The sequence below is a fragment of the Carcharodon carcharias genome, chromosome 25 (assembly GCF_017639515.1).
Source record: "Carcharodon carcharias isolate sCarCar2 chromosome 25, sCarCar2.pri, whole genome shotgun sequence".
NCBI classification, from domain to species: domain Eukaryota; kingdom Metazoa; phylum Chordata; class Chondrichthyes; order Lamniformes; family Lamnidae; genus Carcharodon; species Carcharodon carcharias.
In genome coordinates this window covers 4,603,973-4,676,061 of record NC_054491.1, presented here as the reverse complement: position 1 = coordinate 4,676,061, position 72,089 = coordinate 4,603,973, and positions in this window count along the sequence as shown.

Genomic DNA, 72,089 nt, shown 5'->3' with positions numbered 1-72,089 from the left:
AGGCTCTGAAAAGCCCTGCCACACACACACTTCTCCCTCCAGAATCACTGGTGGGTCGGCTGCTCCCTCTGTGGTGACAGAGGATGAGGTTGAGGGGCTCACAGGCAAAGAGGACTCGAAGGGACTGGACAGTCTCTAAGATTCCTGAGTAGGTAACCCAGAGGGGTCCAGCTGCTGCTCCTCCCCACTTTGGGTGCCCGAGGGCATCCGCCTGATTCGTTGAGGGGAAGAAGCACTTGGAGGGATGTCAAGGTGCCCCCTTTCCCTCTCGTGTTGCCACTGTAGAAACTTATCCATGGCTCCTGTTATGGAGTGCAGGTCTGCGTGCATCTCTGCGTTCTGCTGGACTTGGATCTCCATGGCGTCCACCATCTTCCCCATGAGACCTCCATATGCGCACGTGTGGGCACCACTTTATTAAGGAGCAGATGAACACACTCCTCCAGCTTGCAAGCCTCTCTGTTGAGGGCTTCCAACAGCTCTGTGTGATGTTTCCCCCACCTTCTGCTGACTCTCCAGGAAGAGTTGGAAGGCCTAAACCAGAGGTTCATCATCTGACTTGGATCTCACAGATGCCTCTTTCCCAGCAGTCCCCTGAGTGCCAGGGAGCTCAGCTAAACCTGCCCCCTCTTGTGGCAGGTTTGGGACGCTACAGCATGAAAAGCCACAATTGCAGCCAACAGGTAAACATCGTTTTACCCGTCCACTACCACATTTAGTACAAATCTGAGATGATTCTGCCCATTGACTTATACAATAAATTCTGAGCTTATATTTTAAAAATACGCTGTAAATGGAGTGAGATCTGTGCAGTTTATCTCAGCCCAATTTTAATTTCAAATGTAAATGTTTCTCTGAAAGATAAAGCATGACCTTTCTGTTTTATATAGCTATGGAAGTGTACTAGTTATGTCGCTGGGCTAGTAATCCAGGGAAAGTAAATTCATATCTCGCTGTGGCAGTTTTTGAATTTGAATTTTGTTTAAAAAAATTCTGGAAATAAAACCTGCTGTCACTGAAAGTTATCGTAAAGTTGTTGATCAATTGGTGTCCTTTAAGGAAGGAAACCTGGTGTGCAAGTTGCACACCAACATGCTTCACTTTTAATTATCTAAATTGGCCTAGCAAGCCACTCTGTTATATCAAACTGCTACAAAAATATAAGGTTCACCATCACTTTCTCAAGGCAACTAGGGAAGAGGGTTAAATGCAGTCCTTGCTACCAATGCCCACATAGAATTATAAAAACGTCAGCACAACAGGAAGCCAAACAACTGGAGTGTGAATAAAATAATTTACAGACATTGATATAGCTTTAAAAAGAAAATAAAAAACAGTGGACGGAATTTTTCTGATGGCGAGATTTCCTGCACTGCCATTGGAGAACTCGATGGGGACTGCACCCCGGCCTATCAGGGCTGTCCCACAGTTATGTCCAGGAATGTAAATTGGCTGGAAGTAGGGCTTCTTCCCCTTACTCGGCCGGAGGCCTGCCTCAGAAAGCTGCCTACCAATCCAGCTGCCAGGACCGTTGGCCACTGCGGGGACTACAAGTAGTCCCAGAGCCAAAGTGCCGGAGCATCAGGAAACATGGAAGTCCGGGGTCTCACAGAAAGGAAAGGAGGGGAGTCCCAGGCGGTGGGTGCAGGGGTTTGCGGGGCAGGGGGTGGGTGGAGGGGTGGTGGTGTGATTTGATGGGCAGGTAGGGTCAGAGAATCCAGGGGGACCAGACCATGGTGGGAAGAGGGGGGCACTTGATCTCGAAAGTGGATCAGTAATGGAGGCCCCACGCTCTTCTGCCCAAGGTCCAGGCAGGATAACCTGACAGGCTTCCTTCCCATCCTTGATCTTCTCCTATTAATTGGCCACTTAAGGGCATCAATTGGCAAAGATGGGTGGGCTCTCCCCATAAAATTGCAGACAGAACAGTGGGAGCAGATGGGAAGGTAGCAGGAAGTCCACACCAGGAATTTTTCAAGCCCCTTCTGCCTGAAAACCTGCTGATGGGTTCCTATAAAATTCTGCCCAATGTCTTAAAAGTTTGATCAAAACTGAATGGGGTGCGATCCTGGTGCAGTGCACAATGCATGTACCGAAGCAGGTATTAAGCCTCCTATTTGTATATACAGGGAGCCCTGTTCAAGAATCCACTCTGGGAGCATATAAAGGAGCCTTTACTGATATGGCAGGTGACATATTTCTGGTATGCACATCCCCATCCCTAATATTAGACTTTAGATACTAATTTTGTGATTTTTCAAGCAGGAACCGCATGATCCACATTTTTTACAATGCAATTTTCTTACATTACAATAAACTCATTTTGTGTAATAGTGAGAAGGCTGTACTAATTAGTGTAATCATATTTAAAACAGTGTTGAAGATTGGCATCTGTAATTTGCATAATAGCTTATCCACCTGAATTGAAATAAAGTACTAATTCTACCACATACACATGTAAGTGTTAACACAGAGTTCACTTGTGTCTGGTGCATGATAAGATTATGTAAATCAGGAAGCCTGCAAGATAGAGCAATGTCACTTTTAGCAGATGAGCAAACAATAACCATAGGCAATACAAAGGAAAATATGATGACAAGAGCATTGAGGTAAAGTAGGCGTTGTTTAAGTTGTTTTAATTTGCAGGTATAAATCAGATAAATTTGACTGATTACAATTGGTGGCGAAAGTGACACAGCCAGCCAAGCAAATCAGATAGGTAATGATCCCCAACATAAACAGGTAAAATTCTGAGCCTCAACATTAGCTTGAATGCAGTGAAAAAAAAACCCAAATGATTGACACATTTTACTGGTGTAATACCAACACTGATATCCTTGGCGGCTAGCAAGTGAATCTTTGGGTTAAGTAATACATTATTGGTGTCACTCTTTGGTTTCATTAGTGATTTAGCTCTCAGACTTCTTTCACAGATTAAACATCTGTGACTTGCAGCATACAATATCTGGCCAGGGTGATGAATGGTGATACCTTGAACAGCTGTTGAACCTTTGTGAAGTTGTCATTCTGGTGGTAACCTTGTCAGGTGTTTGACGTGCTCTTGGACACCTCACAGAAGTGAATGGCAGCAAATGTCAGGGGCACATGCATCTGTGGGATTGCCTTGGGCAGGGACAGTATGAGATAGGGAAAGCTCTGTGGTGGCAAAACATAATTTGTAAATGGCTAAGAGCAACAATAGACCTATGCAAATGAACTTTGTCAGATATTGTTGCTCTTTTTTGCCATTTTATATTATTTTAGAATTTACCTTTTAAACTGTGTCATTATATATAACCTACAGCACAAAAGCGGACTATTGGGCTGAACTGGTCCATGCTCCTCACTAGCTTCCCCCCAGTTCTTCACCTCACCCAGTCACATTCTTCTATTCCTTTCTTCATCATGCGTTTATATAGCTTTCCCTTAAATTGGTTCTGAATGTAACCTGCTTCATTGTATCATCTACAATTGAGTTGCACTGAATAAAAAGGTGGACATTGCCAGTTACTTTTTTCAAATTAATCAAAGTTTTTGACTTGATAGGTGTCTGAATCCCAACTTAAAAATGTGACAGACGGTGTTACAGAAAGTGTTACTCTCTCAATGGTATGCATGACATTTAATATTATATTGAATTTATTTGAAAATCTGCTGCCTGTATTCTAACTCACAGGAAGTCCCATCCCTATCAACCCCTGTGATCTGTCATGAAAGTATAATAATTCTCATAATATTATTGTGATTTATTGTAAAAGTAGGTTAATAGTGGGGTTTGGATATTTTCTGTGTGTGTGTGTGTGTGTGTGTGTGTATATGTTTGGGGGGTATTTAATTGAATTGGAGATAGCTGGCCTGGAGGCTATGACTCGTCAAAAGAAGCTAGGTTTGAAATGCTAAATACGTAAACATGGCTGAAGTTTTAGAATGTGAGGTGAGGAGAATTTGCATTTTTAGATAAATCAGGATATTTTGAATTTCAAAGAGATGTTAGGATGTTACACCTATCCAGAGAAGCCAGGCCAAGTAGTGTGTTTATTTTTCCCAAAGGTTATTGATAATGCGAGCACCATGAAAAAAATCTATATTATGAGAAAATTAAAAGCTCCAGAGACATATGGGAAAAATGGAATTTACATTAAAAGGGAGAAACGTGTATAAAGCATAATGAGGTTATGTGTTAGGGAAGGCATTGTAAGATGTACGAGAAGTGTGAAAAGCCTCCATTATTTGTGCATTAAGCTGCTGTCTACAGAAACCAAAGCTGGGAAAAGCTTTTTGAATTTTATTGTCCAGGGCATTGTGTTAACTGGGTGGAATCTATTTAAAATCTATTTTTTGTTTATTGTTGCCTTAACGGGAGTGTAACTGGAAGCCAGAATAATCAGGGATTTTTAGGAGTTATTATAATATCAATTTATAGACCTATGTATTTGTTTGAAATCCTTTCTTTTGTTAATGAATGTTTAATTTAGTTTTCTAAAAATCTCTGAAGTTGTGGTAAACTGATTTCAGGGCACAGATCTCGAAATAAATTACAAATTGCAAAACCATTGTGACCATGTGATCAAGTTTTCCTCGTGGGTTTGATCTGCCTGGCACACATCATCTGCCACATTGTAACCGATCGATGACCAACATTGGCTTCTGGCCCCAGTTGCTTCTCATCCTCATGTTTAAATCCTTCCATGGCCTCTTCCCTTCCCATCTCTCTCCAGCCCAGGAATGTGCTGGTACTTCCTGTCCCAGACCATACAGTGGGTTCTGATGTCTGCGGCTATGCTGCCAACCACCATCATTAGGGCCCTTAATTGTGAGACCGGCAATGCAAAGCCTGAAGACTATTTAATTGGTAAGAAATGTTAATTTTACTCTGCAGTTTCTCTCTGGGCACAGTCAGATCCTTGAACCTGACTGAGCTTCCTGGCAGGAACCCCCAACAACATTTTGGGATGCCAGGATATGTGGGTTCTTCACGGGTACAAATCTGATCTCTGAAATTTGCACGGCACTAACGTAGTAGGGGCAGACAGTGGTATGGTATTAATGTCACTGGACTAGTAATCCAGAGGCCCAGACCAATGTTCTGGGGACACGGGTTCAAATTCTACCACAGCAGCTGGTGGAATTTGAATTCCAGTAATAATCTGGAACTGAAAAGCTATTCTCGGTAATGGTGACCATGAAACCATTGTTGATTGTCATAAAAGCCCATCTGGTTCATTAATGTACTTTGGGGAAGGAAATCTGCCGTCCTTACCTGGTCTGGCCTACACGTGACTCCAGACACACAGCAATGCGGTTGACTCTTAACTGCCCCCTACAATGGTGTGGCAAGCCACTCAGTTCTAAGGCAATTAGGGATGGGCAACAAATGCTGGCCTTGCCAGCGATGCCCACATCCTATGAAAGAATAAAGAGGGGAAAAAAAACCCAGATCTGCGCCTATCCCTCTGCCCTCATCTTCTGACCTGTGTACCTGGAAATAGACATTGAGGCAAAGAAAAATTGACCTACCTCTTGCATGTCCATGTCCAGCACAGCACCATGAATCTGAATTTGTAGTCTGTTCCACCAAGTGTTACAGAATGGAAGAATGAGTTGACATGTGTTGTGTGAAACAGAAACAACCGTAAGGACCAAGACGTGCACTTTACCTGAACTTAGATAAAAGACTAACCTGGAACCCAAATGCAGAGGGAATTCATCCATGTATGTTCTATTTCAGCAGGACAACATGTTTAGTTCACATGACCCAAGGAAGGTGACAGAGTCACTGGTTTCAAAATAATACACAATAATAAGAAAATGGGTGCCTAACACAACGCTGCAGATATTCTGATGACAGTGCAAGTTTCCATACCAATTCATACCTTTAATATGAATGATTTATTACAGAGCATTACCTCAGGGAGGAGTACCTTCACAGGAAAGGGTATGACGAGAGGGGGGATTACCCGAGGCATGGCTTCAGTATTTATTTATTGCAGAAAACAAAGGAAACAGATGATTATCAGAGAAAGCACACAAAAAAAATCAATGTTTCAAAAATATTCAACGTTTGTTGGTTACATACTGTGCAAAATGAAAATATGTGAATGAGCAGAATTTATCTTTGGTGAGTAATTACAGCAGTCGGAGGTCCAAGTTGCTCTCGCTAGAATTATTGTGGCAGTGCATATTATTCAGCTCAGGCTCCTGATGTGTATCTATGGTAAATAGCATCAACGTTCCTTCTTCCCAACAGAATACAATTTATTTACCCTTTAGGCCAAGAAGGGTCCTCCATTCTGAATTGATCCTAGCAACTTTCTACAGGCAGTTCTATCCACTATGCAGTTAAATTTAAATATATGTACTTCCAATGTGAAGGTTATAATGACAGCATGTTCAGCAGTAGTAAAAATCTAAGTCAAATTAGGATATTTAATCCTATGCCTTTCATTCTGATTTACTCCTTTGCTCCTTTTTTCTCTGATTAACTGAACATTTATTGTCAATTTGACCGCTATTGAATTATTTACTGGTTCTTGGACAGCATGGGTTTAATTTTAGGGTCTGCTGAGGCTGGAAACAGAGTTGGAGGGGAGCTAAAAAGAGCCCCACTGGCCAGTGCGCCTGTTCCCTGACTCCATCCCTCAACCAGGCCATTTTTGCAGAGATAGGGTAAGGGTTGTGATGGGGGTGGTGGAGTTACCCACTTACAAGCAACGGGTGGCCAACACAGCTTACGTGCCGCTTAAGGCTAATCAAAGGTGGCCTGGTCATTGGGATTTCCCGATCAGTCAAGTTCTGCAGGAGGTGGGAGCCAGTTTAGCTGCCTGGAGGTGATCTCCCCACGGAAGACTGGGGGTTTAGGGCTCCAGGCAGGCCTAGTAGCCCTCCCTGCACGTTTGGGTATTAGATACTTAGGTATTTAGATAATATGAAGTAATAGTATTCAAATTAAAAATGGATGCTTCAAGCTCAGCACCCTATTGCTCTTCCAGTACAGCTACAACAGTGGCATCTGCAATGCTGAAAATTGCCCAGATATATCCTGTTCACAAAAAGCAGGACAAATCCAACCCGGCCGATTACCGTGCCATCAGTCTACTCTCAGTCAACAGCCAAGTGATGGAAGGAGTCATTGATGGTGCTATCAAGCAACACTTATTCAGGAATAAACTGCTTATTGATGCTAATTTGAGTTCTGCCAAGACCACTCAGCTCCTGATCTCATTACAGCCTTGGTCCAAACATGGACAAAAGAGCTGAACTCAAGAGGTGAGGTGGGAGTGATTACACTCAACATCAAGGCAGCATTTGACTGAGTGTGGCATCCAGGAGCCCTAGCAAAACTGAAGTCAGTGTGAATCAGGGAGAAATCTTCACTGGTTGGAGTTATACTTAGCACAAAGGAAGATGATCCTGGTTGTTGGAGGGCAATCATCTCTCCCCCAGGATATCGCTGCAGTAGTTCCTCAAGTTAGTGTCCTATGCCCAACCATCTTCAGCTGCTTCATAAATGACTTTCCCTCCATCTTAAGGTCGGAAGTGGGGATGTTCGCTGATGATTGCAGTGTTCAGCACCATTCACAACTCCTCAGATACTGAAGTAATCCAGGCTTGGGCTGATAAGTGGCAAGTTACATTCATGCCACACAAATGTCAGGCAATGATCATCTCCAACAAGAGAGAATCTTACCATCTCCCCTTGACATTCAATGGCATTACTATCACGGAATCCCCCATTATCAACATCCTGGGGGTTACCATTGACCAGAAACTGAACTGGACCAGCCATTTAAATACTGTGGTTATAAGAGCAGGTCAAAGGCTGGTAATTATGCGGGGAGTAACTCACCTCCTGACTCCCAAAGGCCTGTCCACCCTCTACAAGGCACGAGTAAGAAGTGTGATGGAGTATTCTCCACTTGTCTGGCTGAATGCAGCTCCAACAACACTCAAGAAGCTTGACACCATCCAGGACCGAGCAACCTGCTTGATTGGCATTCCATCCACAACTTAAACGTTCACTTCCTCCACCACCAATGCACAGTGGCAGCAATGTGTACCTTCTACAAAATGCACTGCAGCTACTCACCAAGGCTCCTTCGACAGCTCCTTCCAAACGCACAACCTCTACCAGCTAGAACGACAAGGGCAGCAGATGCATGGGAACACCACGAATGCAAGTTGCCCCCCCCCCCCCCCCCACCCACCAAGCCACACACTATCCTGACTTGGTTCTAAATCGCCATTCCTTCACTGCCAGTGTGTCAGGATCCTGGAACTCCCCCCCTAACAACACTGTGGGTGCACCTGCACCACACGGATGCAGTGGTTCAAGAAGGCGGCTCACCATCACCTTCTCAATGGCAATTCGGGATGGGCAATAAATGCTGGCCTAGCCAGTGACATCCGCATCCTGTGAAAGAATAAAACAGAGTTGGGCTACTCCACCCCCATACTGAGTGGTAACCTGGCTGAAAAATGCATTTCTCAGTTTATATTTTTAAAAAGCTGGACAGAAATCGGCCCCTTTTGAAACACCCTCTCTCCTACTCACCTGCCATTGATAGCTGCTGCTCCTTTCAAGCTGGAAGGCCTCTGAGTGGCCCTCCAGCTTCAAGAGCTCACCCACTGTCCTTAATTGGACAACGAGCCCTCTGGCAATCAATGGGCTGTCCTGAGGAAAACCCCATTGAATGACTGTTTGTCATAGAGTGCAGGCTTCTGACCCACATTTCAGCCTGAAGGTGGGGTTCAGAAGTCTGCAGGGATAATCCTGCCCCTAGCTTTTTCATGATCTGAATGGCCCGGTGACATGTGATGGGAGAATCCTTCAGTCATTACTTACGATGTTTAAAATTTCACTCAAAATACCAAACACAAACATTTATAATGTTGTGCCGTATAGTGAACGGAGGAATTTTAACCCCTTCATCCTTTGTGATGAAATTAACTGTTGAGGAATTGGCATAACGAGGGGGTAAAATTCAAGCAAATGGGGTAACAGCTGCTTTGACCTTCCTTTTGACTAAATTTCACTACTCTGTGTTGGGTCACTGTCAAATCTGAATTTTACCGCCAAAGTCTCAATGAACTCATTCTAGATGCTTTACTAAGAATTTTCTTTTTCTCTTCCAGTTTTCTAAGAGTGGGGTTTATCTAAATCAATACCTAGCCTGAAGTGTTTTTTTTAATCTTGGGCATTCTGAATGATCATTGAAAAAGAGCAACCAGTTCAAAACTATAATTTAGCAATGAAAAGCTACCCCTCATAATGAGATGGTCGTATTTATTGATCCATCAGATTTAATGAGCTTTAAGTGACTGTGGGGGATCAGTTAGCTCAGTTGGCTGGTAGGCTGGTTTGTGGTGCAGAGTGATAGTAACAGCACAGGTTCAGTTCTGTACAGCTGAGGTCATCCATGAAGGCTCCACTTTCTCAACCTCACCCCTTGCCTGAAGTGTGATGACCCTCAAGTTAAAGTCACTACCAGTCCCCTTTCTCTCTAATGAGAGAGCAGCCTATGGTCCTCTGGGACTACAGTAACTTTCACTTCCACACCAAAAAAAGTGCCTAAAAGCCACACATCACCTATATACTTCCAACTGTATAAAATATTGGCTGCCTAAAGGGTGAGAAGTAAGTTTTACCACTCACCGTTCTCTTTAGTTTTAGTTTCTGAAGAAATCTCTTAAAAGTGAGTCAGCACAAGTATGTGGGTAGACAGCAGGCACAATTACTCAATAAATAATTATCACCTGAAGTGAATGCTTTGGATGATTTGTTTTAGATGAGAAGAGTTTGAGTCATTGTGCAATATTTACAAGAACATTAACCAGTAAAAACCCCACTGGAACTGAAGTACACAACACCAGCCTTCCTAAATATCACATTAGCAACTTTACTATTCATGAATCGAGCTGCTGGTAAACTTAATTTATTTTTGCATTGTATCTCATTTCTGGTTAAAAGTACTTAGGCTCTTTTTAAGGGCGAAGATTACTGAAGCATTGCCACTTTAATTAAACATTCTTGATTATAATCACTCTTTCAGCAATCACAACATTGTCACGATGCCACCATTGGAACAGTGGCAGTGCAGCTCAGTGCCTACTTATTGTGATGAGTGTGTATTCAAATGAGAGACAAGGGGCAACCTCCACTGCTCTCTGACATGAGGCAATTACAATTCTCTGTGAACTGCTTGGGGGAGTTGAGGATTATAACAGTTTCATATCTTTTTCAGATTTGAAAACTTTGGACACTTTTTTTATGGTTTGTGACAAAGACCCAGGGCTGTGAGGAGGGGCCACTTTTTTTCTCCAGTCTGGCCTGTGTTTTCTGTGTGGCGCAATCAATATTGCAAATTGGTTGCATGTGTCAGCCTTTGCTCTTGGAGGAGCGTGCTCTTCAGGCCCCACTCCAGAGGCTTGAGCATGTAAAATCTAGGTGCAGTCCTTTGGATGAGATGTTAATCCAAAGCCCTCACAATAATCTGGCTAACCTCTGCTGCCACAGGCACTGCCACTTCCCAATCACCAACCCCCAGGATCTCAATTTCTTCCTCCTCTTGAGAAGGAGAAGAGCTTAAGGGCAGATTGAAAGCCAGATTCCTGCAGCCTTCCTTTCTCTTTCAGGACTATGACCCAGTGACAGTGAAGGAATGGCGACACACTTCCAAGTCAGGATGGGGTCTGTGGCTTGGAGTGAATCTTGCAGGTGGTGGTGCACCTTGTCCTTCTAAGAGTAGAGTTCAGGGGTTTGAAAGGTGCTGTCAAAGGACCTTTGGTTAGTTACTGCAGTGCATCTTGCAGATGGTACACATTGCTGCCACTGTGCATCAGTAATGAAGGGATTGAATGTTTAAAGTACTCCAGGTAGATTCACCTCTTCAACAGTTTGTCAGAAAACACAGACCCACATGTTTAGAATCTGTGTGAAGCCAACATTTGGGAGTATAAATCTGGTGTGAAGGCCCAAACTGACTCAGAATGAAGAGGAACAAGATTCTATCTTTCAAAGTCTCACTCCACTTCATTCTGGAGCAAGTTCGCTCTGATTCTGGTTTCAGGCTACATTTATACTATAATTGCACTACTATGTAAATCAAAACCATTAACTGACCCAACAGCTGTAGCGTTCCGAGGATTGTCAAAATTGGAAGCAGCTATTCCATAAAGTCCCGGCTGTTAAAATGTCACTAAGTGAATGTGATGATTGCCACCCTTAGTGTGCTTGAATTCCATTGATTGTACTGAGTTTGCCATTCTTCTTGTTAGAGTTTGCGATTAATGACACGTCAACTCTCTATATTCAAGAGGTGTCTTTTGTATATTTAGAATAGATCAATGCCAGGCATTGCAATATAAGAACGACAGAGATGTGATAATCTAATACAGCATGAAGCATTAGGGAGAACATTAGAGGTCTGGTTGAAGTCTGATAAGTGGCTTGGCAGAACATGTTACATTTCAGTAGAATAGTAGTTGCTATGAGAGTAAAAATTATAGACAGATAAACATTGTCAATGTTTAACCTTCTAAGAAAATATGTCCTTTGCAGCACTCAAAATATGCACAGAACTTCTATCAAAGAGCATCTGTGAAAAAAATCTGTAACTGAATCAAGTTTTTTGCACTGAATGTAGTATAAATGAACACCTTCTGATTCAACATAAAGGATTCAAATCTTAATTTTTAATGCATGACTACCACTGCAGTCCCAAAAGGTTAATAGGAAACTCAGGATTAGTCACTGCTCCCTGCTGAGCAAGTGGACAAATTCTATCTTTGGCTTACATTGGTTAGAATCTGAAGTTCAAATATACAGGCTAAAACAGCAAGTAGAGGAATAGTTTTCTCTCATTCATCAGGGATTTTTAAAAAATGCATTAGACTGCTAACACATAGCCTGGATACCGTTAATGTACAAAGCCCATTCAACAACCAGACCTACCTCTGTTGCTGTAGTTACTACCATGGATATTTGCCAGTTGATGCAAGATAGAAAAAGCTTTTAGGCAAAGCTTTTAGCCGGGCACTGACAATGGTACTGTCATTGTGAAGAGGGATGTTTTGTCTATCCTTGGGAGGAGAGTATATGTATTTTCCTAAGAGATCAGCATACATGATTCTAAAATTGTCCAAATTGGGTAAATTATTATATCCACAAATAAATCAGAACGTGCAATTTAGGCTCCTTTTTTTCTTTTCTTTAGAGTTTTTTGTCTTTTATCCCTAAAATAAATCCCTTTAATTGAAATATATGAAGACATTATTCAAATAATTTCGAACAAAATACACTTTAAAGCATTCAATTACTTTTTTTTTTATATTTAGCTTTCCTTATCTCAAATGCCACTCAGATGAAAAGTTGTCCCATGTCCAGCATGTCACTCCGCATCAGACACTAATACAAACCAGAAAAAGAGAACACAGGTTTAAGTTTTTGCGTAAGAGATGTTGGGAGAATGTGAGGAAGAATGTTTTTACGCAGCGAGTGGTAATGACCTGAAACTCATGCCCACGAGGGTAATGGAAATGGAGACGATCAGCAATTTCAAAAAGAAATTGAGTGGGCCCTTGAGGGAAATAAACTTGTGGGGCTATGGGCATAGAGCAGAGGAACAGGACTGACTGGATTGCTCTACAGAGAACCGACATGGTCTCAATGGGCTGAATGGCCTCCTTCTGTGCTGTTATTACTCCATTACTCAATAAAGTACATTTCAGAAAAACTGTAAAGTATAAAGAAGCACATTACATGAACATGCCTTCATTCAAAGTAAATAGCATAAATAATTATATCTCATTCCCATATTCCAGCAAGATACGCAAGCAACAGAAACAATTTTGTACAGGTTGGTCAGAAGAAGTATTGGAAATTCAAATGATTACAGCTTATTCACTCGAAAATTTCAATGACAGATGTAAATGAGGGGACTTGTTAACTCAAGGACAAATTGGAGGCTAACAATTCTACAGAGCAACCTAACAGCAAGCTATGAGCTGACCTTATGCAGACTGGAAAAATACTGTTGTATGCCAGCTCCAAAACACAAAGCAAATTAAGCCTGAGTGGCAATAGAAGTTGGCCTTTTGCAATGTATTCAGGCTGCACAGGTTTAGCATTCACACAAGGCTGAAGTCACTTCACGCTGTCACTGAACTTGGAGTATAGATCATGTGTGAAAGTCCATCTGACTCTGAAATGAAGTGGACTTAAATTCAAATTTAAGTTAATTTTCCAAACTACAATTCTAAAATATATACAGCTTTAGGAAGACTGAAAGATTGCATGCAACAATTCTGAAAATTAGCTGCGGAAAGTTCTCTGGAAAGCTTGAATAGCTCCAGATTTGGCTTAATTGAATCCCAGTAATCATATGAATTGGTAATTGTACTGGAACATGCTTCACCAAAGGTTGTGCAAAGACAGTTTACACCTGCAATTCTGGTGAGTTCTTTTAATATCTCAACTACACTATTGTGTAGAGGAATTGATTGGAGATCTTGCATGTCTTCACAAGTAGAGATAAAAGTAGAGAGAAAGCCACGTCTGTTGCATGCCAGCTAATGTTCCACAAAGCAGCTGCATTAATAGAGATCTGGAAATAGATGAAAGCAGATTTCCTCTTGACTGGAGATGGTTGTGAGCTCTTGGAAATGGGGTAGATGAAAGCAGAAGGAGAAAGTGAGCCACTCAAAGGATAAATCTCCAGCCTGAACAGGCTTTCCTGAGTTAAAAGCAAATAAGGAACTGCCACAAAAGATAAAGTGACATGAAGGTGTGTTCCGCACTTTTGTTTGTGTGGCCAGCGGGGAGCAGGAGTTAAAATACCTTGGGACCTGTTTTCTACTACAATCTGTGAATTAAAATTGGAGCCACACTGGGAAGTGTTTTTACATTTAATATCAGGTTGTGAGAGTCACAAGGATGATGTAAGAAAAATACTGAGGTGTCTCATCCGGAAACCCAGTCACTGCACAACAATTTCAAGAGGCAACTTTTTGTGTATTAGTCACTGAGGGCAAGATTTTCCCTTCGGCGGGTGGGTCCAGTGGGTGTCCCGGGACTGGCTGCAAAACCGTCTACCGCCCACGGAATGGACCCCCGCCGGTGATTTCACGCTGGTGGGCCAATTGACGGTCCCAGCCAGCGTGAACCAGGTGCTGAGAACCTTGGTGCTGCCAGGGTGGAGGAGGGAGGAGTGTGAGCACTAAGGTCTGCGCATGTGCGGGGGAGCGCGCACTGAAAGCTCCCTGAAGGCAGAGAGCTGCCTCAGGGAGCTGAAGTATTTTACAATGAAAAATAAAGATTTTAAAAATAAGGGAAACATGTCCCCACATGTGACTCAGTCACATGAACAGGGGCATATTAAAAATAATGTTTAAACATTTTTTTAAAATTACTGTTGAAAACCTCATCCCGCCCGTGGATGAGATTTCCTAAAAAAAGTGCAAAGGTCGCCTGGCCTATTGGCCTGCCCGTAAGGTTGGATGGGGAGCAAAAAATACAAATCAATCGCTAGTTTAATGGCCTTAATAGGCTTCTTAATTGTCGGTGGGTGTGCTGCCAACTCTCAAGGGCACATGCCTACCGACTGAAATATAACACGAGTGCATGATGGCATTGAGATGCTCACCCGAGCTCTATTTTACTCACGATCGGGTCGGGTGCAAGCATGCCTGACGAACATAAAATTCTGCTCTGAGTGTGTAACTGATATTTCATTGTGGAAACCACGCCAAATTGACCTGAGCATAACAAATGAATTGAAACATCATGACATCCTAACATCATTGATGAGAGAAAGTAGCTTTGACAGGGTTTCTTTTTATGTGTCAGACAAAAGATTTTCAATTTATATTTTACAGAGGTACCATCAAGCACCTTTTGTGAAACCAAAACCAATATCTTTTTGTTTCTTTCTATTCAATTGCCAGATGTGGCATTTGCTGGAAAGTCCAGCATTCATTGCCCATTCAATGAGAAGGTGGTCGTGTGTTTCCTTCTTGAATTGCTGCGGTCCATGTGGTCTAACATCCACAGCACTGTTAAGGAAGGAGTTTCAGGATTTGGCCCAGTGATGATGAAGGAAGGAAGAATATACTTCCAAGTCAGGATGGTGTGTGACTTGAAAGGGAGTTTGCAGGTGGTGGTCCCCACTTGCTGCCCTTGATCTTTATTATATTCATTCATGGATGTGAGTGTCACTGGTTAGGCCAGCAATAAATGCCCATCCCCAATTGCCCTTAAGGTGGTGGTGACCTGCCTCCTTGAACAACTGCAGCCCATGTGGTGCAGATACACCAATCGTGCTGTTAGGGAGGGAGTTCCAGGATTTTGCCCAGTGACAGTAAAGGAATGGCAATATATTTCCAAGTCAGGATGGTGAGTAGTTTGGAGGAGAACTTCCAGGTGGTGGTGTTCCCATGCATCTGCTGCCTTTGTCCTTCTAGATGGTAGTGGTCCTGGGTTTGGGAGGTGCTGTCTGTGGAGGCTTGGTGTGTTGCTGCAGTGCATCTTGTAAATGGTACACACTGCTGCCACTGTGCATCAGTGGTGGAGGGAATGAATGTTTGTGGATGTGGTGCCAATCGAGTGGGCTGCTTTGTCGTGGCTCGTGTCAAGCTTCTTGAGTGTTGTTGGAGCACTCATCCAGGCAAGTGGAGAGTTTTCCATCACACTCCTGACTTGTGCCTTGTAGATGGTGGACAGGCTTTGGGGAGTCAGGCAGTGAGTTACTTGCTACAGGATTCCTAGCCTCTGACCTACTCTTGTAGCCACAGTATTTATATGGCTAGTCTGGTTCAGTTCTGAAGAACGTTGCAACTGTTTCAGCCTTATCTTTGCACTGATGTGCTGGGCTGCCCCATCATTGAGGGCGGGGATATTTGTGGAGCTCCTCCTCCAGTGAGGTGTTCAATTGTCCACTACTATTCACAACTGGACTGCAAAGCTTAGATCTGATCTGTTAATTGTGGAATCACTTAGCTCTGTTTGTCACTTGCTGCTTATGTTGTTTGGCACACAAGTAGTCCTGTGTTATAGCTTCATCAGGTGGACACCTCATTTTTAGGTATGCCTGATGCTGCTTCAGGCATGCCCTCCTGCACTCTTCATTGAACCAGGGTTGATCCCTTGGCTTGCTGGTAATGGTAGAGTGGGGGATATGCCAGGCCATGAGGTTACAGATTATGGTTGAGTACAATTCTGCTGCTGCTGATGGCCCACGTGCTTCTTGGTTGACCAGTCTTGAGTTGTTAGATTTGTTCGAAATCTATCCCGTTTAATACGGTGGTAGTGCTGCACAACACGATGGAGGGTGTCCTCAATGTGAGGTCGGGATTTTATCTTTTTATACAGTGATCACTCCTGCTGATACTGTCACGGACAGATGCATATCCAGCAGGCAGATTGTTCATGATGAAGTGAAGTATATTTTTCCCTTTTGTTGGTTCCCTCACCACCTGCCGCAGACCCAGTATAGCAGCTATGTCCTTTAGGACTCGGCCAACTCGGTCAGTAGTGGTGCTACTGAGCCACCCTTGGTGACGGATATTGAAGTCCCCCACCCAGAGTACATTCAGTGCCCTTGCCGCCCTCAGTGCTTCCTCCAAGTGGTGTTCAACATGGAGGAGTATTGATTCATCGCTAAGGGGGAGGGGCGGCAGTACATGGTAATCAGTAGGAGGTTGGCTTGCTTGTATTTGACCTGAGACTTCATGTGGTCCAGAGTCGATGCTAAGGACTCCCAGGGCAACTCCCTACCGGCTGTATATCACTGCATCACCATCTTTGTTGGGTCTGTCCTGCTGGTGCGACTTACCCAGGGATTGTGACGGTGGTGTCTGGGACATTGTAAGTATGATTATGTCACACTGTTGCTTGACTAGTCTGTGAGACAACTCTTCCAATTTTGGCACTAGCACCCAGATGTTATCAAGGAGGACTTTGCAGGGTCAACGGGGCTGAGTTTGCCATTGCTGTTTCCGGAGTATAGGTCGATGCCGGGTGGTCCATCTGGTTCCATTCCTTTTAGACTTTTTAATGGATTGATACAACTGAGTGACTTACTAGCCAATTTCAGAGGGCATTTAAGAGTCAGTCACATTGCAGTGGATCTGAAGCCACATGTAGGCCAGACCAGGTAAGGACAGCAGGTTTCCTTCCCTAAAGAACACTAGTGAACCAGATGGGTTTTACGACAATTGACAATGGGTTCATGGTCATCATTAGAATTTTAATTCCAGATTTTTATTGAATTCAAATTTCACAATTTGCTATGGTGGGATTTGAACCCGGGTCCCCAGAGCATTACCCTGGGTCTCTGGATTAAAAGTCCAGCAACAATAGCGGTAGAGGTTGCATGTTTGGAAGATGTGTCTAAGAAGCCTTGATGAGTTGCTGCGTGCATCTTACAAATGGTACATACTGTAGCCACAGTACACCCGTGATGGATGGGATGCTGATTGAGAGCAATTAGGGATGGCCAATGATCATAGAATCTTAACGGCACAGAAGGAGGCCATTTGGCACATCGTGTCTGCACTGGCTCTCCAATGTGCGCCATGACCTAGTGCCATTGTCCTGTCTTTTCCCTATACCCCTGCACCTTGGTTCTCTTCAAATAATCATCCAATGCCCTCTTGAATACCTCAGTTGAATCTGCCTCCACCACACTTCCAGGCAGTGCATGCCAGACCCAAACCACTTGTTGTGTGAAAAAGTTTTTTCTCACATCACATTTGCTTCTCTTGCGAATCACTTTAAATCTGTGCCCTCTCATTCTTGATCCTTTTACGAGTGGGAACAGCTTCTCCCTATCTACTCTGTCCAGCACCGCCATTCCCCCCAACCCCCCCACCCCCCCTCATGATTTTGAAAGCTTCTGTCAAGTCTCCTCTCAGCCATCTCCTCTCCTAGGAAAACAGCCCAAACTTCACCAATCTATCCTCATAGTTGAAGTTTCTCATCTCTGGAACCATTCTTGTAAACCTCTTCTGCACTCTCTCCAATGTATTCACATCCTTCCTATAACATGGTGCCCAGAACTGTACACAATATTCCAGCTGAGGTCTAACGAGGGTCTTATATAAATTCAGCAGAACTTTCCTGCTCTTGTACTCTTTGCCCCTATTAATAAAGCCCAGGATACTATATGGTTTATTAATAGCTTTCTCCACCTGTCCAGCTACTTTCAATGATCTATGCACAAAAACACCCAGGTCTTTCTGCTCCTTCTACTCCCTTCAAAATTCCGCCTCTTATTTTATATTGCCTGTCCATGTTCTTTCTACCAAAATGCATCACCTCATACTTCTCCACATTGAACTTCATCTGCCACCTATCTGCCCACTCCACCAACTTGAGTTTCACACCGTCCTCCTCGCAGCTCACAACACTCCCAAGCTTCGTATCATCCGCAAACTTTAAAATTGTCCCCTGCACACCAAGACCTAGATCATTAATATATATCAGGAAAAGCAAGGGTCCTATTATTGACCCCTGGGGAACTCCACTAAAAACTTTCCTCCAGCCCGAAAAATATCCATTGACCATTACTTTCTGTTCCCTATTTTTCAGCCAATTTTGTATCCAACTTGCTACTGTCACTTTTATTCCATGAGCAATAACTTTTCTCACAAGTCTGTTGTATGGCAATGTGTGAAATGCCTTTTGAAAGTCCATGCACACCATGTTAACCTTTTCTGTTACCTCTTCAAAAAACTCCAGCAATTTAGTTAAACACAATTTCCCCTTTAGAAATCCATGCTGGCTCTTCCCTATCAACCCATATTTTTACATGTGACTACTAATTCTATCCCAAATAATTGTTTCTAGAATCTTACTGCTGAAGTTAAACTGACTGTTCTGTAATTGCTGGGTTTATCCTTACATCATTTTTTGAACAAGGACATAATGTTTGCAATTCTCCAGTCCTCTGGCACCACCCCTGAGTCTAGGGAAGACTGAAAGATCATAGCCAGTGCCCCTACAATTTCTACTCTCACTTCCTTCAATATCTTTGGGTGCACCTCATCTGGTCCCTGTGCCTTGTCAACTTTAAGTACCAACAGTCTACTCAACACTTCCTCCTTATCAATTTTGAACATTTCTAGTGACAGAGTTTCCTCTTCTGTCACCATGACCTGGGTAGCATCTACTTCCTTGGTAAAGACGAATGCAAAGTAAATACCTCAGCCATGGCCCCTTCATCCAAGTGTAAATTCCTTTTTAGGTCCCTAATCAGCCCTGCTCCTCCTTTTACCACACTTTTATTATTGTATGCTTATTGAAAACTTTGAGATTCCCCTTTATGTTGGCTGCCAGTCTATTCTCATAATCCCTCTTCGCTTCTCTAATATACTTCTTCATCTGCCCTCTGAGCCTTCTGTATTCCTCTTGGTTCTCAATGGTATTTTCTACCTGACACCTGTCATAAGTGGACTTTTTCTTCTTTATCTTAATTTCAATCTCCTTTTTCATCTCGGGAGCTCTGGACTTGTTTGCCCTACCTTTCCCTTTCGATGGAATGTACCTTGACTGTGCCCGAACCAATACTTTTTTGAAGGTAGCCCATTGTTCAGCTACAGTTTCCCTGCCAATCTTTCGTTCCAACCTATCTGGCCCAGCTCTGTTCTTGCCCCATCAAAGTTGGCTCTTGTCCAGTTAATTATTTTTACTCTGGGTTTCCTAACATCATTTTCTATCATCATCCTAAAACATACAATGCAATGATCAGTGTCTCCTAAATGTACCCCCACTTCATCTACTTGGCCCACCTCATTTCCAAGAACCAGATCCAACAGTGCATCTTTTCTTGTTGGATTGGACATCTACTACTGTAGAAAATTCTCCTGAACAGAATCAAGGAATTTTGCCCCTCTCCACCTTTGCACTACCACTGTCCCAGTCTACATTTGGATAATTAAAGACCACATTATAACTACTCTATAATGCCTCCCTGTAATATCTCTCTGTAATTTCCCTGCAGATTTGTTCTTCTATGTCCTTCTCACTATTTGGTGGTCTATAGACTACACCAAGCAATGTAATTGCACCCTTTTAGTCCCTTAGCTCTAGCCAAATTGATTCTGTCCTTGAACCATCTGAGACACCCTCTTTCTCCAGAACTGCAATGCTGTCCCTAACCATACAGCCACCCGTCTTCGTTTCCTTCCTTTCCTATGTCTATTGAACACCTTGTACCAGGAATATTTAACACCCAGTTCTGCCCTTCCTTGAGCCAGGTCTCTGTTATCGCAACAATATCATGTTTCCACATGGCAAGCTGCGCCTGTAACTCTCCAATCTTATTTACTATACACCGTGCATTCACATACACGTATAGTAATCCTGATTTAGATTTTGTTACTTTCTCCCTTACCCCGACTTTACCTGTTTACTTACAATTCTCTACACTAGTGCTATCTGTCCCTCCCAGTATTTTGTGCACCCTGGTATTCCTCTCTAATATTTTTTCTTGGTTCCCACACCCCTGCTGAATTAGTTTAAAGCCCTCCAAACAGCACTAGCAAAACACCCCGCAATGAACTCAGTCTCAGCTCTGTTCAGGTGCAACCCGTCCGGTTTGTACAGGTGCCATCTCCCCCAGAGACAATCCCAGTGTCCCAGGAATCTAAAGACCTCCCTCCTGCACCATCTTTCCAGCCACACATTCATCTGCCTTATCTTCCTATTTCTGTACTCGCTGGCACGTGGCACTGGGAACAATCCAGAGATTAGTGGTCCTGCTTGTTAATTTTCTACCTAGCTCCCTAAATTCTGATTGCAGGACCACATTCCCCTTTCTATCTAAGTCATCGGCCCCAATGTGCACCACGACCTCTGACATCCTTGACGCTGGCACCAGGGAGGCAACATACCATCCTACGGCTACAGAAACACCTGTCTGTTCCCCTAACTAATGAATCCCTGATCACTATAGCTCTTCCTTTCTTCTTCTTCTTCCCCTCCTGTAAAGCTGAGTCGCTCATGGTGCTACAAACGTGGCTCTGACTGCACTCCTCTGAGGAACCAGCGCCCTCACCAGCTTCTAAAACAGGAAACCGAGTTGTGAGCAGGACCCCAGGGGACTCCTGCACTACCTGCCTACTTTTCTTGGACAGCCTGGTGGTCACCCATTCCCTCTCTGTCTCCAGGCGCTTAGGCTGCAGTGTGACCACCTCTCTGAATGTGCTATCCACGTAGCTCTCAGCCTCGCGGATGTGCCACAGTAATGCCAGTTGCAGCTCGAGCTCTGAAACCCAGAGCTCAAGTTTCTGCAACTGATAGCAAGAACCTGTGCATGTAGTCATCTAGGACACCGGTAGCATCCATGACTTTGCACATATTACAGGACACACATTCCTGTTATAAATGCTGACCTTCTCAGCAATGCCAATACCCCAAGAAAGAATTTTTTAAAATGGGAGTTGTTTTGTCCTGGATGGTGTCAAGTTTTTTGAGTGCTATTGCTGCAGCACTTATCCAGAGAAGTGGGGAGTATTCCATTGCACTCCTGACTTGTGCCTTGTAGATGGCCTGCTCTTGTGGCACAGTATTTTTGTGTCTGGTCCAGTTCAGTTTCCAGATAATGGTGATTTCCCAGAATGTTGATGGTGGAGAGTTTGACAATGATAACGTCAAAGACAAGGGGAGACATTTAGACTCTCTTTTGTTGAAAATGGCATTTCCCAGCGACAGTGAAAGAACAGTGATATATTTCCAAGTAAGGATGGTGTGTGACTTAGAGGGGAACTTGCGGTGTTGGTATTCCCATGCATCTGCTGCCCTTGTCCTTCTAAGTGATAGAGGTTGTGGATTTGGAAGATGTTGTTGAAAGAGCCTTGGTGGGTTCCTGGAGTGCATCTTGTAGATGGAGGGAGTGAATGTTTAAGACTATAGATGGCTTGGCAGTCAAGCAGGCTGCTTTGTCCTAGATGGTGTCGAGTGGGAAGTTTCCATTGCACTCCTGACTTGTGCCTTGTAAATTGTGGACAGGCTTTGGGAGTCAGATGGTGAGTTACTCGCCGCAGAATTCTGACTCTGACATGCTCTTAGAGTCAAAGTATTTATACAGCTGGCTCAGTTCAGGTTCTTGTCAATCATAATCCTGTGAATGTTGATGGTGGAGCATTTAGCAATGGTAATGCTGTTCAGTATCAAGGTGAGATGGTTGGATTCTCTCTTGTTGGAGGAAGTCATTGTCTGGTACTTTTGTGGTGCAAATGTTATTTGCCACTTCTCAGCCCAAGGCTGAATATTGTCCAGGTCTTGCTGCATATGGTCACAGACTACTTCAGTATCTGAGGAGTCACAAATGGTGCTGAACATTGTTCATCAGCGAACATCCACACTTCTGACCTTATGATGGAGGGAAGGTCATTGATGAAGCAGCTGAAGATGATTGGTCCTAGGACATTACCCTGCAGAACTTCTACACTGATATCCTGGAGCTGAGCCGTTTAGCCTCCAACAACCACAACCATCTTCTTTTGTGCTGGTTATGACTCCAACTAGAGAAGAGCTTTCCCTCTGATTCCCATTGGCTTCAATTTAACTAGGGCCCCTTGGTGCCAAACTCAGTCAAATGCTGTTCCTGCCCCACAGAACTCATTTCTTGCTATCTTGACTCCATTCTCTCTCCACTTGTCCAGTCCCTTCCCACCTACATCCATGATTCCTCTGACACCCTACATCATATAAACAATTTCCTGTTCCCTGGCCCCGACTGCCTCCTTTTCACCATGGACGTCCAATCCAGCTACACCTCCAATCCCACCAGGTCTGAGGTCCCTTAGCTTCTTCCTCGAACAGAGGCCCAAACAATCCCCATCCACCACTACTCTCCTCTGTTTGGCTGAACTTGTTCTCTCACTGAACAATTTCTCCTGAAACTCACTCCCCTCCAAACAAAAGGTGTGGATATAGGTACCCACATGGGCCCCAGTTTTGCCTGTCTCTTTATGGGGTATGTGGAGCATTCTTTGTTCCATTCCTACTCCGGCCCTCTCCCACAACTCTTTCTCCAGTACATCGATGATTGCTTCGGTGCTGCTTCATGCTCTCATCTCGACCTGGAAAAATTTTTTAATTTTGCTTCCGATTTCCACCCCTCCATAATTTTCACATGGTCCATCTCTGACACTTCCCTTCCCTTCCTTGACTTTTCTGTCTCAATTTCTGGTGATAGGCTGTCCACCAATATTCATTACAAGCCTACCGACTCCCGCAGCTACCTTGACTACAGCTCCTCACACCTCACTTCCTGTAAGGACTCCATCTGATTCTCTCAGTTCCTTCACCTCCGTTGCATCTGTTCTGATGATGCCACTATCAAAAACAGTTCCTCTGACATGTCTTCCTTCTTCCTTAACCGAGGTTTTCCATCCATAGTGCTTGACAGGGCCCTCAACCGTGTCCGGCCCATCTCCCGAGCATCCACCCTCACACCTTCCTCTCACTCCCAGAATCATGATAGGGTCCCACTTGTCCTCACTTATCACCCCACCAGCCTCTGCGTTCAAAGGATCATCCTCCATCATTTCCACCAACTCCAGCATGATGCCACCACCAAACACATCTCTCCTTCACCCCTACAGTGGCATTCTGCAGGGATTGTTCCCCCCATCACCCCCTACACCCCAACCTTCTTCCCCCCCCGGCGGCATTCCACAGGGATCATTCTCTCCGGGACATCCTGGTCCACTCCTCCTTCACCCGCTACACCTCAACCCCCTCCCACGGCACCTTCCCATGAAACTGCAGAAGGTGTAACACCTGCCCCTTCACTTCCCCTCTCCTCACCGTCCAAGGGCCCAAACGCTCCTTTCAAGTGAAACAGCATTTCACTTGCACTTCCCTCAATTTAGTCTACTGCATTCGCTGTTCCCAATGCAGTCTCCTCTACATTGGGGAGACCAATCGCAGACTGGGTGACCGCTTTGCAGAACATCTTTGGTCAGTCCGCAAACATGACCCAGACCTCCCTGTCGCTTGCCATTTCAACACTTCACCCTGCTCTCATGCCCACATGTCTGTCCTTGGCCTGCTGCAATGTTCCAGTGAAGCTCAACGCAAACCGGAGGAACAACACCTCATCTTCCGACTAGGCACTTTACAGCCTTCCGGACTGAATATTAAGTTCAACAACTTTAGATCATGAACTCTGTCCTCTATCCCCACCCCCTTTCCGATCCCCCTTTTTTCCAATAATTTATATAGAATTTTCTTTTCCCATCTATTTCCATTATTTTTAAATGTATTTCCATTCATTGTTTTATCTCTACCCTTTAGCCTATTTTGATCCTTTCCCCCCACCCCACTCCCACTAGCCAAATGTACCTTGCTCGTCCTGTTTTACACCCTTAATGTCATCATTTCTTAGCTAATATCACCAACGTCAACACCTCTTTATGCTTTTGTCTATGACATCTTTGGCAATCTCCACCCATCACTGGTCCTCTATCCAGCTCTACTTATCCCACCACCCCCCCTTAAACCAGCTTATATTTCACCTCTCTTCTATTTTTCCTTAGTTCTGTTAAAGAGTCATACGGACTCGAAACGTTAACTGTATTCCTCTCTGCAGATGCTGTCAGACCTGCTGAGTTTTTCCAGGTATTTTTATTTTTATTTTGTTTTTGTTTCAGTCAAATGCTGCCATGATATTAAGGACAGTCTGTTCAGCTGTTTCTTTCTCACATTTGAACCAGAGTTTTATTGTGGTCAGGAGCCAACTGGCCCTGGAGGAACTCAAACTGAGCATCGTTGAGTAGTTGATTTCTCTATAAATGTCACTTGAAAGCACTGTCCACAACACCTTCCATTTCTTTGCTGATGATTGAGAATAAACTGATGGGGCGTTAATTGGCCAGACTGGATTTGTCCTAGGCAATTTCCTAAATTGTCAGGCAGATTCCAGTGTTGTATCTGTACAAGAAAAGTTTGACTGGAGGTGCAGCAAGTGCTAGAGCACAAGGCTTCAGCACTGACACCATAGCCTGTGCTTTGAAGTAAACCAATTCCTGAACGCTGGCACCTGTGATGGTGGGGCCCTCAGGAGGAGGCTGAGATAAATCTTCCACCAGGGACTTCTGACTGAAGATGTTTTCAGAAGCTGCAGCCTTGCCTTTTCCACACACACACACATGCTGGACTTCCTATCATTGAGGAAAGGGGTGTTTGTGGAAACTTGACCTCCCAATTGAATTGTCTGCCACAATTCATGACCTTACATTGCAGAACTGCAGAGCTTTGATCTGATCTGTTGGTTGTGGGATCACTTTGCTCTGCTTATTGCATGCTGCTTCTGCTGCTTAGCATGTATGTGGTCCTGTATTGTGGCAATTTAGCACCTCATTTTTATGTACATCTGGTGCTGCTCCTGGCATGCAACAGGGTTGGTCCCCTGGTTTGATGGTTGTGGTTATGCCAGACCATGAGGTTACAGGTTGTGGTGGAACACCATGCTGCTGCTCATAACCCACTGCACCTCATAGGTGCCCGATCTTGAGCTGCTTAGATCTGTCCTGAATCTATCCCATTTAGCACAGTGCGGTGTGTCATATGACATGATGGAGGATGTCCTTAGTGTGAAAATGGGACCTTGTCTCCACAAAGACGGAAGAATGAGAGGTTATTTTATTGAAACTTAAGATGCTGAAGGGGCTTGACAGGATGTTTCACCTCATGGAGTAATCTTGAACTAGGGCCTTTCAAAACAAGGGGTTTCCCATTTAAGATGGAGATGAGGAAATTTCTTCTCCCAGAGAGTCCTTAATCTTTGGAATTCTCTACCTCAGAGAGCAGCGGAGGCTGGATCATTGAATATATTCAAGGCTGAGACATATTTTCAATCTACAGGGGAATTAAGGATTATGGGGGTGGGGGTCAGGCAGCAAAGTGGAGTTAAGGCCACAATCAGATCAGCCATGATCTTACTGAATGACTGAGTAGACTCAAGGGGTGGAATAGCCTACCACTGCCCCTATTTCTTATGTCCTTTTGTTTTAGGACTCTGCAGTGGTCACTGCTACCAATATTGTATGGAAATATTCAACAAGGACAGATAAATTAATGAGGACAAGGTCATAATATGGATTTTCTCTCATGTTGGTTTCTCATCACCTGCATCATGTCCAGCCTGGCAGCTATGTCCTTTAGAATGTAGCCTCCTCAGTCGGTAGTGGTACTACCGAACTACTCTTGATAACGGACATTGAAGTCCGCCACCAAGTGTACATCCGGCAATGCTACCACAGGATAGTGTGGCATTATGTCAATCCTATGCATTTTTTCATGAATACCTCTACTCATTAAAGTGAATCATGTCCATGTTAAACATTTCAAAGTCAGATGAATAGTTGCAAAGTAAAATTCTCTCAACTCTGCCCCAACAATCTGATGTAAACCTAAGCTCACAGAAGCACTTCCCTTCCTAACGCCACAGTGGGTGTAACTACAGTACATGGACAGCAGCGGTTCAAGAAGGCAGCTCACCACCAATTTCTCAAGGATAAAAAAATCTCAGTGCCACATTTTCTTTTCTCACATCAGCTTGAGGACTCTGACTAAGGCGGGAAAATTTTAAGGCAAATTATGGGTTGTTTTAAACAAAAGCAGAAAATGCTTGAAATATTCAACAGGCTTGGTAGCATCAGTAGAAAAAGAAACAGAATTAATGTTTCGGGTCAGTAGCCATTTATTGTTGAGGATGAGGATGAGTGACGCCAATCACCTGGAACATGTGACACTTTGTGACTCATGGGGTGTTGCTTACTTGCCATAAATTGGTAATTTACACACTATTTTCCCTAGCAAGACCTGGCTCTATATATCTATGTTCTGAATGTGAAAATCAGAGTGCCTGCAGTTAGTTTTCAATTTCACCCATACCTTATTAATAGTCTGTTTTCCTTTACATTTTCCTTTACAGCACAGAAAGATTGCACTGTTTTGAGTATGTTGGAACCTGCAAATAACATTTGGTTCAGGGTTTAATAAGAGATAACTATCAATGAAAAAAAATCGATCCATATGATTTCAGTCAGTGAATCTTGGCATTTGTAATTGCCTTAACAAAGACGAGCTCAATAAAATGCGGCTGACATTATTCCAGCTCTCATTGCTATCAAATCTTCCAACCAAAAATAAAGATGGCCTTAGCGGAGGCATTAATTGAGTCAAAATCCGTGATTTATTGTACCTTGTAACAAGCAATTATCTGGATTATTCTAAGTGTCGTGAAAAATCTGAAACAATAATTTGAAAAGCACAGCTGAAATTTATTGCAAACCATTGTGTTGTGTGTTGTGACACTGTAAGAGAATGAGGCTGATGTGGAAGTTAACATTAAATTTTAAATGTCAGGATGGCAAGGTGTTGCTCTGTAAAGCTGTCAGCAGGCTGCAGAGGCTGACATAAATCACACATATAGTCATTCAGTCTCAGGCATCAATAAGCCCTCTCCAGTCTCCCACCCCTAGCTATGCTGCTTATTATTTCTTCTTCTGTTTGTGGTTCAGAGCATCACCGCACTGGAATAACGGAAGGCTATTTCAAACAGCCACCAATCCTTTTGTTGAATGACAGGCATTCTGCTACGACTTTAGAGTGGTTAAGGCCCAGAGGCTTAATAGCAAACCAGAAGGTTCCTTCTTACTTTTATTTACCTCATGGACAGAACATCCAGATAACAAAAGCAGTTGTAAGTCTTCACTTCATAATCCACATATTGGATAAATCCATCATTGATCCGGTCCCCAATATGTTTTCTGTGTAAATCCAAGAATTAAGATTGAAGTTCTCATTGGCAAAATGGGGTGAAGGGTGGCATTTTCTGAACTCACCAATTCCATAGCGTACCGAATGCGTAAAAAAAAAAATACTGCAGATTCAAGACTGAAACAAAGACAGAAAATGCTGGAAATACTCATCAGGTCAGGCAGCATCTGAGAGGGACAGAGTTAAAGTTTCAGGTTGATGGCCTTATGCCAGAATTGGAAAATGTTGGAGATGTAACTGGTTTTAAGCAAGTAGAGAGCCAGGGAAAGGGGGGAGGGGAAGGGGAAGAACAAAAGGGAATGTCTGTGATGGGGTGGAAGGAAGGAGAGATTTAATGAGAAAAGGATGATAGTGCAAGGCAAAGGGAGATGGTAATCAAATAAAGAACTAAAAGTTGTGTCTAGAGGACATGTAAGTGGGAATAGCAGAAGTATCACCAACAGTTAAACTTCCAAAAACAAGACAAAAGATGAGGCAGAGGTTATGACCTGAAATTGCTGAACTCAGCATTAAGTACAGAAGACTATAAAGTGCCTTATTGAAAGATACAGTGCAGTTCCTTGAGTTTACATTGAGCTTCATCAGAACAGTGTAGGAGGCTGGAGGTCAGAGTGGGAATGGAGTGGAGAATTAATTAATTCTCATTTTCCATCACCTTTCACCTCATGTTTTGATGTGGTAAAAATATACTGTCGTCCTCTTTAGTTTCAGCCTCTTGGCTGACCATGGCCTCAGTCGTGGCTGCACCAATGATGATCAGTACTGTGTATTGCGTGGGGCAAGGACATGCAGTCAAGCCTGTTCACCGACAGTTAGCTGCTGTTGCCTCCGATTATGGGCCAGCTTATTCTGCGAGAGGAAGGGAAATGTGTCATTCAGTGTGGTGCAATGTGCCTGGGTGATGTGCTTGCTACAGTTGAATAGCTGGAAGAATGTGCAAGCTGTGATGTGCGTCCGAGGTTTGTAGCAGCACTAAATATGTAAGAGTGAGGTAAGGCTATGAATGTTAGCTGTAAGCCGTGCTTGATAGGGACTGTTTGAGGAGTGAGTGAAAGGGGCAGTGGTGAATTAAGCAGTGTGTGAGGTGATTGGTTCACTTGTAAGGATTTGGCATTTGGAGATGTATTTACTGACCTTGACTACTTGTGTGACATCAATGAACTTTCTGTAGTACTGCATCTGGGGTTCTCAGGGCTAGACTGCTGACAATTAACTGTGATGGCTATCTCCTCCCCCAATGCCTTGGTAGTGTTTGTCTGGAGGACTTCCCACATTCCTGAGGGAAGAGGACCTCACTGCTCCTTTCCACCCCTGCAACAAGGCCTGTAGTGCTGCATCGAAGAACTTTGAGGCAGGCTTGCTAGTCTGTTGTGCCATTTCCACTCCTCGTCCTGCTCATAACATCTTCCACAATTACTTCCACCACCAGCTGCAGCCAAAAGCACCTTGCCAGTTGTTACAGACCGGAGGGGGTCAGTTCAAGCAGCACTGATTTCCTCTTATCACCTGTCTATAAACACAAGGTGTTTTGAATTAGTTTGTTTTAAAGAATAAGCGGTGGTGTATTTTTTAAATCCCTTTGGTTTTTGTGTGATCCAATTTTACTAGTAACCCCACAGCAAACTCGAATTAGGATTAACTCAGAGGGCTAGTTTATTTTTACACGTGCAAAAAAACGTGAAAAGGCATATGAGCAATGTCCCACTCCAAATTCGCACGGTACAGGAAGGGATAGAGCAAAGGAGGTTTCATAGTAGAAAGGACCACAGAGAAAATGAATGTTGGTTCACGTGAGTTCCACAGTCCCAAAGTCAGAGTCCAATGAGGAAATCTTTCACGTAGGCCTTCGATGGTTGGCTGGCTGGAGACCATTGTTGTAAGATTCGCTTTTTCAGGTGGCATTGGTGTTTCAAAATGAGGTAGGCACGCAGAGATTGCATTAGTTCTGACAAAATCTTCCAGAGTTAGGATAGATGGGTTGGTGGTCCAACCTGGACAGAGCTTGCTTCTGGGTGGCCCGCTAGTTGGATGTTAAACAGTAGACTGGCTGTACAGCTCAGAAAGGTAATATTTAAACTGCTCAAAAGGCCAGAGTCTTAGGTCATGTGACCTTCCTTCTCCACAGTGACTTTACCAGAGGATGTTCATCTAGCATCTGGCATTTGGCTTGTTTTCAGGACTGATAATGTCTCAGCCATTATGGATTGAACAAAGTGCCATTCATGTTGAGGGTCTGGTGTTCGGGAAGCCATTGTCTCAACAGACCCATTGACTCTGTTACCAAGGTTGGCTTATCAAATGCAAATGATATTTCTGTAGCTCCTTTGAAATTGGTCTGTACAGTCCCAAGTCGTCTGTTAGAAGTTCCTTAGGCATAACGAGGTGTGACATTCCCAAAACTCAGAAGAGAATTACTTTGTCTGAAGACTGCTGAGGATAATTTCCAGACAGAGCGTCAACCAAGGAAGCCAACATCTATAGAGGTGCAGGCTAGCTTAAAGTAGTGTGAGCCTTGCATGACCTTTGGTCATGCAGCCACTCAGCATTGTATTTAGCACTGGGCTGCACACCACTATCATTATAAATAACAGGCGGCATGAAGTTTACCTGCTGCCTACATTACTCTGAATGGCCACAGATTAATCATGCATTGATCCCTGTAACAGTTTTTGGGAACAGCCAGATTACTAATCCCTACAGTCTAACCATTCCTTGAATAAAGACATTTCTCCTGACTCCCTATTGGATCTAATAATAACTATCTTGTGCTTACGGCCTCTAGTTGTGGTGTCTCCTGAAAAAGGAGCCCCAGTCTGTTCAATGTGTCCTGCTGGATTGCTATAACCTTTTACTCGTGGGCTCATTCCAGTAAATCATTTTTGCAGCTTCCCCAGTGTCTTTAAATCTTTCTCATAATATTGAGACTGGAGCTATGTACAGTACTCCAAGTGTGATCCAGCTAGTGTGTTACTACCCCCATAGATCCAATAACTTTTAAAGAGGAGTGGATCTCCCAGCATCCTGTCGCTATCGCATCGTTGTGCAATCTTACAATCAGCAGACACATGCAGATCTCGGAAACGTGCTCGCTGACAATTAAAGGGGCAATTAGTACGGTTCAAAAAGGCAAATCTCTGGGATTTTACGTGGCCTGTGCGGTTTCACATTCAGTGCACCAGGCTCTTGGCCAGGCAGCCATCACGTTTTTAATTAAAACTCGAACCTAGGCATAAAAGGAAAAGAGGATCTTGGCAAGTTGAGCAGGTAGGACTTTGGCTGTGAGTTGGTTGGAGGTGGTTTTCAGGCAGTTCATTACATTTTCTGTGTGTTCTGGAGGAGGACTCTTTGCTTTAGCAGCATTTTCAGAGGCTTTCTGCCGAGAGCCCCCATCAGTGCATTATTCTGTGCAATTTCAGCAAATGGTGGATTGTCTACTCTGTTAGAGGGACCTCCTCAGAAGAGAAACAAAGGGCCAGATGTGAGAGGAGGCCTGGTGCCCGCAGGCAGCTTCCCAGAATGTGGATAGAGATGCGCAGCCAGAGCAGGTGCAGGGCCAACAGGAAGTGCAAAGCAGAACAAGACACCATTATCCTGCAGCCAGAGTTTACAGGCAGCGCTCTTGCTACCTGAACATGTTTGACGTCCAGTGCCAAAGGAGGCTCCACCCCTCTAGGACATTGTGACCTCCATTTGCTAGATAATTGGCCAAGAGGTCACCTCAAACTGTGTAGGTGGCCACCCTATGCCAGCAGGTCTTAAGGTTACAGTGACCCTGAGCTTTTTTGCCTCAGGTTCTTTCCAGGCAGAAATGGGAGATACATGTGGTGTTTCTCAATCTGCTGCCCACAGCTGTGTCAAGCTGGTCACTGACACTCTGTTCAGATGGGTCATGAACTTCATTCATTTCTGACTGATCAGGAATAATCAGCATGGTTTTGTTAGGGGAAGATCATGTCTTACTAACTTAATATCATTTTTTGAGGCAGTCACAAGTAGACTTGATGAGGGTAGTGCAGTGGGTGTTAGTAAGGCTTTTGACAAGGTCCCACATGGCAGACTGGTTAGAAAAGTGAGATCCCATGGGATACAGGGGAAGTGACAATTTTGATCCAAAATTGGCTCAGTGACAGGAAACAAAGAATGATAGTTGACAGATGCTTTTGCGAGTAGGAAGCAGTTTCCAGTGGTGTTCCACAGGGCTCAGTGTTGGGGCCCTTGCTGTTTGCCATATATACTAATGATTTGGACTTAAATGTGGGAGGCATGACTGAGAAATTTGCAGATGACACAAAAATTGGCCACATTGTTGATAGTGAAGAGGATAGCTGTTATCTCCAGAATGGTATCAATGGTTTGGCTGAGTGGGCAGAAAAGTGGCAAATAGAATTCAATCCAGAGAAGTGTGAAGTAATGCATTTGGGGAGGGCAAACAAAGCAAGGGAATACTCAATAAATGGGAGGACATTGAGAGAAGTTGAGGAATTTAGAGATCTTGGAGTGCATGTCCACAGGCCCCTCAAGGTGGCAGGATAGGTGGAAAGGTGGTAAACAAAGCAGGTGGAATGCTTTCCTTTATTGGACGAGGTATTGAATTCAAAAGCAGGATGTAATGCTGGAACTGTATAAAATGGTGGTTTGGCCACAGCTGGAATTTTGTATTCAGTTCTGGTTATCACATTATAGTTTGGACATAAGTGCTCTGAATAAAGGACAGAGGAGATTTCCAAGAATGTTGCCAGGGCTTGAAAATTGCAGCTCTGAAGAAAGATTGGATAGGCTGGGGTTGTTTTCCTTAGAACAGAGGAGGCTGAAAGTTGACTTAGTTGAAGTGTACAAAAGATGAAGGGACTAGATAGGGGAAAACAGGTCTTCCCTGCCAACTCAGCTGAGATGTCAATCACCATAGATTTAAGGTGATTGGTAGAAGGATTAGAAGGGACATGAGGAAAACTTTTTCACCCAGAGAATATTAGGTGTCTGGAATTCACTGCCTAAATTGGTGGTTGAGGCTATGGACTAGATGCTGGAAAGTGGGATTAAAAATGAGCGGCTAGCTTCTTTTTTCTCTTTATGGCCGGTGTAGACACAGTGGGCTGAATGTCCTCTTTTTGCGCCATAACGTTTCTATGGTTCATGCTGGCTGGCTGTTAATTAGTCAGCTAGTGTGAAGTCAGGTTTGGCTTGTGGGAGCAGGTGTTGCACCTGCTTCTGGTCCTGCCGATCGTCAACTGAGAAATCCAGGCCCAGTTTGAAGTAACTACCTGAATCAGACTACAGGCGCTCCAGGTTAGATGGGCCATGCAACCAGCATACGAAACACAAATGGCCTCATTATTCTCCCTACCTCATCCTTTGGTTTGCTAATTACACACCTGTTCTGCAAGCTTATTAATGTCTTCCTATATTTTGTCACAGTACTCCTCTGTATTGACTGTACTATGCATTTTAGCATTGTCCACACATTTTAACATTGTGCTTCTGCTTCCTGAGTCCTAATCCTTTGTGTGTCAAAAATGTTGTAGGCTTTTGATAGTTTGTCTCCAGAGGCAGGAAGGTTGGTAGCCAAAGGACACGGATTTGAGGTAATTGTCAAAAGAACTAGAGGTGACATGAGGAAACATTTTTTATGCGGTGAGATCTGGAATGCATTGCCTGAAAGGGTGGTGGAAACATGTTCAATATTAACTTCAAAAGTGGGTTAGATAAATTCTTGTAAAATAAAGTATTGGGATTAATTAGATAGTTCTTTCAAAGAGCCAATGGAGTAATAATAATCCAATTAAAAGGCCTCCTACTGCACTGTATGATGGCACATGGGACCTTGTGAGGTGTTTCGTGTATCCTGTAATGCAAGAGTGACAAAATTATGGCATGCAGACTGGATTAGGCTAGAGAGGTACCAAAAACATGATACCTGCCACATGTACATTGGCTGCTGATGCCCTGGATTAAAGGGTGCTGAGGTCTGAGGCCAACTGGAATATCCAATGTGCAGGATGCATTGGGGAAGCACCGATGGCATGGAGAGTCTGCTACATATCACCTGCTAGCTTCAACGAGGCCCCAAACAATGTTCGTGAAGCCATATCCTCATACAAAGACTCCAGACACACCATCCCCACTTAAAACTGATATTTAAAATAGCAGTTACTTCCAAACCACTATATTAGGCAGCCGAGAACATCTGAAATGTTGCCTGACCCAATACCGAGTTGAATGTCTTTGTGACTGTTTTTGGTTGTGAGACATTGGCATGTGGCATCCATTTTATGCCTGTAAAATGGGTGCAACAGTGTTCAATATCAACCCCAGATCATGAGAGTGAGAGACTAATGAATCTTTGGTGATTATTCAAAGCGCATAGCATGACGCATTCATTTCTGTACTGCCAGAGGCGACATCTTATTCTACTAGTACATTGAGCACAATTTTGAAAACGCTTTGGTTTAAGTAGAAAAAAATTGATAAACTTTTTCAGTCTGTAATAGAAAATACCTCAGAACTGAGTCATGAAGGAAGAAGACAATTTTAGAGTGCAGATGCTCTTTGTGAATGAGCTAGTAATAGCACACCCATGGCAGCCAAGTTTGAATCTTTAAAAAAATAAACAACTTTTAATGTTTTTTTTTGGCTGCTAAGTCACAGGGCTAAAAACTAATTTGAAATGTGTGACTAAGATGTGGTGGGGGTACTCCTCCAAGTGTTAGACTTTGCAGGCTGCTTGGTACATCCTCCTCAGGAGGAGGAGGGAGGGGGAGGAGGAAGAACGTTAAAGGATGCGTGTAAGCTTTCTCACCTTAGGCCAGCCATTAGAACCTAGTCGTGTAATTCTACTCGGGTATGTGGGTCAAGGCAATTGTTCCTGGACTTGTCCAAATAAATCTGCATAAAGAGACTGCTGTCTCCTAAGGAAGTTTGATAGAACTTTGAAGTGGCCATCCGCCAGACATAGGAGACACTTCTAGGATAGTTACACCCAAGCGCTAAGCATACTTATCTTGGCAACCTTCCTATAAGTCTCTTTCTTCTATATCTGTTCCCACTGGAGAGGTAAGATAGCATTTACTCTTTCATCCACTTCCATCCAGGCTGTTTTGACACTATCCTTTTACAGAAGGAGGTCTCCAGCTCCAAGTACCTTCTTCCTTCTTTGCAGGAGACCCTCCATTAGCTCCTTCACTATACAGAAATGTTCTAAAGCAAGCATTTGTTGCAGCAGCTTTTCCTGGTCTTCAGGAGTCTAATAGGTTTAAGATCAGCCAGCAGCCCTTTAAGAGCTGCTGACAGATAAACCGCCCCACAACATTTTCAGTTCATTTAAGCACAGTGTGTGTGTGTACCGTGCATTATAAATGCATTAAAATCAGGGACAGTTGCACGTTTGTAGTCAGCTCACCATTAAATTCCAAGGCGCAGCCCTGGTACCTATAGCCGAGGGTGCGTTACTGGTCATTTAGAATGCAATGTAGAGTTTGAGTTGGCGATCAGAATGAAAATACATTTTTTGGTGCTTATAAGGAAATGACAGAAAGACAAAGTGCAAACTACATGCTTAGGGAGCTCTGTGCCCAAACTGGAAGGTCCAACGCAAACCCAAAATTGGGCCTCAGGGCTCATTAGTATTAATTGGGTGAGCTTCCAGTGCATGACACAAGTCCACAGGTAGCTCACCCAGTCAAGATAAGATTATTGACCTGCTTGCTTTGCTGGCAGCAACCCAAGCATATACCCTGGGGGAGGAATGTGGAATGGCAATGAAATGGAGAGAGTGGGTTGGCTCATTAGGAAACCTCTGCTCCTCCCAGCTCCACAGCAACAGTTTAATTTTTCAGTGAAAAGTTTATTTTGTAGCAACAGTTACTTAGAATCCTCCTGAGAATCCCAAGCGGAGCAGGCCCAGCTTCAGGCCTCTCATGTACACATGTAAGGGACGTAACATCTGATTTAGGCAGCCAAAGTCATCCTTTGGCTGCAGACATCAGTCCCTAAAATTCTTCCTTAACACACCCATGTTATATCTGTAAAGCAGGCATAACAAGTTCCAATTTCTACCCCAGAGAGAGAGGGAGACTTAGATTATTAAAAATGCATGCCACAATTTCACATTTGCATAGGGTCTGAGTTATCAAAATCATGTTGCACACTGAAAACCCGGATGGAGTAGGAAATTGGTAAACTTCCTCATTCTGTAATAGAAAATACCTCAGCACTGAGTCATGAAGAAAGAAGATAATTTTAGAGAGCAGCTGCTCTGCAGTAGTGAGGTACCAAAAGCACAGATTGATTCTCTACAGCAACCAAGTTCAAAGTTAAAAAAAAGTATTTTACATGTTCTTTTTGGCATTCTAATGTGTCACAGACCTAAGAACTAATTTGTAATGTGTGACGTACAGTTCCAATACATTCTGGCTTGGAGTAGGATGGCTTATTTTCTTTCCCCCTGAGACAAGCTGGAAACTGGGACAACCCAGTGTCTCCTGATAGGTTAGTATAGAGAATTATACTCTACAAACCTTAGTCTATATAAATAAAGTAACAGATGATAGACAGATAATTCAGCAAGCACTTCAAGCAATCCAGGCAGACTTGGGGTTGAGACTCTGATTACATAAATGAGCTAAAGAAAGGTGCCAATTTTGAACTATGAGACTCACTACAGATGAAAGCTTGTTGGGAGATCAAAATGGTAGCGCTTACAGGTGAGGGATGGTCCCCTCTTCTTTTCTCAAATTTGGCCACAATTCTTAGATTCAGCATTTTTAACATTTTTTTTATTATTACAAAATATTGATGAAACTGCAACACTGCAGTTTTTAAACATGCAAATTGTAATAGGACGCTACTCAGTTACTGGCTATGGAAATATATCGCGCAATCGTGAGGCACCTGCAGTCATGACCCATTAATTCTTCTCAAGCGGCTTATGAGCCAGTTAAGCAGCACAAAAATTGGAAGGTTCACTAGTCCAGCTGTGGAAGGGGTAATTGTCTGAACACCAACACAGGAAAAAGCAAATTTAGTCCCCTCAATGTCAGCTGAACACAATGACGGAATGCTACAAACATGTTTTTGGCAGGAGCGGACGACTATTTTGCATTTAGGAAAGGCACAGAGTTTGCAATGTATCATATAGAAAGAAGGTCAGTGCTGTCTCAAGTATTTGGAGGACCTGGCAGGAGGTCTGGGAGATGGTATATGATGCAAAGAGCATAAAACAAGGAAGAAATGTTGCTGCAAAGTAAGTTAATTGTTATTTTCTAAAATAGAATCCATACGTATGCAAAAAACCCCACAGGAGATAGCAGGTAAGCTATTACATATTAATATGAAAACAGCATGGTTATGAAAATTACAACATGACAATAAGAGAACGATACTTCTGTTGGCTGAATCTCAATCTCACTGTTCTTTCATTTGAAATATAAAATTTACACAGCATTGAAAAATGCATCTTCCGGACATGAAACATTTGATTCTATATAAGGAAGCTACAGGGACAGTCTGGAAGCTTTGGAACTGTGTGTCATCAAGTCAGCGATATGTACCATGTGATTTGCAATCTAGGGCAAATTTCAGGCACAGAAGTTTCATATAATAAATGAGAGGTACATATTATGTACATGCACTTGAAAAGGAAAGAAGTCCTGACATATGCTTCCAAGTGCAAAGCATTACACTTGAGTGTTAATTGATTATCATTGACTTGGACATTATGTCCACATGCCCATTGACAATGGTTATGTGCAAGTAATGCACAAGACCTGAATATGTAAGTAAGGTTATGCACTCTCAACATACCTGTGCTCTGCTATAGAGCAAAAAACAAATTTGATCTTCTGTTACAGTTGAAGAGCATCACAATCCCTCTTCAAAACAGACTCCAGCACAGATACACAACATGACCAGACACTACTGGAAACCATGCTGTTACAAACTAGTGAACATTGATTGACTATAGAGTCAGACTTTAGCAGGACTCCATTAGAATCTTCTTCCCTCAGGTTATATGTGACCTGGCATCACCTGACATCAATGATGATGTGCTCTAGCTATTAGCATAATAGCTATTATTGTCTGCGTACACTCGGAGGCCGAGTTCTAAGCCATCATCAACACCTTTACTAAAGCGTATGAGGCATGGGCTTTAATCTAGACATCAATAAGACATAGAGCCTCTACCAGCTTGCCCTCTCCACACCACACTGCCTCTCAGTTATCAAAATCCATGATGAGGCCTTGGACAACTTGGACCACTTTCCATACCTTGGAAGCCTGTCAACAAGGGCAGACATTGATGATGAGGTTCAACACCTCCTTCTGTTGCCTGAGGAACGGAGTGCTTGAAGACCAAGTCTTCAAACCTGGCACCAAGCTCATGGTCCTCAGAGCAGCAGTATTACCCGCCCTCCTGTATGGCTCAGAGACGTGAACTATATACAGCAGGCATCTCAAAACTCTGGAGAAGAACCACCAGCGCTGCCTCTGCAAGACCCTGCAAATCCATTGGCAGGATAGGCACCCCAACGTTAGTGTTCTCACTCAGGCCAACATTCCCAGCATCGAAGCATTGACCATGCTCGATCAGCTCCACTGGGCAGGCCACATTGTCCGCGTGCCTGACAGGTGATTCCCAAAACAAGCACCCTAATTGGACCTTCAACAGGGCAAGTGAGCCCCAGGAGGAAGGAGGAAATGCTTCAAGGACACCTTCAAAACCTCCTTGAAAAAGTGCAACATCCCCACTGACATCTGGGAATCCTTGGCCCAAGACCCCCCAAAGTGGAGGGAAAGAATCCGGGAAGGAGTTGGACATCTCGAGTCTCATCGCCAAGGGCTAGCTGAAGCCAAGCGTCAACAGCGAAAGGAGCGCACGGCAACCTGGGCACCCCACCCACCCACCCTGCCCACCCATTTCCCCTACCACCATCTGTCCCTCCTGTGATATGGACTGTCCGTCACACATTGGACTCTTCAGTCACCTGAGATCTCATTTTTAATGTGGAAGCAAGTCATCCTCAATCCCAAGGGACAGACAGAGAAGAGAGAGCTATTAATCCTTTATAGTACAACAATTGCCACAGCGCCAAAGGGGAGATGAAGAGACATTGTTTTACGTGGCAAGTTGTTATAATTTAGAATGCATTGCTTGAAAAGGTGGAGGAAGCAAATCCAATTGCATTTTTCAAAAGGAAGTCAGATATGTACTTGAAAAGGAAAGATTTACAGAGCTATGGGAAAAAAAGAGGGAGTGGAGCTAATTGGAAAGTTCTTTCAAAGAGCTGGCACAGGCACAATAGACTGAATGGCTTCCTTCTGATGCTTTTTAATTCCATGTAATTAAGGAGTGAAACTAAGTGCATGTTGTGACAACTTGATTTCTTTTGTCTCAGACAAACAGTTAAGTACATTGAGGGCATTGATTGGATGGTTACTTGAGCACTTATAAAGAGACACTTACTGACACAGGAGTAGAGTTAAGTCAGGAGGTAGATACCTGTAATATTTGACTGTGTGAATAAATCTATTCCAAGGAAAAGCTGGCTCTAGTTTCTTCCTTCACCAATTGGCTATCAGGAGTATAACAGCTAGCAGCCAAAAAATGTCCAGACTTGCTTGAATAAAATGTCAGCAATTGAAAGCTTATGGGTTCTTTTGCAGCTGAAGGAAGAGAGAGAAAGGAGAATAGGTCCGCAGGGGGACATTGTGTCAAATGAATTAAAATTTTAAAGCACTGTGCAAACACATATTTGCATTATTTCAGAGTGAACTGAATTCAAATCTGCATTGGGAAGAGCTTCACTCCTCACCTAACTCCCACTTCACCTGAAAATGGAATTGCACAATTCAAGATCAGGGTGAAACAAAAGTTGGAACATGACCAAACGCCTATGTCCTTTGGCTTAAGCACAAAACATCATCAGAATAATAAGAATTTGCAAGTTAACATTCCATGTGTGCTACTAGATTACTGTGTCACTAATCTTGATCTGATAAAATTCACACCTATCCAGTTCCTTCTTGAAAAACAGTTTTGGAACACATTTAGATAAAAAATATACAAATTAAAGTTGAAGGGTACTGACTTAATTCAGGAAACTTGAGTAACAAATCCAATTTTAAGGTCGTCATTAATAATAATTGACCTATCTTTGTCACTTATCATTAATATTTATTTTCAATCTGCATTTTATATTTGTACTATGATCGCATTCAGAAAGTGGGAGAAATTGCTAATACTGGGGGTCAAACTTTATTTCCTGACTTAAGATTAGCTCGGTCATTTATGGTTGGTCTTGTAATTGGGAATAACATTTACATTTTGTGTGGTTTGAATTTTTGAATAAATTTTATTTGGATTATTATAAATATCCTAAAATGATTTAAACGATCTTGCATCATTTAAATTTCATAGCATTCAGTTGCTACTCAAGGTTCATGATGTACATTTAATTTTGCAGCATAATTATATTTGATGGTAATGTCAGCAAAAAGGTTTCAATATCAACGAAGACAAGTGTTAACGTTTCGAGTTCAGGGTTCTGAAGAAGAATCATGCAGATTCAAAATGTCAACTCCGTCCTTCCCTCCACAGATGCTGTCAGACCTGCTGAGTTTTTCCAGCATTTTTTGTTTTTGTTTCAGATTTCCAACATCCGCAGTATTTTGCCTTTATCAATGAAGACAAGATTGGATGACTGAGGGGAAAATTCAAAACCAAACTACATCATAACTGGCTTGTTTTTTGCCACTGGAGGTAACCACATCTTTCGGATGCCGGTGATCATAGCAGCTAAAACAGGCCAATGAAGAGGTTTGACCAGTGTTGACCACTACAGAATCTGCCCAATCACCAGAGGAAGATGCTGGCAGGTTTACAGCAGGTTTTATCCAGAAGACCCTCTGATTGCTCACTTAGTTGTGGTATTGAGTGGTTGAGAAATAGAGAACAGCAGAATTCTTTGCCTCTGAGAATTTATCTGCTATCATCTAGGTTAGCAGTAGGGGTTGCTACAATTACCCTCAGTGCACTGGGTTAGAAAGGTGTAAATCAACCCGGATTCCTGCTCTAACATGCTGCTGAACAATCCCCGGTGGAAGTCCTTGCATTAGGACATGGATCATGACAGTATTAGTATTATCTGTAGCGCCTCATCGAAGTCTTCACATCACTCACTGAAGCAGCTTAGAATAATTACTTAGGTGAGGTGCTGGGCAGTGATCCTTGCCTGTGAAACTGACCCCCAATGAGGAAATAACTTTCAGGAGGAAAGGGTACAAAAAAGAAAGGGAGTGAAGGAAGAAAATGAGAGCAAAAGAAGAAAAGTAGATCCAGTTGCTTCAGAATCTGACCTTCAGCATAAAAGGACTACTTTCTACAGCCAGTAAGTATTACTGGATATAAATGCAGTGTTAAGTGTATTCCAGTCAGTGGGGTTCCTTGGTCAATACAGACAGCAACATTGACAGCAATGTAAACAAACAGCAAGATGGGCTTTTGTGGCTTTGATGTTAATTATAATATTAACTGAACACAGTATTCCTGTGTATTGATATTTTGCCCGTCTCTCTTAAAATATCTGACTAAATCTCAGTTATGACATTCTGAAATATAGTTTTATTCCAACATGTGGCTATCAGTGTTGTACAGTCTGCACATTAGTTCATTCATAGATAAACAATTTAAAACACTTTAATGATAACTTAGGTGAGCACAGAAAGGTAGATTCAAAGAGGATAGAAAGAAAAAAATGCAACAGTCGAAAGGTTACATTCTAGAGCATGCACATTAGCATTAGGTGTAGAGTTAGGTCCAATGCCAATGTTAGGGAGCACTGTAATTTGAAGTCAGAGCCTCTTAGCAATGCATAGTTATGGCTCAAAAGCCCTCCAAGACAATGGTTAATACGGCTTTCACACAACCAGAAATCCAAGCTCCTCCATCAGATTTCAGTCCCCATCACAGAAAGGCAAACAGCTCAGTTGGATTCAGTGTCCATTGCAGTGGTGCCCCACAACTCAGGTATAATCTCCATTAGAACCATGACTGTGGCTCTAAGCTTTAGTGTTCAGCATAGCAATGTCACAGTTGCAGTTCCACAAGCCTCTAGCAAACCCAATGTCACAGGTAAAGCTCTGAATCTCAATAGAGTGAACAGTGAAAAAGCCCAAATGATTGACACATTTTACTGTTGTAATGCTAACACTGATATCCTTGGCAGCTAGCAGGTGAATCTTTGAGTTCAGTGCTACATTAGTGGTATCACTCTCTGGTTTCATTAGTTATTGAGCTTACAGACTTCCTTCACAGATTAAGCATCTGTAACATGCAGCATAGAGTAACTGGCCAGTGTGATAAAAGTTGACACTTTGAACAGCTGTTGAACCTTTGTGAAGTTGTCATTCTGGTGGTGACCTTGTGAAATGTTTGACATGCTCTTGGTAACCTCACAGAAGCAAGCCACAGCGAATAACAGGGCTAAATAGATCTGAGGTGTTGCCTTGGGCAGAGGTAACAAAGTCCATTGCAAATGAGCAATTGTCACAAATTGTTATATTTTTGCAGCTTTGTATTATTTTGGAATTTATTTTTATAACTACAATTTTGCAACAGATTTAGGCCATTCAGCCCATCAAGCCTATGCCAGCATGTTTGTTCCATACTCCTGCCTTACTTCATCTCACCCTATAAGAAAAGTGATAGTCAGAGAAATCAAGGGCAAGAATCAAACAGGGTCTCAGTGAAAAATAGTGGGAATGGGACAAGTAATGTTAAAAACTCAAGCCTTAAGACTTTGTGCCTTAACACGAGGAGCATTCGCAATAAAGTGGATGAATTAACCACGCAAATAGATGTAAACAGGTATGATATAGTCGGCATTACGGAGACATGGCTGCAGGGTGACCAAGGAAGGGAACTGACCATCCAGGGGTATTCAGTATTTAGGAAGGACAGACAAAAAAGAAAAGGTGGTGGAGTTGCATTGCTGGTTAAAGAGGAAATTAATGCAATAGTGAGGAAAGATATTAGCCCCGACGGTGGAATCTGTATGGGTAGAGCTGAGAAACACTAAGGGGCAAAAAATGTTAATGGGGGTTGTATATAGACCCTCAAACTGTAGTGGTGATGTTGGGAATGGCATTAAACAGGAAATTAGAGACACATGTAATAAAGGAACATCTGTAATTATGGGTGACTTTAATATGCATATAGATTGGGCAAATCAAATTAGTAACAATAACATAGAGGAGGAATTCCTGGAATGTATATGGGATGTTTTTCTGGACCAATACATTGAGGAATCAACGAGAGAACAGACCATCCTCGACTAGGTATTGTGTAATGACAAAGGAATAGTTGGCAACCTAGTTGTGCGAGGCCCCTTGAGCAACCATAATATGATAGAATTCTTCATCAAGATGAAGAGTGACGTAGTTGATTCTGAGACTTGGGTCCTGAATCTTAATGAAGGAAACTACAATGGTATGCGGCGTGAGTTGGCTATGATGGATTGGGAAACGTTACTTAAAGGGATGACGGTGGATAGGCAATGGCAAACATTCAAAGAGTGCATGGGTGAACAGCAACAATTGTTTATTCCTGTCTGGTGCAAAAGTAAAACAGGAAAGGTGGCCAAACCATGGCTTACAGGGGAAATTAGAGATAGTATTAGATGCAAGGAAGAAGCATACAAATTGGCCAGAAAAAACAAAAGACCTGAGGATTGGGAATTAGAATTCAGCAAAGGAGGACCAAAGGATTGATTAAGAAGGGGAAAATGAGTACAAGAGTAAGCTTGCGGGGAACATAAAAACTGACTGCAGAAGTTTCTATAGGTATGTGAAGAGAAAAAGATTGGTGAGGTCAAATGTAGGTCAGAAACAGGGGAATTTATAATGGGGAACAAAGAAATGGCTGACTAACTAAATACATACTTTGGTTCTGTCTTCACAAAGGAGGACACTAATATCATACCAGAAATGTTGGGGAACACAGGGTTAGTGAGAGGGAGGAACTGAAAGAAATCAGTATTAGTAGGGAAATGGTGTTGGGGAAACTGATGGGATTGAAGGCCGATAAATCCCCAGGGCCTGATAATCTACATCCCAGAGTACTTAAGGATGTGGCCCTAGCAATAGTGGATGCATTGGTGGTCATCTTCCGAGATTCTGTAGACTCTGGAACAGTTCCTACAAATTGGAGGATAGCTAATGTAACCCAACTATTTAAAAAGGGAGGCAGAGAGAAAACAGGGAATTATAGACCAGTCAGCCTGACGTTGGTGGTGGGGAAAACTCTAGAGTCCATTATAAAAGATTTAATAGCTGAGCATGTAGAAAACAGTGGCAGAATCGGACAGAGTCAGCATGGATTTATGAAAGGGAAATCATGCTTGACAAATCTACTGGAATTTTTTGAGGATATAACTAGTAGAGTTGATGAGGGGGAGCCAGTGGATGTGGTTTATTTGGACTTTCGGAAGGCTTTTGACAAAGTCCCACATAAGAGATTGGTGTGTAAAATTAAAGTGCATGGGATTGGAGGTAGTGTATTGAGATGGATAGAAAACTGGTTGGCAGACAGGAAACAATGAGTAGGAATAAACGGATCTTTTCCGAATGGCAGGCAGTGACTAGTGGGGTACCGCAGGGATTGGTGCAGGGACCCCAGTTATTCACAATATATATAAATGATTTACAGGAGGGAATTAAATGTAATATCTTCAAATTTGCAGATGACACAAAGCTGGGTGGGAGGGTGAGCTGTGAGGAGGATGCATGGATGCTTCAGTATAATTTGTACAAGCTGAGTGAGTGGGCAAATGCATGGCAGATGCAGTATAATGTGGATAAATGTGAGGTTATCCATTTTGGTAGAAAAAACAGGAAGGCAGATTATTATCTGAATGGCTATAAATTGAGAGAGGGGAATGTGGAACAAGACCTGGGTGTCCTCGTACACCAGTCGCTGAAGGTAAGCATGCAGGTGCAGCAGGCGGTAAAGAAGGCAAATGGTATGTTGGCCTTCATAGCCAGAAGATTCGAGTACAGGAGCAGGGATGTCTTGCTGCAATTATACAGGGCCTTGGTGAGACCACACCTGGAATATTGTGTGCAGTTTTGGTCTCCTTATATGAAGAAAGATGTACTTGCTATAGAGGGAGTGCAGCGAAGATTTACCCGACTGATTCCTGGGATGGCGGGTCTGACATATGAGGAGAGACTGAGTCGATTAGGATTATATTCGCTGGAGTTCAGAAGAACGAGGGGGGGGATCTCATAGCAACCTATAAAATTCTGACTGGACTAGACAGGGTAGTTGCAGGAAGGATGTTCCCAATGGTGGGGGAGTCCAGAACCAGGGGTCACAGTCTGAGAATATGGGGTAGACCATTTAGGACTGAGGTGAGGAGAAATTTCTTCACCCAGAGAGTGGTGAGCCAGTGGAATTCACTACCACAGAAAGTAGTTGAGGCCAAAACATTGTTTTTTCAAGAAGGAGTTAGATATAGCTCTTGGGGCGAAAGGGATCAAAGGGTACGGGGAGAAAGCGGGAGCAGGCTATTGAGTTGCTTGATCAGCCATGATTGTAATGAATGGTGGAGCAGGCTCGAAGGGCCGAATGGCCTACTCCTGCTCCTAGTTTCTATGTTTCTATCAACACATCCTTCTATCCCTTTCTTTCTCATGTACTCACCTAGCTTCCCCTTAACTTGCACAAAAGTATGCTGCCAGGAACAGAAGAATGTTCTTAGTGATCAATATACCATTCATTTCTCACTCCTTATGGGGCAGCAGTTAGATTCCACTCAGTGTTCCCCTACATGATGGATTGAAACTGGGACTTTAATGATTTTAGGGATTCTATCGAAGACACCAGTTAAGCAAAAAAATGTTTAAAAAGCCCATATGCTTCAGTTTAATTCGTTTTCTTTAAGTAAGGAAACTGGTACCCTTACTCTTGTGGGAGCTGTAAAGATGCACATGTGTTGCAACTATAAGGCTGCAGTGAAGCATGTTTACTTTAAGTGACACTGAAGTTGCAGTATCATTCCAGTACAGCTCTGACGACTAGGAACCAGGGTCAGGGTTGGTTGGTGGGCAGGGGGTGGGGGGGTTGGGTGGGTGGCGGGGGCAGCAGGTGTTGGTTGGTTAGTGGGGGCTAGTCGGGTGGTTATTCAAAGCGGTTGGCTGCTCAGTTGGGGGAAGTAGTTGTCGATGGGGTATGGTGTCAGAAGGATAGTTGATTTAAATCAGATTATCAGATGGTTCTCAGTGCAGGCTATTTGCCCATCAGATGTTTGAACTTCCAATGGACTACTGCCATGAAATTCTCATGTAGGGATTTCCAAGGGCCCCCAACTATGCCCCACCGCCCCCCCCCCCCCGCCCCCCCCCCACCCCCCACACACACACACACACACACACACCACCCCCCCACCGCCCCCCACCCCCACCCTCCACCCCCACCCCACACCCCACACCCCCGAGTTCAGAAGTTATGGGCTATTAAATTAAATGATATCCAAATAATCTTTAAATATCGCAAATAATGGGGAAAATGGAGAAATGGATGAAAGACTCTGCAGGGTCAAAGGCAGGCACTAAAAATTGTCCCAAAGCCATGGCCAACAGAGACTGCCAGCAAAAGGCAGCAGGATAACAGGTCAACACAGCAGGGGCTGCAGGTGTGGCAAATATCTAGGTCATCCCTGATATGAGAGATTGAACAGGTCCAATCCTAGATGTGGATGGCTCAATCAGATAGCCTATATCAGGACTTGGCCAAAGCTGAGAGAGGAATAGTGTCAGTGGATATAGATGAGTTGGTGCAACACAAACATTAAGTTATCTATATAAATGTAAATGAAGATTTTTTCAAGTAAGATGCTCTTTTTGGCTCCTCCCTGAAACTACACAGAGACATTGAGGTGTTAATGCAGAGGGTTGTTGTGGCATGTGGAGGTCGTGTGGTGCAGTGGTACTGTCCCTCCCTCTGAGCTAGAAGCTCTGGGCTGAGTTCGTCTCTGGAACTTCATGGCCACAGAAGATGCATTTGTAACATGGCCCAATAGGCTGATTATCAGCCTGTAGATCCTTCCAATGTGCCTATGGCAGGTGGTCAGGGTGGGAGAGTCTTCTGGTCAGCCAGGACCTGCAGAAGGTAATAAAACTACTGCCACATCGGCGGGGGCCACGACATGGAAGTCCATGTTGCCAACATCATCTTAGGGTATGGTACCTGAAAAGAGAGAGAGAGAGTTATGGTAACTTTGTGGTACACATGGACATCCTGAGTGGCAGCTCAATGTTCCGATTGAAATGGGTAATGTCAGTAAAGCACCACCTACTGGCATGCTGGAATAGTGACTGCTATAAGAAGACATTTCAATGTTATAAAACCCCCATTGGAGATATTTATCTTATCAGGGTCTGAATCTTCTGGTCGGCATGCAGGGGCGGGGCCCCGCTTGCCAACACGTAAAAATACGCACGGTGATGTTGGGCGTGTATCCCGACATCACCGCATGTCATTCCGATCTTTAGTTCGCACCGGAATCGGCTGAGCACCCAACAAACTGTCAAAGGCCTATGAACGCCATTTAAAAACAAATTAAAAGAATTAACAGAGCTGCCCATCCAACCTTAAGGTTGTCGAGCAGGCGAAGAGCCCAGGCGGCCTTTGCGTTTATCATGAAACCTCATCCACCGGCGGGGCGGGGTTTCATGAAGTGTTTATAAACCCAGTTACATTTTCTATTAAAATTCAAGGACATGTCCCAGCTCATGTGACACTGTCTTTCGCGTGCATGCATGAAAGAACGCAGGCCCCAACTCAGCCTCCTCCCCCCACCGCCCGCACAGGGAGCGCTCAGCCTTAATTGGCTCGCCCGTGTAAAATGGAGGCATGCAGCCTATCAGGGGGTGGTGATTGGCTGTGCGTGCCCTCCCATGCCCACTCCCGCTCAGCCCCCCCTCCCCCAACAGGGAGAAAATTCTCCCCTAGGTTTCAGTGGAGTACATGACTCATATTATTGACCTGTGTGTTTAATTGTTGAAGTATTGGTGGCAGATTCAGAAAGTTAACATCATGAATTAAGGACTCCCTTCACAGAGGATGGCCTGATACATTTTATTTCCTATGACTTGGAATAGTTTTGGTACACGTTGAACTAAGATATCGGTACCATTGTATATTTCTTCAGGTTTTGCTTTCAAGGAGTATCCCAAGCCGGCATGAGAGCCCTATGTGAATAGAATATTTCCTTGGGTCTTTGTGTTCAACACAGCTTGAGGTTATCTTGCTCAGAGGTACACTGACAAAGAACTCTGCTGTTAAGTCATGACCAAATTTTCTCTCCCCTTTTAAAAACAATTTCACTTGGGACATAAATTCTCAGTGAGGCCAGAGAAAAGAGCTTTAAGAACACAGTTGGTAAAAAAGAAAAGAAGCCATGGGTTATCTTTGTTCTCCTGGGTGATGCTGGATTCGTGAGCTGTTCTGGCAGAGGAGTGTTAGGCCCGATAGTGGTACACCCAGATGTAGTGATGGGTAGCTAAACCGGTTGTGCAGCTGTTCAATCCTGAAGTTGTGGAGGATTCTTTGCTTCTGTTTCAGTGGTGTAATGCCAAATTTTGAGGTGCAGGAGCTCAAAGAAAATGTTTTAGCTATATCATTCCTAAACCTATTATTATGGTATTTTCCTATGTATTAGTCATTTGAATCCCCAATGTCAGTAAAACTTTTAAGTGCAAAAATATTAGTGTGGGTCAGCATTTTATTTCAAACAATGTGGTATTTTGAATCATTAGTCTTTAGCATAGCTAGAATTTCATTATGCAACAGTTAATTATTTAATTCAAGCCTATTAAAAACATGAATTACAGAAAACTTTACTTACTTCTAACTGGGAGATGGTATATTGAGGGGACACTGCTTTTCTTGATTTATATTTATAACCTAGACCTGGGTGTACAGGGCACAATTTCAAAATTTGAAGATGATGCAAGACTTGGAAGTACTGTGGACTGTGGGGAGGATAGTGATTGACTTCAAGAGGATATAGATAGGCAGATGGAATGGGTGATTTGGCAGATGAGAGAATGTAGAGAAATGATACATTTTGGCCTGAAGAATGAGGAGAGGTGACATAAAATGGAGAGTACGATTCTAAAGGAAACGCAGGAGCAGAGGGATCTGGATGTATATGTGTATAAATCATTGAAGGTGGCAAGACAGGTTGAGAAAGCAGCTAATAAATTATACTAAATCCTGGGGTTTATAAATAGGGGCACAGAATACAAACGCAAGTAAGTTATGAACCTTCATAAAACACTGGTTCAGCCTCAGTGGGAATGATGTGGAGGTTTTAGAAAGGGTGCAGAAAAGATTAATGAGAATGGTTCCAAGGATAAGAGACTTCATTTATGTGTATAGATTGCTGAAGCCGCGGCTGTTCTCCTTGGAGAAGAGAAGTTTGAGAGGAGACTTGTTAGACATGTTCAAAATTATGAGGGACTTGGATAGAGTAAATAGAGAGAAACTGTTTCCATTGGCAACAGGTTGAGAACCCTGAGGTGATCAATAAAAGAACCAGACGCTACATGAGGAAAGAATTATTTTATGCAACAAAAGGTCTTTATCTGGAATGCACTGCCTGAGCACTGTGTGGTGGAGACAGATTCAATTGTGTTTTCAAAAGGGAACTGGATGATTATCTGAAGAGAAAAGATTTTATAGGGCCACAGGGAAAAAGGTGGAAGCGTGGGACTAGCTGAGTTGTTGTTTCAGTGAACTGTCACAGAGGCAATGTGCTGAATGACATCCTTCTGTGCTGTAACCATTCTATGATTCGAGTATAGATACATTCAAGGAACTTGATAAACACAAGGGCCAGGATTTTCCCGTCGGTGAGCAGGGGGCGGGGCCCACTCACTGACCGTAAAATGATGCGCGGTGACATCAGGCGGAACTCCCGAACATGCCCCATTTAAACTTTCAGGTAGGCGGAGGCTCAGCTAAATCAGCTGTGCACCCGCCGACCTGTCAATGGCCAATTGAGGCCATTGATAGAGTCATTGAAGTAATTAATGGACCTGCCAGTCCAACCTTAGGGTTGATGGGCAGGCCAGGAGCCCTGGCGGGCATTAGAAAAAGCATGAAATCTCACCCATGGGTGGGATGAGGTTTCATGTAGGGTTTTAAAACTTTAATTAAAGTATTTTTATAAGCTATGAGGGGACATGACAGGGATTTTTTTTTCCTCTATTTTTAATATTTTTTACAGTAGAGACCATCTCCCTCAGGCAACACTTAGCTTCAGGGAGATGAGTGCACTCTTATGTGAGCATGCACGAAAAAGCATACTCTCGGGTTTATGGATTACCCCCTCCCGCCAGCCTGCACAGGGAACGCATTACACTTCCATGCGGACGTCATGCTTGGCGGGCCTTAATTTGCCTGCCCACGTAAAATGGCGACGTGCCCCCAATCAGGTGTGCTGATCAGAGGCGCGCTTCTGTGCACCTGCTCTTCAACTCCCCTCCACCACAGGGTTACAGGGAAAAGGCAGAAAATGCTCAGAGAGCCAGTGCAGACACTTGAATTGCCATAGCCTCCAAGGCTATGGGCCAAGCGCTGGAAAATGGGATTAGTGTGGTCGGATCTTTGTTGACCAGCATGAACATGATGGGCCAAATGGCTACCTTCTGTACTGTAGACCTCTATGAGTCTACAATGAGCTGAATGGCCTCCTTCCACACTGGAACAATTCTGTGACTCTGTGAACTGATGAAGAAGTAAGAAGATGAAGGTAACCCTGATAGTGTGATCGTGAAGGGTGGGAGGAGACTTGTCTGGAACATAAACACCAAACCATATAGATATGATGGGCCAAATGGCCTGTTTCCATGCTGTAAATTCCTTGTAAAGTGGTCAGGAGTGAATACGAACACAATACCGTGTTTCACTCCCTCAGGCCATCACAACCAAGGAATTAATATTCAGTGGGGTAACACAGCAGGGTGTTTGGGTAAATTGACGCTGCTTTAGACCCTGGGAAACTTGAGCTTCAAAGACTCAAATGCCAGATCAAGAGAGAGGTGTGTGAAGAGGGATGTAAGATCTATATTTTGTTACAGTCAGGGAGCTGTACATGAGAGTTACTGCTGCTGCACATTGACTCAGACACATTCACAACATATGGCCCGGGACCTTGGGTCCAGGCTTCCCTCTGCCATCTCTTAACCTCCCCAAGCTGGAATTTTCTGTCCCCATTGGCTTCGGGCATCATGGTGGGCATGAGCAGACGATATGGAGAGAATGCCATCATGAAACCAGTTTACTATTGTCCGCTCCACCTGTCAATGGTGGGTCACCTTTCCCACCATTGCATATTGCAAACATCATTTTAATACATCAGCATATAATTATACGTCCTGCTCACTGAAATCATCCCCCCACGCTGGATCATCCAGGCACGCCACTGTCATTGAGTCATAAAGATCTACAGCACAGAAAAAGGCCCTTCGGCCCATCGAGTCTGCACTGATCAAACAAATACCTAACTATTCTAATCCCATTTTCCAGCACTAGGCCCATAGCCCTGTATGCCATGGCATCACAAGTGCTCATCCAAATACTTCTTAAATGTTATGAGGGTTTCAGACAGTGAGTTCCAGATTCCCACCACCCTCTGAGTGAAAAAATTCTTTCTCACATCCCCTCTAAACCACCTACCCATTACCGTAAATCTATGCCCCCTGGTTATTGATCACTCCATCAAGTGGAAAAGTTCCTTCTTGACTACCCTATCTATGCCCCTCATAATTTTATACATCTCAATCATGCCCCCCTCAATCTCCTCTGCTCCAGGGAAAAAACCCCAGTCTATCCAATCTCTCCTCATAACTAAACTCTCCAGCCCAGGCAATATCCAGGTAAATCTCCTCTGAACTCTCTGTAGTGCAATCACAACCTTCCTATAATGAGGATTCCAGAACTGCACACTAGCTGTGGCCTAACCAGCATTTTATACAGTTCCAGCATAACCTCCCTGCCCTTATATTCGATGCCTTGGCTAATAATGGCAAGTATCCCCTATGTCTTCTTAACCACATTATCTACCTGTCCTGCTACCTTAAGGGGCCGGTGGACATGCACACCAAGGTCCCTCTGATCCTCGGTACTTCCCAGGGTCCTATCATTCATTGTGTATTCCCGTGCCTTGTTTGTCCTGCCCAAGTGTAGCACCTCACATTTATCCAGATTAAATTCCATTTGCCACTGATCAGCCCATCTGACCAGCCCACCTATTTCCTCCTGTAATCTAAGGCTATCCTCCTCACTATTTACCACCCCACCAACTTTCGTGTCATCCGCAAACTTATTGATCAACTCTCCTACATTCAAGCCTAAGTCGTTTATATATACAACAAACAGCAAGGAACCCAACATCAATCCCTGTGGAACCCCACTGGACACAGGCATCCAGTCACAAAAACACCCCTCGACCATCGCCTTCTGCTTCCTGTCACTCAGCCAATTCTGGATCCAATCTGCCAAATTGCCTTGGATCCTATGGGCTCTTAACTTTGTTATCAGTCTCCCATGTAGGACTTTATCAAAAGCCTTGCTGAAGTCCAAGTAGACTATGTCAAATGTATTGCCCTCATCTACGCACCAAGTCACCTCTTCGAAAAATTCAATCAAATTGGTCAGACATGACCTCCCTTTAACAAAACCATACTGACTTTCCTTGATTAATCCCTGCCTCTCCAAGTGTAGATTAATTCTGTCCCTCAGAATTGCTTCCAATAGCTTCCCCACCCCTGAGGTTAGACTGACTGGCCTGTAGTTCCCTGGTTTATCCCTTCCTCCCTTCTTGAATAATGGTACCACATTGGCTGTCCTCCAGTCCCCTGGCACCTCTCCTGCAGCCAGAGACGTATTGAATATTATTGTCAGCACCCCTGCTATCTCTTCCCTTGCCTCATTCAACAGCCTGAGATACATTTCATCCGGGCCTGGAGATTTATCTACTTTTAAGCCTGCCAGACCACTTAGAATCTTCTCCCTTTCTATGCTAATTTCTTTAATTATATCACAGTCCTTCTGCCTGATTTCCATACCCATGCCATCCCTCTCACTTGTAAACACCAACACAAAGTATTCATTTAGAACCCTACCTAAATCTTCTGGCTCCACACACAAATTACCACTATGGTCCTTAATGGCCCTACTCTTTCCCTGGTTATCCTTTTATTCTTAATGCACTTGTAAAATACCTTTGGATTTTCCTTTATTTTACCTGCCCCCTTTTTGCTCTCCAAATTTCCTTTTTAAGTTCCCCCTACACATTCTATACTCCTCTAGGGTGTGTTTCACAATTGTACATAAGCAACGTGCACCTGGTGAATAGCACTTCACTCAGGAATTCAAGGTTGGTTTGCCTACCTTTCTTAGGGAAGCATCTCACCGTCATGAGCACTAGACTTCACAGGCAGCACCACATCACTTTTAGAGGGGGGTTCACAGGCAGATCAGCCATAAGGCAGGAGTTGTTTTTCAACAGCTGCAGGGCTAGGACTTGCTTGGGGAAGGGGGAGAAGTGGCCTCAGGCAAGGGAAGAGGCTGTAGGGCGAGGCCTGCGCCAGGGAAGGGGGGTATCCCACGGTGTGTGGGGGGCACATGTTGATCTGTGCATGTGGCCTCAAGATTGTTGAGAGCTGAGGAGACAATCTCCAGTGGAGATGAGGCCAGATGGAGATGTGAAGGTGTGTGTGAGAGAGTGAATGATGATGTCCCTTGAGCTGGCAGCGAGTGAGATGCCAGTTAACGTGTGATGGCTTTGTGAGTGTGAGAGATTAGAGCGATGAGATGGTTGCCTTACCCTGGCGGCACGGATGAGATCACTGATCTGTTTTCTGCATTGGATGGTTGACCACTTGTGTGCAACGTTGGCACTGACCACCTCTGCCAACACCTCCCAAGCCAGAATGTTGAGACTCATGGGCCTCCTGCAGTCAGAGCAGGGGTTAGAGGACATGGCAATGGGCCTCCACGGTGTCCAGAAGGGATTCGCTACTGAATCGAGGGGCTGCATTCTTCTTGGCTTTTGGGGCCATTTCTTCACCAGTGCCCTCCTGGGCTGCAAGCATTGAGAAGTGTGTGCACAACTGCAGTTTAAATGTGGCGTCTGCATGACGAAGCAGCAAGGTAATGGCATGTCGAGCAAATTGGAGGCCACCAGCCATCGAGATGGCATATTTCCTATGGCTGCGTAATTAATGAGGTGGGAATGAGTCAATATGGTGCGAAAAACCACCATTACAGCTGGCGGGTAAAATGTCCTTTTCTCTTGCCTGCCTTAGTGCAAACCTGGGGTGATTCTGCCCAGAGTTAACATTTTGACTCCATATGACTTCTTCAGAGCTGAAGAGAGGTAGAAATGTGATGGATTTTATACTGTTTAAGAATGGGTGGAGCAGGCAGAGCAAAATAGAAGGTCAGGGATAGGTGGGAGCTCAGGAGAGATTTGACAAAGATGTCATGGACACAAGACAGCATGTAGTGTTAATGGTAGTGTTACAGACTGAAGAAGGTGCTGATAGTGGCATGAAGGTAGGATTGCAGAATGTGTTAATAGCAGAACAAGGGTCACCGCTCCGTGAAAGCAAAACAAGAACGAGTGCCAGATAGCCCTCTTGGTTGCTGGGGTGGTGGGGGGGGGTGGTGGTGGGGGGTGAGTTGGGGAAAAAAAATTGGATTAAAAAAGGGTTCAGTATGGAGGAGAGAATTCATGGTCTGAAGTTGTTGAACTCAATATTAAGTCCAGAAGGCCATGAAGTGCCGAATCAGAAGAGGAAGTGCTGTTCCTTCAGTTTGCGTTGGGCTTCACTGGAACATTGCAGCGGGCCAAGGGTGGACATGTGGGCATGAGAGCAGGGTGGGGTGTTGAAATGGCAAGTGACAGAAAGGCCTGGGTCATGCTTACGTACTGAGCAAAGGTGTTCCTCAAAGCAGCCACCCAGTCTGCGTTTAGTCTCCCCAGTGTAGAGGAGAGCACATTGGGAACAGCGAATACAGTAAACCAAATTGAAGGAGGTGCATGCGAAGCACTGCTTAAAAACACTTAAAAAGAGTGTTTGGAGCCTTGGAAGGTGAGGAGGGAGGAGGTAAAGGGGCACATATTGCACCTTCTGCAATTACATGGGATAGTACCGTGGGATAGGGATGAGGAGTTGGAGGTGATGGAGGAGTGAACCAGGGTGTCATGGAGGAAACAGTTCCTATAGAATGCTGACAGAAGGGTGAAGGGAAGATGTGTTTGGTGGTGGCATCATTCTGCAGTTGGTGGAAATGGCGGAGGATGATTTTTTGAATGCAGAGGTTGGTGGGGTGAAAAGTGAGGACAAGACGGACCCTATAATGGTTCTGGGAGGGAGGGGAGGGAGTGAGGGCAGAGGTGCTGGAGATCGGTCAGACATGGTTGAGGGCCTTGTCAACCACAGAGTGGAGAGGGGGGAAGGAAGCAGTTAAGGAGAAAGGTAGACATGTCAGAAGCGCCGTTTTGGAAGGTAGCATCTTTGGAACAGATGCGACGGAGGCAGAGGAGAATGTGTTGGAGTGCTTACAGGAAGCGGGGCTGTGAGTAGCTATAGTTGAGGTAGCTGTGTGAATCGATGGGCTTGTAATGAATATTGGTAGACAGTTGATCACCAGAAATGGAGACAGAGAGGTCAAAGAAGGGAAGGGAAGTGTCAGAGATGAACCATGTGAAGGTGAGAGAGGAGTGGAAATTGGAAGCAAAATCGATAAGTTTTTGCAGGTCCAGACGAGAGTATGAAACGGCACTGATACACTCATCAATCAACAATTAATGAAATGGATTCCACCGAGATCAGTGGAAAGAAAAATCAAGCGGGGCGTATAATATATGGCCAATCAGTAAAGGAGAGTTCACCATCCAACCTTTAAATATGAGGTGCTGGAAGTAAAATAGGAGCCATTGGAAGTGGAATAAGGCTGGAGTTATAGGAAGCCAATGACTTTTCCTAACTACTAATCTTCAGGACTGTTGGAAAGGCTCGGTTGGTCGCAGGAAAAATACATTGTTACGTTTTCTGGCATCTAAGTTGAATGAAGTAAGGATATGTTGGCCATTCGCACCATATATACCTTCTATAGAAGTGGCAAGTAGCTCCCATACCATATATGTGAATATGTGAATGATGCATCCCCTAGTGTCACGTTTTTGCTCATGTACATTTTAACTGACAATCTGGTGTTTTATTTTTAAAAAATTCAAACAGCAATTGCTAATGATTACAAAACAAAAACGGAATTACCTGGAAAAACTCAGCAGGTCTGGCAGCATAGGCGGAGAAGAAAAGAGTTGACGTTTCGAGTCCTTATGACCCTTCAACAGAACTGTTGAAGGTCATGAGGACTCGAAACGTCAACTCTTTTCTTCTCCGCCTATGCTGCCAGACCTGCTGAGTTTTTCCAGGTAATTCTGTTTTTATTTTGGATTTCCAGCATTCGCAGTTTTTTGTTTTTATTGCTAATGATTAATTAGTCAGAACAATCCTATCATTCAATTCTGCCACATCTTAGGGATGAGTAAATTTTGGGTGAGAACTGTGAGGATTCTGAAAGTAGATAAAGTCAAGCTCCATTTTTTCATGCTCATGTTTCTTCTTAAGCCCCAGATTTATTTATTACAAAATACATTTATCAATATTTTTACATACTCTGAATTTTCCAGAGGTTTCACCACTTCACATGTTTCCCTGGCCTGCCTCTCCATTCAGTAGTGTTCTCATGTTAGTTTTAAAATTCACAACTGACCTCTGGAAGTTTATATCAATGCGTCTTTCATGAGTGATTTCATTTTTTTGTTGTTCATTCATGGGATATGGGCGTCACTGGCTAGGTCAGTATTTATTGCCCATCCCTAATTGCCCTTGAGAAGGTGGTGGTGATTGAAGATCTTTCTTGAACTGTAGCAATCCATGGGGTATAGGTACATCCACAGGGAGGGAGTTCCAGGATTTTGACCTAGCGACAGTGAAGGAATGGCAATATATTTCCAAGTCAGGATGGTGAGTGGCTTGGAGGAGAACTTCCAAGTAGTGGTGTTCCCATATGTCCGCTGCCCTTGTCCTTCTAGAAGGTAGTGGTCATGGCTACGAAGTTGGTGTCTAAGCTACCACTGTGCATCATGGTGGAGGGAGTGAATGTGGATGGGGTGCCAATCAAGCAGGCTGCTTTGTCCTGGATGGTGTCAAGCTCCTTGAGTATTGTTAGAGATGCACTCATCCAGGCAAGTGGAGATTATTCCATCACACCCCTGACCTGTGCCTTGTAGGTGGTGGACAGGCTTTGGGAGTCAGGAAGTGAGTTACTCGCCATGGGATTCCCAGCCTCTGACCTGCTCTTGTAGCCACAGTATTTATACGGCTAGTCCAGTTCAGTTTCTGGTCAATGGTAACCCCCAGGATATTGATAGTGGGGGATTCAGTGATGATAATGCCACAGAATGTCAAGGGACAATGATTAGATTCGCTCTTGTTGGAGATGGTCATTGCCTGGAACTTGTGTGGCAATGTTACTTGCCACTTGTCAGCCCAAGCCTGGATATTGTCCAGGTCTTGCTGCATTTGGACACGGACTGCTTCAGTGTCTTAAGAGTCGCAAATGGTGCTGAATATTGTGCAATCATCAGAGAACACTCCCATTCATGATGGAAGGAAGGTCATTGATGCAGCTGAAAATGGTTAGGCCTGAGGAACTCCTGCAGTGATGTCCTGGAACTGTGATGATTGACCTCCAACGACCAAAACCACCTTCCTTTGTGCTAGGTATGACCCCAACCAGTGGAGAGTTTTCCCACTGATTCCCATTGACTCCAGTTTTGCTGGGGCTCCTTGTTGCCGCACTCGGTCTAATTCTGCCTTGATGTCAAGGACAGTCACTCTCACTTCCTGCAACATTTTGTACTGTTGTCAGGAAAAAGATTATGGATTTGGAAAGGTTGAGTTGATCAAAGAGCTCTTTGAATTAAGGACAGGAGTCTAAATGCCACAGGCAATGTTAGTAACTACTTATTATGATCCCAATGAATCATGTGGGCGCATGGGGTGGATTACAGGACTAGTCATTAAAGCCTTTAAATAGGAGACTGGTATTTGTGAAAGCATTCCAAGGGGATGCTGTTATAAGTTTATTAATAATGACAAATGATTTTTTTTCAGGTATATTGAGAGAATTCGCCAGCCTACAAAACATTTTTAACATTGATGTGTATCTAATGAGTGACTCATTTTATGTCGTAGGCTTGCAGGGGACATGAAGGAAATAATGGCCGTAATTTTCTGACCCTTCTAGTGGTGGGCTTCATGGCGAGAGGGGTCGGAGAATACAAGGGATGAAAAAAATCAGGTTCCCGATGGCGGGAAATGACACGGGAACTTGTGGTCCTGACCATCATGGCAGGATAATGGTGGGGTACCGAAGGCCATCGGGAACCCGATTAGCATCTCATTAATGGAATTAAAATGTGCACCCAACCGGAATTCTCCCCGCTCCCCCCTCCCCCCAAGGCACCAGATCTGCCCCATCAGCGGGGCTGTACACTGTTCCAAAACAGGACCTGACCAACATGGCACTGAGATGGCCAGCTGCAGCCTGGTCCACAGAGAGGAAGTTATGCAATTACCTGGGGTGGAGGGCGATGCTGGAACATAGCAGGCATGGGGGGGAGCAGAGGGCATATAAGACAGTTGGGGGGTTGGCGGGTGGGGGGGGGGAGAGGGGGGTGCGGTTAGGGTGGTAGGAAGGCCAGATATACAGACAGGAAGGCCAGTTGGTGGGGGAGGGGGCAGGTAGATGAAACCATGTAGCGTTCCGGGGAGTGTTGAGGGAGAAAGGACCAGGGAGCAGTGGAGGGGCAATGGGAAACCGTGGGATAGCCATGGGGGGAGCACTCTCCACTTGCCTGGATGAGTGCAACTCCAACAACACCCAAGAAGCTTGATACCATCCAGGACAAAGCAGCCCACTAGGTTGACATCAGTTTCACAAACATTCACTCTCTCCGCCACCAACGAATAGTAGCAACAGTATGTACCGCCTACACCACGAGTCCTTAGGCAGCACCTTCCGAACCCATGTCTGCAAGCATCTGGAAAGACCAGGGCAGCAGAAAAAATGGGAACATTACCACCTGGAAGTTCCCCTCCAAGCCACTCACCATCTTGACCTGGAAATATATCGCCGTTCCTTCACTGTCACTGGGTCAAAATCCTGGAACTCCCTCCCTAACAGCACTGTGGGTGTATCTACACCACATGGACTGCAGTGGTTCAAGAAGGCAGCTCACCACCACCTTCTCAAGGGCAGTTAGGGATGGGCAATAGATGCTGGCCCAGCCAGCAATGCCCACTTCCTATAAATTAATTTTTAAAAAAAGCATGGGACAGTGAGTTGGTGGGGTGGGGGGGTGGGGGCGAGTTTGCAGGGGGGAGGGTTCAGACGGATATGGTAATGTCGATGGCCGAATCTTGGGGCGAAAACCGAGGGAACTGATGGTGGGAGGCCACTGTAGCCTTTAGAGGGGGCGATGGGATGTGGTAGGGTGGGAGGGCAAGTGCCCGTCTGTGGTTGGTGAAGGGCCGGTTTGGGTGGTTGGAGGGGACACGGTGATGTGCACGTAATCTAGAGGTGGGAAGGATTAGGGCGGGTCTGGGGATTGTGACAGACATGCAGTCAGTGGGGAGGAAGGACATGTGAAGGGTGTTGTGGTGGTTCAAGGGTCACAGGGAGGGTGATGGTAACACCAGGGGGGAGGGTGGGGGATGCCATTGGTGATGGGGGGGAGGGTATGCGTTACAGATGAGGAGGTCATCGGGTGAGCGGAGCTGAAGGTCAGCTCAACTGAAGAGGAACCCTGATAATCTGTCCTGACAAGGGGAACGTCTCTCTCTCTCTAGACTCAGAAGGGAAGGAAAGGGGACAGTGTGCTTGGGAGATTCTCACACATGGCTCGTCGGGGCCTTGATGAACAGCGATGCCTCCATGCACAGGCATGATTCAGGGGGACATCAATCCAGCCTGGGTGTCCACCTGGAAGGTGGGGGGGTGGTGGAGTGAGGTGCACAGGCAATAACACAAGCAACAACAAAAGAAAACCTAGGAGAACTCCATCAGAAGTGAGGATTAATGTATTTACAACTATTTACAATGGTTCTACACCAGTGCAACCAGAGTGAACTTAATATTTCTTAATTCTTGTTACTCTACCACAACATCTATCTGCTTCCCTGATACCTGCAGCAGAAGTGGAGGGAGCCTGCTGAACACTATGCACTTTTGTCTCTGATGACCTTGGCAGCCGTCCTCTGCTGGCCCAAGACCTGGAGGGCCCTGGCCTTCTATGGATCTCCTGCTCTGGGGCAGGTGCACCCTCAGCAGTCTCAAGTGGTTGGAACTGATTGGGCCACTGGCAGAGGAGACTTGGAATACATGGACACCCTTGGAGAGTCCTGGGTCGAAGTCTGCCTGACACTGCTTCTTCCTTTGAGTACTAGAGGGCCCTTGCCTGAAACCTTGAGGAGAAGAGGCAGCAGGAGGGAGGTTGAGGTGCCCTATCCCACTCTTGCATAGTCACTGTACTAGTTCACCCATAGCTACAGCAATGGAATAGGTCTGAGTACATCTTTGGCAGAAAATGAGCGTTATGCTGGACCAGGTCTCCATGGCATCCACCATCCTCCCCATGGAGACCTCTATGCGTTCAAATGTCGGTACAACTTCATTAGAGAGCATGTGGACGGACTCCTCTGCCTCGCGTGCCACTGTCTTGAGGGCCTCTGAGACCTCCGTCTGGCATTACCCTGCATCTTTCTGATACTGTAGCATCTTCTCCATGAGCACCCCAGAGGCTCATCATCTGACTCATGCTTAACAGGGGCCTCTTCTCCATGCTTCCTCTGAGTGGCAGAGACCTTGACTGTTATTGTCGCCTACTGCTATGGACACGTGTCTGTGTGTTGACCACCGGATTGTGAGCCCGGGTCTAAACTAGTTACATCGCCCACCGAGATGTATGTGTCTGGGCTGGTGGAGGGTGCAGATGAATGATGGCTCGACAGGTGAGACATTGTCTTCATCCTCATCCTCTTCCAAGGTCTCATGCAGTCTCTGGCACAGGGTCTGGCTTCGCCCTCTTCCTGCTGGTACCTGGAATGGAAAGAAGAGAGAATGAGTGACTGCCTAGGCTACCTTCTAAATAGCACACTTCCTCACCCTCAGGTCCCAGTTGGCACAGAGTTTGCATTGGATGCCTGGGGGAGGCCGACCTCACCATCAGCACCTGCTCGGTAACGGTCCACCCCTGCCAACTCGGCAGCCCACCTGTTCATATTGTGTGAGGGGGCGGGTTTCGTGCATGCGCCCTCCCATCTTCTCCCTCTCATGGATGTTGTGCAGTCTTCTCCATCATAAAGATAGAAAATGGATTGTGAGCACTTCAGATGCTGGAAGTGATCATACACTGCTAATTCCGTGGTTACAATTGACCTCATGTTCTGTAATTGAAATCAATAAGTTGTGGTATACAATTGATTAGTGTTATCTTTTCTCTTTCATAGAAATAATTTAAGATACTGCGACATGAGTATAGTTACAGCAAGTCTCTAGTTCTGCTAACAAAACAGGACACATTCAAGTACAGTAAGGTTTTGCTTGAAATTACAAAAAAAGCTACATGAGAAAAAGCATTAAAATCAGTTGTCTCAGTTGAATAAATGTTTTTTTTTTAAAAATCAAAAATGCAGAAGTCTGTCCACCATGTACAAGGCAAAATTGAAGGGTTTTTAGAGCATACTGGTCACCTGCCTGCAAAAATGTAGCTCTGACAGCGCTGAGGAAGCTGAACACTCCCATCCGGGACAAAGCAGGCCAATTGACTGACACCCAGCCTGCACCCTCGACATTGAGTCCCTCCACCACCGATCTATTGGCAGCTGTGTGTGCCATGTGAAAGATGCACTGCTGCTGGTCCTCACGGCTGATTCAGCAGTCCCTTCCAGACCTGCGGGCTCTAGCAGATAGAGTTATAAGAGCAACAGAGCCATAACATCTGCAGGTTGCCTTCTACTACAAACATCATCCACACCCCCCAGCCCCCGATCCCCCACAATTCTGTGCCTTCAGTGTGTCTGGGTCAGCAACCTGCAGTTGCCTCCCTACCAATGGAACACTTGAACTTGAACTGCAGTGGGGCAATGAGGCAGCACTCCAGCTCCTTGTGAAGGGCTTGTAGGGAGCCATTCAGAGAATAGTGAGGTGAGTATGGAGAGCAGAGGGTTCACTTACCCTGGCAGCACAGATTAGGTTGTTCATTCATTTCCTACATTGAAGGGCTGTCTTCCTCTGCACAGCTGTGGCATTGACCACCCTGGCGAGGTAGATGTGATAAGTCAGGTGGGCTTTCTCCTCTCCCCTCCCTGGGAAAGAGGACATCCCTGCTGTCATCCATGGCCTAGAAGAGAGTCTCCAATGAGCCATTGCTGAACCTTGGGGCCAGTGCCTGCAACTTCCTGGAGGACACGTTGGTGTTGCAGAGTCTTGGTGCATTGCATGAATGAATGGCTGGATGCCTTTTAAATATGACACTGGACATGATGGCAGGGCACGCAACTTCCTATTTGTCCCACCACCCGATTCAGTGTCAAACCCCCGGCTGCATAATTAATGAGGTTAGCAATGCATGATTCAGAAAACTCACCTGCCCTACTCCCTAGACAGTGTCCCTCTGGGCTCCCATTCCCACCACTGGACTTAGGCCCAGAGTGGAAAATCCTAGCCAATATATTTTGCCTCATGTATTTTGAATGAAAACTTTGACAGCAACAAGGAAAATGTGATAAATCCTAAATCTCAAAAGGCTAAATATAATAAAATCTAAGGACATCTAGTGTCATTCTAGCACCTGAATCACCATAGACATCAGCATTTGTTCTTCTATTATCTAGGTTATGGGGTCATTCTCTGTGCATGTGTGGTGATGACCTTTGACCTGAAAGTAGTACAGTAAGGAAAAATTGTAATTTCTTTCAAATTGTCTGTGGAATCTGTAATTGGTTTCAGGAATGTTTGAAAGGGACTTTTAAGAGTTTACATCAATTTCAATGGGATCAATTGTAATTTTCTTGAACAATGAGAAATACTGGTCCATGTGATCTGGTGACCTTCGACCTGGAATCAGTACCAACAGAAAGGAAGTTAGCATGTGCAAGCTGTGTGGCCAGACATAAAAGAGAACTGCAGACAAAGGGGAGCTTCAGCAGAGGGGAGAATAGAGAAGGCACATTTACACGGAGCTGTGCATATGTAATGCAGTTAAACAGGAAAGAAAGTTGAAGACAAGGTTAGAGCAGGGATTGAGAATCAAATCATTTTACTGCTGCTGCTGTTCCAGTTTTGCCAGAGCCGACCAGACGGTTTGATGGGGCTTATTTAAAAATTCAGATAAAGGAGTCTCTGGGAAATCCATGCCATCAATATCTGTCTGCAGGCGTATGCCATTCAGGTGATGTGTTTCTGTGGGCCTCGGATGGAATATGACTGCTGGTGAATGCAACTCAAGGAGCGGGATCGGTTCAGTGGGAAGGTGAGAGATCCTTCATACCAGAGGCTGAGTCAGAGAACTTTGGAACTCCAAGTAGTGCCACATGTCTGCAGGGAGTGATGTGGGTGTTTGTGGTTGTGTAGATGATTCTTTTTGTATCAACTAAAGTGAAATTTATCTTTTTATTTGGAATATCATTTGCCTGTTAATTCAAGTGTAATTTATGTTGGTTCTGAATTATAATAAAGTAAAAGTTGCAAAAAGTTGAATCTTGTTGGTAATTTCTTCACTCGGGTGTCATTTGATAAATTTGATTTATGGTTCCGCCATGGAGATCATAACTACACATGTGCACACGTTTAAAATATGACCTCTCAGTGCAGCTCAATAATTTTGAATCTCCTAGTAGAAGTTTAATACTCCAACCACCTCGAATGCTGCATTGCAATCTCTACTATATCATAAAAACAAAAAACTGCGGATGCTGGAAATCCAAAACAAAAACAGAATTACCTGGAAAAACTCAGCAGGTCTGGCAGCATATACCTCTCCCTGGACCATGACCCCACCACTGAACATCAAGCCATTGTTTCCAGGACTGTCACTGACCTCATCTCCTCTGGGGATCTTCCTCCCACAGCTTCCAACCTGATAGTCGCCCAACCTCGGACGGCCCGCTTCTACCTCCTACCCAAAATCCACAAACAGGACTGTCCCGGCAGACCGATCGTGTCAGCCTGTTCCTGCCCCACGGAACTCATTTCTCATTATCTTGACTCCCTTCTCTCTCCCCTTGTCCAGTCCCTTCCCACCTACATCCGTGATTCCTCTGACACCTTACGTCACATCAACAATTTCCAGTTCCCTGGCCCCAACCGCTTCCTCTTCACCATAGACGTCCAATCCCTCTACATCTCCATCCCCCACCAGGATGGTCTGAGGGCCCTTAGCTTCTTCCTCGAACAGAGGCCCGAACAATCCCCATCCACCACTACTCTCCTCCGTCTGGCTGAACTTGTTCTCAACTGAACAATTTCTCCTTCAACTCCTCTCACTTCCTCCAAATAAAAGGTGTGGCTATGGGTACCCTCATGGGCCCCAGCTATGCCTGTCTCTTTATGGGGTATGTGGAACATTCCTTGTTCCAGTCCTACTCCGGCCCCCTTCCACAACTCTTTCTCCCATACATCGATGATTACTTCGATGCTGCTTCATGCTCTTGTCGGGACTTGGAAAAATTTATTAATTTTGCTTCCAATCTCCACCCCTCCATCATTTTCACGTGGTCCATCTCTGACACTTCCCTTCCCTTCCTTGACCTCTCTGTCTCAATCTCTGGTGATAGACTGTCCATCAATATCCATTACAAGCCTACCGACTCCCACAGCTACCTCGACTACAGCTCCTCACACCCCGCTTCCTGTAAGGACTCCATCCCATTCTCTCAGTTCCTTCGCCTCCGTCGCATCTGTTCTGATGATGCTACCTTCAAAAACAGTTCCTCTGACATGTCCTCCTTCTTCCTTAACCGAGGTTTTCCACCCACGGTCGTTGACAGGGCCCTCAACCGTGTCCGGCCCATCTCCCGCGCATCCGCCCTCATGCCTTCTTCTCCCTCCCAGAAACATGATAGGGTCCCCCTTGTCCTCACTTATCACCCCACCAGCCTCCGCATTCAAAGGATCATCCTCCGCCATTTCCGCCAACTCCAGTATGATGCCACCAAACACATCTTCCCTTCACCCCCTCTGTCGGCATTCCGTAGGGATTGTTTCCTCTGGGACACCCTGGCCACTCCTCCATCACCCCCTACTCCTCAACCCCCACCTATGGCACCACCCCATGCTCACACAAAAGATGTAACACCTGCCCCTTCACTTCTTCTCTCCTCACCGTCCAAGGGCCCAAACACTCCTTTCAAGTGAAGCAGCATTTCACTTGCATTCCCCCAACTTAGTCTACTGTATTCGTTGCTCCCATTGCGGTCTCCTCTACATTGGAGAGACCAAACGTAAACTGGGCGACCACTTTGCAGAACACCTGCGGTCTGTCCGCAAGAATGACCCAAACCTCCCTGTCGCTTGCCATTTTAACACTCCACCCTGCTCTCTTGCCCACATGTCTGTCCTTGGCTTGCTACATTGTTCCAGTGAAGCCCAACGCAAACTGGAGGAACAACACCTCATCTTCCGACTAGGCACTTTACAGCCTTCTGGACTGAATATTGAATTCAACAACTTTTGGTCTTGAACTCCCTCCTCCATCCCCACCCCCTTTCTGTTTCTTCCCCCTTCCTTTTGTTTTTTCCAATAATTTATATAGATTTTTCTTTTCCCACCTATTTCCATTATTTTTAAATCTTTTATGCCCCCCCACCCCCACTAGAGCTGTACCTTGAGTGCCCTACCATCCATTCTTAATTAGCACATTCGTTTAGATAATATCACCAACTTCAACACCTCTGTGTTCTTTTGTTCTTTTGTCTGTGACATCTTTTGATTGTCTGCTCCTATCACTGCTTGCTTGTCCCTACAACCACACCACCCCCCTCCACTTCTCTCCCCACAACCCGGCCCCCCCCCCACCCCCACCCACCTTAAACCAGCTTATATTTCACCCCTCTCCTTGGATTCACCTAGTTCTGTTCAAAGATCATGAGGACTCGAAACGTCAACTCTTTTCTTCTCCGCCGATGCTGCCAGACCTGCTGAGTTTTTCCAGGTAATTCTGTTTTTGTTTTCTACTATATCATATTTAGTGTAATGTTGTCAACTGAACATCATATTAATCGAACCTGCTGAACCATTCAAGAACACATGGTTGCTCCTTCATCACAGAGACCCCAAAGTGATTGTATTGTTGTAGCTAACTCCATTTCCAGGTACTGGATGTAAATCACTAAGAATGTGATTCAATCCTGAATGAATACACTACAAGTGTAATGAAAAGTGAGCCCTACCTTTGAATCTTTCAGCACTGCTGCTGAAATTAAAGGAATTCATATCTATTTCAATGATTTTTTTAAAAATGAAGTTTTGGTTCAACTATTGGTGAAAGAATTTTCTTAATATTCTGAAGTTGAATTTTTGTCCAAAATTACCTAGCAACTCATCTGGGGGATTTATAGCTGTCACCAATCTCAATTACAGAATACAATCTGGAAAGCTACATAAAATCTTTCTTATTTTGCAGTTCTTTTAACTTGCATTTTCCATAGAGAGTTGTTTGTTTCATTCAAAAAACACATTTTCTAGCATCTCTTACAAGCTCCCCAGATACTTGGTGATTGTTGTAAAATGCTGGATAGGCAGAGCCCAAGAAACAAATTCAGTATTCAATAGATACATGGATGTTCTCAAAGCCTCACAAAGCTTAATGTTCTGGAACAGATCCAGGAGTACTCCCTCCCTGCTTACAAAGTTCAGATGGAATGCTGTATGGCAGGCTAAGCAAAATCAATTTATTGAAAAACAGAAAGAGGGTTATCAATCAGCACCACAGGGTCTGCACTGGGCTGGACACAAAACTTAACAGTTCACAAAGTGCAGATAAAAATACAATGTTAGAAGTTTGAATTAAACCAGAAAGTGTTGAATGCACAACTGGTCTATACAAACACGTCAGCACAAAATAGTTTCACATTTTGGGCCTAACACTTAGCCAGAACAAAGAAAAAAACTGACTGTTGTTCCCCTTTTCTCCAATGATCTGTGCTATGATGCACTGCCATCATCGGACCAATATATCACCCAATGGCCATTATTACAGTGTTCCAGCACACTATAGTGCCAACTGTCTATACACCTATTATGCACATGCATCTTTCAGCAGAAATCAAAGGAAATGATCAAGAATAGGAGCCCAAACTTATTTTTTTCTCTCTCTCTCTAACCCAGTACCTCCACTGAATTCAGCACAGTCTGAACCAAATCTAGGATCATCACTGACTACACACTAAAGCATTAGGTGTTTCTCCAAGGCTGCAGGGGATACACAGAGTACCAAGCTGTAAAAATGCAACAACGTTATATTTCTCATAATGCAGTGCATAAAGGCAACGCAGCAGTACTCTCTCAGTGATGAGAAAACCTGACAAATATTTTATTCACTTATTAAATTGTTAAAGTTGTTTGCTTCTTCAAATGACAGTAGAAAACCTCTAATGTTATCTGTCATGGTAGATTTGACAGTAGGAGGATTTAGCAGTGGCTCAGCTGAAACACTTCTGCCCCTGAGTTAGAAGATTGTGGCTTCAAGTCCCACAAGAGACTTGAGCATAAGATCTAGGTTGACAGTCCAGTGCAGTACTGAAGGAGTACTGTGGTGTCGGATGGTCATTTGCTTTCTCAAATAGATGCATAAGATTCTATGGCACCATTTTAAGGAGTAATAGGAAGGTCATCCCAGTGTCCTGGTCAATATTTATCCCTCAATCAACATCATTAAAACAAATCGACCCAGATTTATCAATGGTGAAGGGCTAGAGCTCCCTGCTGACCGTAAGAAAAGCTAGCCTCAAAGATTTAGTGGGTTCTAGAGCATGCATTTCCTCTATTCCAATGTGACTTTGAATTTGATGCCCTCTGTGACATCCAAATACCATGCAGACAGTAGGCTGAATGATCAGTCAATCAGATTCATAAATCCTCACAGACAGCAAAGCAGGGATTATAATGCACATTTTAATAATTATACAGAAAGTGAAATAAACATTTGGAAAATGTGTAAGGTAGAAACTAAAATATTATGAAATTTAAGTAATCTGCTTATTTGAAAAATCTTGCGATTGTCAAATGTTCTTCAGAGGGAATGACATTCTACACCTATAAAATTATATTTTCAGGGCCAGAAGTTGTTCACTATTAATTATCACTTAATACACTGTTGAAAACTCAGTTACACCTCATTCAACAAGACTTAACATTTTCAATAGATTTTACAACAAGAAAAGTGCTTAAAAAGCTGACGTTGATGTCGATTCAGTGATGCTCTCTTAAAGGCATCTGTAAAGACTGAAACAGTTCACCCTGCAGAGGAACAGGGTATCACTGGCAGCAACTTTCAGATGTCCATGTGTGGATGTCAGAAGTTGCTCTCAGTTTTACAATGATGGAAAGCACTGATTGTTGCACCTTCATTGCAACTTCAAATTCTGGACTATTATATATTCATGCTCTGTTGCTGTTTTTAGAACTTTGAAGTTTGAACATAGCTGTGTTTCTTAACATTGCAACAGTGACTACACTTGAAAAGTACTTCATAGGTGGTAAAGCCCTTTGGGACACCCTAAGGTTGTGAAAGATACTATATAACTGGAGATATTTCTTTCCAAGGACTAGTTTTATGCTATGTAACACGCAATATGCAACTCTGCTGCTGAGTTTCAACTCTGTGTTACCTGGTGTACATCTTTAGACCAATAGGTATTGCTATTGTGTCTTCCTGAGGTCAGTTGGTAGTTAATTGCTCCAGGGCATATCTTAGGGTCACTTAGCAATCAGAATAAACTAGCAGTTAACAATTACATTTTTATATGTTTGCTAAATGGGGCACAGAAATTGGCATGTGACAAAGCATGAAGAACGTGTCTTAAAATTATGTTATATATAGACAGATTCAATTGTGCTGGAGGTGTTTTCACCTTGGGTGCGGTTTGTAAAAACTGTAATAGGAGAACATCATTATATTGGCATCACATGCACACACCATAGCTTCATTTCACTAGTCACGCGTGTGGAATTTAGCACAACGGGGATAAAGTGATTGATGGCGGAATCGTCCCAGATTTACACAAAGTGTGATAGCGAGTAGGAAAAAGGGTGTTACCCCCGGCTGCAATGATGGCTTTTCACACTGTATCATCCCATTCCCGGTGCATCCTGCCTCATTAATAATAATAATATAAAAACAAAAAAACTGCGGATGCTGGAAATCCAAAACAAAAACAGAATTACCTGGAAAAACTCAGCAGGTCTGGCAGCATCGGCGGAGAAGAAAAGAGTTGACGTTTCGAGTCCTCATGACCCTTCGACAGTTCTGTCGAAGGGTCATGAGGACTCGAAACGTCAACTCTTTTCTTCTCCGCCGATGCTGCCAGACCTGCTGAGTTTTTCCAGGTAATTCTGTTCTCATTAATAATACATTGCCGAGAAACATGCCGAGTCACTCACAGGGAGGCCCCTGATTCGCCCGCATCGCCATCATCTCAGGCCTTCACTAATCCGGGCGCCATGTTTAAAGGGCTTTGCAAAGAGCTAGCTCTCTATAAGGTATCAGAAGCTGCTGGAAAGTCACAGCTGCAAAAGGGAGGAAACATGCTGCCCCCAAATTTAGTGACGCCTCACCCTCGGGTGCCTACTGGATGCTGTGGAGGCCTGCTGTGCCCTCTACCCCGCTCTGGGTGAAGACCAGCAAGCATGGTCACAAATCCAGCAAGGAGGCGGCGGCAGTGCTGGTCAGCACTAATGCCCTGCAAAAGAAGACAGCCACCCACCACTGGAAGAAGATGAATGATCTCCGCTTGACCAGGGTAAGTCACTCTTCTCATCACCGTCAATACACACACTTACAGGCCTGTCACTCATCCACAGGGATCTCACTCACTGCAAGTTCAAGGGACATCACCATTCACTCTCATAAACACCTTCATCTGCCTTTGGATTGTGTCCTCATCACGTCCATGGCACCACTGACTACCCTCACATGCCAGGCTTACTTATATAGCCTGTCAGGCGTCCTGCTTATACTTTGTCCATCTGTATTCACGCAGGACAGGCTGGCACACACCAAAAGGGAGAGGTTGCAGACTGGTGGAGGAACGTCTGATATCAAGGACCTTACGGTCTTTGAAAATAGAGTTTAAAATCCACCTGGCCAGTGATGATCTGGACCATTCCTGTGCTGATGGTGAGGTTGGCGATGTTCAACCATAGTGAGGGTCCAGCAGTGCACCATCCATCTGGGAGTCAGTTCCCCTGTTCTGAAGTCCCCTGCCTTGCGCTAATTATTTCTCCTTGCTTTTGCAGGCATATCTGGGAAGCAGCTGAGGGTGTCCATAACCCAAGTCCTCGACTCAAGCACAAAGATAACTTGGAAGAAGAGTCCAATGACACCCTAACTGAAGACCCGTCACAGCGCTCACCCACACCCTCCACCAGTGCAGAGACACATGCCTCAGTGGGACCTAATTCAAGAGTAGCCTCGGGGTAAGCACATTGCATTGTCTGATCCACAGCAGGCGGGCAGGGACTTCCCAGGTTTCTGGCACTCAGAGGACTGCTGGAGGCCAGAAATCTGCTGAGATTGAGTCAGATGACGAGCCTCTGGACTCGGTAATAACTCAGTTGCTGGAGCAGCAAAGGCAGGCTTGGGAACATCAGGAAAGGACACCTGCTGCACTCCTCAGATTGCAAAGCATGATGGAGGAGTCTGTCCGCCTTCTGTCTGAGAAGCTGGGGCCAGTATGCCAATGCACTGAGGTCAACATTGGTAGGATGGCGGCCACTATGGAGACCTTGGCCCAGGGCATTGGCCCTGCACTGCTGCATGGGCTGAACTCTATCGCTGATGCCATAGTTATCCTCCAACAGTGTCAATGTAAGAGGGGTGCAGGGCTAGCTTGATCTCACTCCAGCTTCCCCTTCTCCTCAAGGAGTCAGCCAGGAGCCCTCAGGCACCCATAAGGAGGAGGATCAACAGGTACACACCACAGACTCATCCACCCAGGTGACTCCAGGAGTGTCTGGGCCATCTGAATCCCCTTTTCCTGTGACCCCAGCAGCTCCAGCTCCACAGACTGAGGAGGGTGACACTGCCACATAGCAGGACCCCGAAAATAGGCTCGGTCCGCCTGGACTTGGCCCTCCAGAGGACACCAGCCAAGGTCATCACAAACAGGGCATAGCAGTCAGCAGGCTGCCTCCATCTACGCTTTGGCTGTCCAGGGAGCATCAAGGCATAGCAACAGGATTAGGAAAGTTAAGAAACACGGGTACGGGCGTTAATCACTTGTACATAATGTTGACGATTGTAAATAAGCTCCCAACAATGTCAGCCTGTCTATGGCTCCTTGTTATGATGAGCAGTGTTCGTGTCAGTCTGAAGTGAAAGCGTGGTGCCGGCACAAGATAAAGGCAGGTGTCTCAGTCCAGGGCCTCCTCCCTGTGCTTTGTGCAACTTCCCCAGCACACTGATGGTGTGCCTTCACTGTCATTGGACATGTCAGTCTTGTCTGCACCTCAATGGGGCTTATCATTGCTGCCAGGATGTCCTGGACTGGTGGCACATAGTTCCATCATTCTCTCTGTGTACTCTCAGCACCTTTGAGGTGCAGCTGGCCCCCCATCTCATCAGCATCTGTGTCCGGTGACAGTGCGATCCTGAAGGGTTCAGCTCATGAAGGATGCCATAGGATCAGGAGAAGTTAAAGCTTCCCCATTGCATCTCCTTGATATGACCCTGTTCACAGAGTGCAAGCGAGCTGCCATCAGCCAGATAGGAATTAGACATTCACACAAGCTATGTGAGGATCTATGGAGTGTCCCCACTGCTTGTCATCATCATCCTCCTGGAATGTAGGGACTATGGGCACCCATTACATTTCCATGACAGGAGCCTTAACACAGAGGGTACATGCACTGCCAGCAGCCAGACAGAAGTCAAACATTCAC